This window comes from Podarcis liolepis (genome assembly GCF_965112155.1).
Source record: "Podarcis liolepis genome assembly, chromosome: 3".
In the NCBI taxonomy this organism is placed as follows: Eukaryota; Metazoa; Chordata; class Lepidosauria; order Squamata; family Lacertidae; genus Podarcis; species Podarcis liolepis.
The window spans coordinates 8,082,375-8,154,463 of NC_139557.1; the positions used below are offsets into that span (position 1 = coordinate 8,082,375).

General features: G+C 43.7%; 1 long non-coding RNA gene across 2 annotated transcripts; it reads right to left on the reverse strand.

The window, feature by feature from the left end:
- Positions 1–6,960: 6,960 nt before the first annotated feature.
- Positions 6,961–31,772, reverse strand: LOC310703228. 2 transcript variants are annotated; one of them, XR_014524015.1, is made up of 4 exons: positions 31,416–31,772; positions 30,097–30,228; positions 12,021–12,082; positions 6,961–7,607 (listed from the first exon to the last, which is right to left on the reverse strand). It is a non-coding gene; the product is annotated as an uncharacterized lncRNA (long non-coding RNA). The 2 variants fall into 2 exon arrangements; XR_014524014.1 differs by lacking the exon at positions 12,021–12,082 and having other exon boundaries at positions 6,961–7,591.
- Between the last annotated feature and the right edge of the window lie 40,317 nt (positions 31,773–72,089).

The window sequence follows — 72,089 nt, forward strand, 5'->3', positions numbered from 1 at the left end:
ACTAGTGGGATGTTTAAATCAAGGCAAGGGAAGGCAATGGGTGCTGGTTGGTAATAACTGCAGAGCTGATTTTAATTGTATTTATACATCTTATTTATTACATCTATAACGAATCTAGTTTTAAGTTGGTGCCATCACAGCCTAAAACACAATTAATTTTCCTAATGCAATCTAAATTGAATCCTTACACGAGAGAGAGAGAGAGAGAGAGAGAGAGAGAGAGAGAGAGAGAGAGAGAGAGAGAATCTGAATGGTGACCTAATTTCTTTTGTAGACTTTACATAATGTAGCAGGGAATCAATGGTGTCCCAGATACCTGAAGCAAATATTTAAAAGATTAAAATCACTGATGAAATATGTACTTTTCACAGACTCGGCTTAATACCTTAGTGAGTTTCTGTTTTTTAGTTTGTAAACTATTCAGCAAAGTGAATTCTCTGCAATGAATAATGTTTTTGAGGAAAGTAAATTCAAGACTACAGAGGGGAAATCAAGAAGGAATAATAAGAGGAAAACACAACTTTACTGACTTGCACGGATCAGGTGATGCAAAGTAATGAACACGCAAACACACAGAGCATCAGGGCACCATTTCAAAGGATGTGCATTCCCCTTTGTGAAACTGAATTAATACTTCTATGTAAATGGTGACTGGACAGAAGATAATGAAAAGACTCTTTATTAAATTTTACAACAATGTGCTTTGATGCACCATGCATGCTTAACTTTAATAACAGTGTAAGAACCTCATTGAATTAAATGAGACTAATAAAATATTGAAAATCCAGAAGGCAGCACTGCCTACTATGGGCCACTGCACACATAATATTTGCCCTCCATTAGTGCAAAGTGGTGCAGGGTACAGTGTGCCCATTTGTGCATGTGGTTACGTCTACCAATTGAGCACATTTTATTGTATTTTTTTGCCCTCTGTACATACGAATTTAGCTGTGGCATCAAAACACACAGAAGGAAAATAACCAGTCCGGTGAATTTCACACATAAGGAAATGTATGAGGATGTAGAGTTGCATATACCAGAGGGAGATTTTGGGCAGCGTGACCAGCTCTCCCACACGGAGTGCTGAGCAGGGCGTCAGAAATTTTGTCATAGGGCACAGGCAGAATGAAAGGCGAGAGACGGAGGGAACCAGATTTTGGCCTCCCAGAGCGCTTGTTCTTACTTTGTGTGAAGACAATTTATCAGATAATGGAGACATACAATTTGGATAAGAAAATTGGCTTCCAGGTGGAAAAGTCAAAATTAGAAACAGAACTGTTAGAACCCAAAACTAAGAATTTGTCAAGAATGTATAACTTGCTGTTGAAATGGAATACTCAGGATGAAACGGTAAAATCTGCTATGATTAAATGGGCACAAGATGTTGGACATAATATTATGTTTGCTGACTGGGAACAGTTGTGGACCACCGGTATGAAATTTACGGCATGTAATGCCTTAAGGGAGAATATTATGAAAATGATCTATAGGTGGTACATGACCCCAGTCAAGCTTGCAAAAATTTATCATTTGCCCGATAACAAATGTTGGAAATGTAAAGAAACTGAAGGTACATTCTTTCACCTTTGGTGGACGTGCCCAAAGATTAAGGCTTTCTGGGAAATGATATATAATGAACTGAAAAAGGTATTTAAATATACCTTCCCGAAGAAACCAGAGGCCTTCCTCTTGGGCATGGTCGGCCAATTGGTGCCAAAGAAAGACAGAACATTTTTTATGTATGCAACAACGGCAGCAAGAATACTTATTGCAAAGTATTGGAAGACACAAGATCTACCCACCTTGGAAGAATGGCAGATGAAGGTGATAGACTACATGGGACTGGCAGAAACGACTGGCAGAATCCGAAACCAGGGAAGAGAGACAGTGGAAGAAGATTGGAAGAAATTTAAGGACTATCTTGGGAAATATTATAAAATTAGTGAATGTTAAATTGATGTTGGATAGAATTTAAGTGGTTATCAGCTGTAATGATTAAGGTAATGGGGGGGGGAGAACGAAAGGTGTAAAATTAAGTGAAAATTAAGGGTGAGGATTTGCTGAATGAATAATTTGAATTGGAATACAAAAAGGGGAGGTATGAGGAGGTCCGAGAAATAAGTTAAAAGAAAATAAGTGAACAAAATTATACGTGTTGTTAATTTTTGTATTTTTGTTGTTTGTCTTTTTTGTATAATTTTTGAAAAGTTAATAAATATATATTAAAAAAAATACTTTGTGTGAAGACAAAACTGGGCTTTCAGATGAACTGCAACCACAGTGTCTGTTCGTTTTGAAACTAATTAATTAATAAAATGATGTGGTGATAATGATGATGACATTGATGATGAAACTCTGGAGTGTCACTGCCAGTCAGTGTGGACTGTACTAAGCCATATGGGCCAGTGGTTTGATTCAGTATAAGGCATCTTCCAATTTTGCTATGACTTCTGGAGGCAGCAGAGAGTGGCCTTAATTGTACACCCCCCCCCCAAAAAAAGCATATGTTCTTTTGTTTTAAAAAATGCATTGTAGATTGCTGTTGTGTTGTTCATCCCCACTCTGATAAACAAAATTACCGTGTAGGATAAGAGGCTAGGCTTTATGCAACAGTGACCAATTCCCCAGTTTTGTTGCTGAATGGGAAAATGCGATTGCATACCATGATTGTGATGAATTGTAACAAAGCCCTTGATGGCCCATTCACTTGATCTCATGCATATGTTGACTGGCTGGGATGTTCATAATCTGCCAGCATAATATGTTATTCTTCCAACAGTCACATATTCCTTTGTAGAATAATGCACAGGGAAGCTCCATCCATCTGAATGGTATATATACCGTATTTTTTGCCCTATAGGACGCACTTTTTCCCCTCCAAAAATGAAGGGGAAATCTGGGTGCGTCCTATGGGGCGAATGCAGGCTTTCGCTGAAGCCTGGAGAGCGAGAGGGGTCGGTGCGCACCGACCCCTCTCGCTCTCCAGGCTTCAGGAAGCTCTGCGCAACCCTCGGGAGACCGGCTCCGAGGGTTGCACAGAGCTGCCTGCAGTCCCGGGATCAGTGCAGCTCTGCGCGGCCACCGGGAGCCGGGCGCGAAGTCCCGCCCCGCTCTGGATGGCGGCGCAGAGCTGCCTTTAGTCCCGGGATCAGCGCAGCTCTGCGCAGCCACCGGGAGCCGGGGGCGAAGCCCCGCCCCGCTCCCGATGGCCGCGCAGAGCTGCCTGCAGTCCCGGGATCAGCGCAGCTCTGCGCGGCCACCGGGAGCAAGGCGCTAAGTCCCGCCCTGCTCCGGATGGTGGCGCAGAGCTGCCTGCAGTCCCAGGATCAGCGCACTTCTCCCCATCGCCAGCCCCACAAGCTCGGGGGACAGCGGGGAGGCAGAGCGTGCCTTCCCACTGTTCCCAGACCTGGTTCTTCCAGCCCCGCACCTGGGGGGGGGAATAAAATTTTTTTTCTTTATTCCCCCCCAAAAAACTAGGTGCGTCCTATGGGCCGGAGCGTCCTATGGGGCGCAAAATACGGTATGTGAAGAAACCATGAGTAGAAAACTAACATGAGTAGAAAACCGAGTCAGCTAACAAGAGAACTATTTCTAGCATTGCTGTTGATAACTTCCATAAACTTGTGCAGGAGACAACCTCCAGTTTTGTCTCTGTCAATCCAAGATCATCCTTAGCTCCCTCCTCTGATAAATATTAAATCACAGTGCCTCAAAGCAGGGAAATGGAACTTGTGACTTCATGCCTTCTCCTTTAGTATATTAGACCACTGAAAAGTTCAGGCACTGGAGCACAGGTCAATCATACATATTAAAACAGATGATTTCTATGTACACACCTTCAAAGTGCTGCAGTGGAAACCTATGATAGCCCTAAGCCTCTGAAGAGCTGGTCTACGAGTTAAGAAAAATCAAATTGTGCAACTCTTGTGGGAATGTACCACCTCAGAAGGTAGGGGAACCACATGCTTAGATGATATTCCATATCAAAGCACAGAAAGCAAGCCTGTCAATCTGAAGAGTAGACTGGAACTCTTCTCTCTGACACCATAGCTTTTTCCAAAGGCTCGGGACTGTTTAATGTAAGGGAGCCTTCAACCTTGCATTCTATTTCACTCCCAGGAATGTTGTGCTCCGTGATTCCATATGCTTTGAAATAAGAATACTTTGAACTTTATATCCTTCCCCCCCGCCCCATCCCACTCCTTTTAAAATCTTTTGCCCCATGCCTATATTCTCTACATACTTTGGAACGAATAGATCCATCTGATACAAAATGGCATTCTAGATTGACAACTGATTAGTATACAAGTGTGATTATATGCAAATTGTCAATTTCTATTGACTTAATTGTGATCTGATGTAACATGTATAATTAACACATGCATTTAAAGTAAATGTATATTTAATTAACATGCATATTTATAAAATGAATATATTTAGCGTATAATTTTTATTTGATTTGGGGGGGGGAGGTTACATTTAGGCTGTACAAAAATGTGGGGATTGAGCTAACGAAAGTGTGGAAAGACAAGGATAGTGAGTTCCCACAGAAACATTTGGTTGTATCCTTCATTGCAGCCTTCCTTTGCTTCTGGTCTGTATGTATGTACATACAGTGGTACCTCGGGTTACAAATACTCCGGGTTACAAACTCCGCTAACCCGGAAGTAGTACCTCGGGTTAAGAACTTTGCCCCAGGATGAGAACAGAAATCGTGCTCCGGCGGCGCGGCAGCAGCAGGAGGCCCCATTAGCTAAAGTGGTGCTTCAGGTTAAGAGCAGTTTCAGGTTAAGAACAGACCTCCAGAACGAATTCGTAACCACTGTATGTTTGTTTGTTTGTATGTATGTATGTATGTATTATACCGCAAGGTGGTTCACAATATAAAAATACAAAATGAGAACGTAAAATACATAACAAAAACAAAGTAAAACTAGTAATCCCTGATATTCGAGGGATAGACTTCTTTTAGGACTGTCACGTGTTATAGGTTCACATGCTCCTTTTGTAATGGGATAGACAGCTGGTTTGTATTAGGCTAAGGATTGCTTACTTTGGGATATTTTCTTCATTTTGGGGAGTCATATATTCATGAAAACACCACTAAAAATGATCCCAGCTTCTGCCAGTTAGTTACTGGGCTCAGTTAATGGTGCTGGTTTTGGTGTATAAAGTCCTATACAGCTTAGGCCCAAGACATCTGAAAGATCATCACACCCCTTATATACCAGCCTTGCGTGTTGAGCACACTGCTTTATGGAAGAGTGTCATGGGCAACTTATACCCACTAGGAGTAACACCTCAGTGCCTTCCATATGCGCTACAGCAGCAAGATTTTGGGCATCACACAGCAGTACAGAATCTCAAATAAAGATGTGCTCTTCCATGTCCACATTCCCTGCATGTTCACACTTCTGTCTCAGAGCCAACGATGCTAACTTGGGCAAGTAAATAGAATGGAATTTGGCAGGATCCCCAAGGACATGCTCTATGGCAGGCACCCCCAAACTTGGCCCTCCAGCTGTTTTGGGACTACAACTCCCATCATCCCTAGCTAACAGGACCAGTGGTCAGGGATGATGGGAATTGTAGTCCCAAAACAGCTGGAGGGCCAAGTTTGAGGATGCCTGCTCTATGGGGAGCTGGGCTCAGGCATCAGGCCTGTTGGCAGACCAACTCCGTGTTACAAAGATTTCTGCAGACGTGACAAAAAAGGCTGGCAATATCAACCTTGCTGTGTGGGAATCCCTTGCAGATGACCGCAGTGCCTGGAGACAGACAGTCAGGTCATACGCTCAAATAAATGCTGATTCACCTTCGACTTTCTCCTTGTAGTAAAGGGGAAATGGAGGAGGAGCACATGTCTCATACCAGGCTGAAACATCTTCCTGGAATGTAGTGACTGGACATCCATAGCAGTGGCCAGAGGGGGGTGACCACTGGGAGGAGTGCAGGGAGAAGAAACACCATGGTGCATCCATCTGCCCCGGCTGCAACAAAACATGTCTCTCCTGTATTGGTCTCTACAGCCACAGCAGGCGTTGTAACTCTCCAACAATTTGACTTTGCCCCCAATGCAGCACTCCTCCATTGCGTGGCCAAGCAGAGACCCCCCAACCCCAGGCAACCCCCAGGAGGAATAATGACTCATGACAACGTGTTATGAGATTAAAATTGGCCACAACTTTACAGTGGTGCCCTGCAAGACGAACGCCTCGGAAGACGAAAAACTCGCTAGATGAAGGAGTTTTTCGTTTTCTTAGCCGCTTCGCAAGACGCATTTCCCTATGGGCTTGCTTTGCAAAACGAAGCTTGGCCCGCAAGCTCCGGGGATAGCGGGGAAGCGCAGCGTGTCTTCCCCGCTGTCCCCGGACCTCTTTTGAAGCAAGGGGCGGCAACAGGGAGAAGCAATCTTCTCCCCGCCGCCCCTTGCTTTAAACAGGTCCAGGGGACAGAGGGGAAAGCGCGCGGCGCTTCCCCTCTGTCCCCGGACGGTCACCATAGGAACGCATTGATTGATTTTCAATGCATTCCTATGGGAAACCGTGCTTCACAAGAAGAAAAACTTGCAAGTAGAAAAAACTTGCAGAACAAATTGATTTCGTCTTGCGAGGCACCACTGTATTAAACTTTCAGATGTAGGGAGACCTTGGCTTAGGCATTGGGCGTTTATCCCTCCCAGTCCCCAGCCAGGGATCTAGGGCACAACAGGGTTAACCACTCTGTCTGGGGATTAGCTGGCTCCGGAAGACGTCTGTTTAAGCAGAGAGCCCGGCCCCCATTTCGCTGCAACTCAGGGGGGAGCACTGACATCCTAATGGCGTATGGCCAGTGACTCCTCTCCACACAACCCCTTTAACGGGGAACCCCGGGATTGCCACCGCAGGTGGGGCATGAGCCACTGCTTCACGCACCCCCCCCCTTTAAGGAAGATAGACTAAAAGATTCTGCCCAAGGCCTGAAACCGCCAAAGTTGTGATGTTTTTGCTACAGGGAAGGCAAAACCTGCCAATGCAGGGAAATTCCTTCCCAGGCCCTCAACAGCAACCATCAATGACCGTAGCAGCGCCCACATATCTATAAAGAAGAGGTTAACCTGCAAAAGGAAGGCATAAACTGAGAGAGGGCAGGGTGGGAGAAGCTCTGGAGCCGACTGAGGACTCCCAGATAAGTCTACCCTCTATTGTGTGTGCAGGGCGGTCCTAACCCTATCTGGTCAACTCCCCTGGCAACACCTGCCCAGCTGGGATTGGTTAGGTGGGATCCCCTAGGTATCCAGCTTGGGGAAGTGAAGCCAGGCTGAACTGCCAGGGATCGTGTGGGATCAGGTGGCTGTGCGCAACCCCGCAAAGAGTGCCCCCTATTTTAGGTGGGGAGCGGTCATTGTCTCCTAAACAGATGGATGCCAGCAACCCTATATACCCAGAAAATGATGCCGCCCTGCAGGTGAGGGCTTCCAGCAGGTACCATCTTATCAGGCGGGCCATATGATAAAGGAATCAAGCTTTTACTGTTGTGGCACCTACCTTTGGAATTCCCTCCCCTTAAATGTTGGGCAAGTCCATGTCTGTTGTCTTTTCGGCACCTACTGAAGAAAAAGAAGTCTTTTAAGCTGAGATATTTCCCACGCCGCATCTGTTTTGGAATTGCTTTTATGAATTTTTAAATATATTTTTAAATTCCTTTGCACATCTGCACTTCATTCTGTTGGCACAAGTTGATGTTACTCCCATTAATTAAAGAGAGAGAAAACAATACATAAATCATGCTGGCGCTATTGGTGTTACCTGATTATATTGTTACAACAATAATAATTATTAGAGTTATGTGATAATTTTATCACATATCAGTTTATTAAGATGAAAGAAATTGTGGGTTTCAACCTAAGGAGCTTACCCCAAAACACATGAGCCTCCATTTGTAATTTCCTCAAAATATGCCAAAGAGGTACCAAAACAGCTCGATAACATGTAAAGGCAATCAAAGTGGAAGGTAAAGGTAAAGGGACCCCTGACCATTAGGTCCAGTCATGACCAACTCTGGGGTTGCGGCACTCATCTCGCTTTATTGGCTGAGGGAGCCGGCGTACAGCTTCCAGGTCATGTGGCCAGCATGACTAAGCCGCTTCTGGCAAACCAGAGCAGTGCATGGAAACACCGTTTACCTTCCTGCCAGAGCAGTACCTATTTATCTACTTGCACTTTGAAGTGCTTTTGAACTGCTAGGTTGGCAGGAGCTGGGACCGAGCAACGGGAGCTCACCCCATTGCAGGGATTCGAACCGCCAACCTTCTGATCGGCAAGCCCTAGGCTCTGGTTTAACCCACAGTGCCACCTGCGTCCCTTAAGTGGAAGGTAATTATCTTATAATGGCAGTGGCACCCAACTGAGAGGTGCCAGAATTGAGGTCCAATGAGTTCCGGCTGAAAGAAAGTCCTGAATAGAATGAACTACACAAGCAGAACTCATTTCTTGTATCTGGACACAAAAAGTCCCACAAATGTGCAGTGAAATGTTAAGAATTACGCTGTTGTGTGGTGGTCCAAAATTAAAACAGAACTGAAGTGATTCCTATTCAGTACTTTGTAAAATAGGAGCAGCAACTGAAATCATATCCCAGGCAAAGAATAGAGCCCAACTTTTCTAAGAATTTTCTTTGTGGGGGCTCCCCAAACAGCTGGAGAATTTCAATTCCCCCTGAGAATTTTTGGCAAAACATCAGCCACAGATAGTTAATGCAACCCAATATATTGCAATAATGTTGAAGGGGGTGATAAGCTTGTGCAACAACTTTGCATCTCTTAGCCCATTGCAACCTTCGTTCACCAGCATTAAATAACAAGATTGTTTCGCTTAACATTGACTGAACCTGAAATTCTAAGTGGAGGATTTTTCTGAGAATTTTCTTCCTTTTTGCTCCCCAGCTGTTTCAGAATTGCATTTGCCCACCCTCTGCCCCTGAGAATGTTTGGCACAGTACCTCCTATTTTTTTTGGCTTGCAAATAGGGTGGGGAGTTTGGGGGGGGAGCATTTTTGCCCAGCCCTTGTTTAAACAACAAAGGGGGAAATCTATTGCTGTTCATGCCCAGCTCTTTTTGTAAGCCACTCCCTCATATCCCAACCCATCTCCCCTTTTCACAACTCAATTGTAAAATGAGTTCGCAAGCCTAATAATAATAATATAAAAAAATAAAATTATTTATATCCCACCCTCCCCAGCCGAAGCTGGGCTCAGCCTAGAAGATGACCCAGCAGGCAAGGAAATAAGACTCCACTTTTCACATTTTCCCCCAGCAAGAAATTATCTGTGTGCCAGGCATCCTTTAGACAGATCTCCATGTATTCGTTGATATGCATCCCAAAAGAATCTCAAGGAAAAGCTACAAAGGCTTCAAAGGATCACAGAGACGCACATCTGGAGGCTTGCTGCTTTGCCAAGAAAAAGACTCTTTAGATGGCTGAAAACGCTCAGCGTTGCCTTGTGGGCATGACACCACTCGAGGCATCTGTTGATCCCACACTCCATGCACACGGGTGCTTAAGATTATTTAATTATCCAAAATAATACTACATCACAGGTGCTGTCAGATGAGAGTGTGGGGTGTTCACATAAAAAGCACATACTACGGAATCGCCATGCCTCTTTTCATTCTTAATGAAGTTCTTCAAAGCGAATGAGGGAAGGCAATTGGAAATACTGGAATGCAGAAGAGGTGATGGATTGACCCAGTGAATCAGTGCAGTTGTCCTTAGTTTGCCCTATGTTATATTGTGGTTCTGTTGCTTTGCACTCTCAGGCTTTGTAACCCTCCTCTTAAAAAGCAGGCTAAGTAGAAATAATCAAATAACTCAATAATAAAACTGGAGTATTTTACATGGACACTAAGGTGCATCTTCCCAGTAGTTTACTCCTAGACCCTGTTAGGCAGTTTAAGAAAAATCCCAAATTGCAAGAAGATTGGGTTTTTTAACAGTAGCAACAACTTGGGTCCTTGGATTTTTTAATAGTTGTTGTTTAGTCGTTTAGTTGTGTCCGACTCTTCGTGACCCCATGGACCAGAGCATGCCAGGCACTTCTGTCTTCCACTGCCTCCTGCAGTTTGGCCAAACTCATGCTGGTAGCTTCGAGAACACTATCCAACCATCTCGTCCTCTGCCATCCCCTTCTCCTTGTGCCTTCAATCTTTCCCAGAATCAGGGTATTTTCCAGGGAGTCTTCCCTTCTCAAGAGGTAGCCAAAGTATTGGAGCCTCAGCCTAACGATCTGTCCTTCCAGTGAGCACTCAGGGCTGATTTCCTTCAGAATGGATAGGTTTGATCTTCTTGCAGTCCATGGGACTCTCAAGAGTCTCCTCTAGCACCATAATTCAAAAGCATCAATTCTTTGGCGATCAGCCTTCTTTATAGTCCAGCTTTTTCCCATGTGCAGCTGCTGAAATTAAGAAAGCATGAAGGAAAAACAAGAATGACCTGATTTCCCGATTGTTTTTGTGCAAAAGGGATGTGAGATCAGTTCTGGTACTGAAAGCAAAATCCTAGTGCACTCACAGGTATTGTGTGTCTGCCCATTGTTCTATTTTGCACTTGGCTCCAGCTCAGGGCTTAGGAGAGGAGGAGAAGCAGATCCATAAAGCCTGAACTGGAAGCCATGATGTGCTGATGTTATTCCATCCAGCGCCAGTCCTACTGTTAGACAGTGTTAAACAGTTGCCTGAAGAAGCACATCAGGATGCCACTGAGTGGTTCAAATTGGCAGTTTATTATTTTACCATTTCCAGGTATCATTTAACATCATTTAAATGTTCTGTTCTAAGGACCAAAATGCCCCAGGCTGTTTCCTCGTCTGCTCTTTTCCTGTGGCTTTCCCCTTCTGTGCAACATTTTCTGTTTCTACTTACCCTTCGATGCTCAGCTAGAGAGCCCCTTTGTCTGGTGACCAGTTAATAAGGCTTTACATTACTTCTTATTTCTGTTCTCTTTCTGGAGCAAGGGTTGTGATGGAGTTGCAATCAAGTTAATACAGAAAGACACCTGAAGGGAAAAACCAGGGCCTCTCTATCTGGAAGACAATTATCTTGGTGAAAGGCCATAATTGATTCCATCACCCTTTTTGGCCACCATCCACAACCTGTTTGCTCTGGAACAGTCCCTTTTACTTTACAAGGACTGTTACAAAGTGAATGAGTAGTGGATTGCAGCCCTCTCTTCCTACGTACGTACATACGTACGTACATGCATGCACTCTTCCCTGGTCTTCCCACAAGAACTTAGCGCCACGTAGTAGAATTTCCAAAGACAAATTGTGGATAATCTCCTCGCCCATGCCTCATTAACTTGGCTACACAGCTTTCTCCTTTTCTCCTCCTTCTTGTGGCTCTGGATTTGCTGCAAGAACCTGGCAGTGTGCAGTAAATGGTGATGTTCAGTGTATCTGAAGGCATAATGTAGTCATTGGAGGATATATAATCTGGGACAATGATTGTGAATGACAACGGGACAATGGTTGTGAATCTACAAGAATCTACAATGTCGACACCCTTGGGTACTGCTGAACAGGCCCTGGAGATTTGAAATCATTTAAAGCATCTAGGTCAGGCATAGGCAAACTTGGCCCTCCAGATGTTTTGGGACTACAACTCCCATGATCCCTAGCTAACAAGAACAGTGGTCAGGGATGATGGGAACTGTAGTCCCAAAACATCTGGAGGGCCGAGTTTGCCTATGCCTGATCTAGGTGTTCCTTATCACCTCTTTTCCCATCTGCTGCTCTCTCTCTGCATTGTTTATTCTGTTATCACCAGATTGGGCAATGCTTTCCTTTTGGGTGAAGTAGGCGTTGAGCAGTTCCGCCTACTCTCTGTCATCCAATAGCATTTCTCCGCCTTCTCACACAGAGGACCTACTACTTGCTTGTTCTTCTTGCTTCAAAACATAGCCAAAGAAACATTTTAAACCTCTCTTGCAAGCCTTAGCTCATTCCGAGCTTTGACTCACCTGGCTGGCATAGAAAAAGTGACAGATCTCCTTGGAAAACGAGGTGAATTTCATTAGCGCTGTCAGATGTTGCACTGGAGGTCTGCTATTCAATAGAGAAAGTGCATTTAAAAAACTAACTAACTAACTAACTAAAACCTCCATTGGCCAATGACTTTGGGGCTATCCTAAACTTGGACCATCTATTGGAAAAATAAACTGATGAGTGCTATTCTTGTTGTCATTTTATTATTTACTTATTATATTCTGTCCTTCCTCTTCCCAAGCTCAGGGTGGCTGACAAGACAATTATGAAAATACAATGGAACAACAAAATACAGCCTCAGATACAAGGTTATGAAAAAGTGATAAAGCACAGTAATGTTATTCCATGTGCCAAAGGCCAGCTGAAATGAGTATGTTTAAGTTCTCACTTGAACAATACTGAAGGGGATAATGTAATCTCCATGGGGGAGGGAGCTCCACAGCTGAGGTGCCACCACTGAGATGGCCCTTCCATGTGTAGCAGCCTCCCAGGCCATCAAGGGCCTCCCCTACTGATCTCAAAACTCAGGCTGCCTGATGTTGGAGACATGAGGAGAAGCTCCCTTAAGTACTTGAGCTGTTCTGGAGTAGAAATAGAGCTGTATTCAAATGAAGTAACAATTGAACACATACTCCTTCGTTGCTCTGTGTCCATGCTATTCAATTTTTTTCCCCCACAGAGAAATTGTTGCTAGAACACAATACAAATCAATATATTAAAATTGACATATTATCAGACTCTTGCAGTAAAAAGCATCAGGCGATTGTCTCAAGATTTCTTTCAAGGGGTCATTGGTAGTACGCATGCCTTAACAAACCATCAATTTAAATGATTTTTTGGGTGTGTGGGTGGGTGTGGAACAACACATAATAAGTGACAGATTTTTCAAATCAGATAAAGATGGGAACCAGATTATCTGTCTGTGGGTGATAGATTGCAGCAATAATAAATTCACTTTAAGACAGTGGATCAATTTTTAATCAAGCCAAGAATTATTATTGCAGAGAGATAAAATGACCCATGAGAAGATGCCTTAATTTTCCACCAATCAAATTATAGCGTTTCTAAATAAGATGTAATGAGATCCATGGAATATCCAGGTTACACAGCCTACCTAATTACCCATGTACCCTGTCATGTAGAGATATAGTAGTGGTAAAGTGACCTCTGGATTCACCAAGATGAAAAGGTAATTAGTTTTTCCACAGGGCTGTAGTGAAAACAACAGCAATGACACATGTCATCTCCCTCCGCCAGCTCTTAGTCTCCAAGGTGTTTGTTCCTAATATATACAGGATATGACCTATTGAGTAATAAACTGCAATCATTAAGTAAAGCATATGTCTGACACTATCTCCAAACTGAGAATGCAAGGATTGCAAGGAAAACCAATCCAACTAGATTCAACCTTAAAGTTTATCCCGCAGCCCACATTTGGTGATTCAGGTATTGGGTCAAATAACTTTGTCATTAACTGTGTCATCATGCCATGTGTATTGCTGTTAAAAACTTAAATGGGTGTCATTATTATTTTGAGTGTTGTGACAGGCCCACCTTAGCCTTCCAGGTTTGAGCCCCCACCCTCCACAAAAAATGGCTGTCTGACTTACTAATCAGCAAGAGGATTATCAAATGTAATGAACCTGGCATAAACTGCCCATGATTGCTAAAGTTTGAGTGGCTCAGTATAAACTGGCTTCCATTTTTAAATGCCAACATGTCCTTTGGAGAGCCTGGAAAGTGCTCTAGAAGGACAGACTACCTTGGGAAATGAAAAATTAGATACTCTTCCAGCAACCATTAATTTGCATTAGGATGGGCACCTGAAAAACTCTCATACGCTTGATTTCCTAGATTGGCTTTTCAGAAGCCCTGACTCTTGCTGTCACAAAATATTGGTTGGTGACATTAAATGTCAGTATTCCAGTTATTTTCTTCGGCCCTATAGTGGTGATCATGATGGTGATGATGGTTTAGTTGACTGCTTCTTTTGTTATTTGGCTAGAAAGGTGTCCAGTGCATGCACTGGGAGGAATTCTACATCCTGCTAAGGCAATCATCAGTCAGGTGAGCCATTTTGACTTGCCAGATGGAAGAACCCGCCTCTCCTCCCACCACATTCCAGGGGTTTTTCAACACACACCCCAACCAATGTTCTGGGTGTAGGGGAAAGGGGGAAGAAAGAAGAGAGGAGAAGAACCTCATTGTGCAAGCAGAAGGCTACCCGCTCTTTTCACAGAGCAGAGATTGTCAAAAATAGCTTTTTCAATGTTCTGTATTCCAAATGATTTGATTTCCTGATTGTTTATTAATTATACTCTAAATGTCCTCTAGATTTGAATGTTCTTTGGCTACCTAGCCTTTAGACACCCAGTTATGCTTTAGAATACTTTGAAACAGATCTTTTGAGAGAAACTGATGCCTTTCCAAATATCTAGAGGCCAATAAAATAATCAAGTGCCCCATTTTTTGAGAAATGGGCTTCCTACTGTTCCTGTGAGTGTATCAGTTTGATCAGAGAAATATCTGAGGATGCAAAGCTAGAAGGTTGGAATTTTTAAAAAGAAGGCAGTAACCTGGCTCCACATCTCCTCATTTCCCCACGCTATCAATTAGAGTAGATCCATTAAACAGTGATATCCTCAGTCTGAGAGATTAGCAGCCAGGTATTTTCTGTTCCCCTCTCTCTTTGTCCAGCCATGAGGGCAGTTGTGCCCTGTTGCTCCCTCCAGCTCTGGCACAGAAGCTGGTTATACTCGATAAGTCTTTTGCCTGCATAGTTTTTCCTGCTACTGTTCCTGTGACCAAGTATATAAATCTTATTTTTCAACTTATTTCCCAGATTGTTAACTGATTCTTTAAGAGGGGTAGGAAAGGGAGAGCAAGCTTAGCTGGACTTACCGTACTCAAAACAAGGTTTTACAGCCCAATTCCTATGCTTTTAATTCTGCTGATGGGTGGGATTCTGAAACTCTGTTCATCCCACACATGTGGGCACATGGAGGGATGAATTTCAATTAATATATCCTCTCCTACCCATTAAAATGCACCCCACACTCAAAACCTTTTGGTACATGTCCTAGGCCTGAAGCAAGATCTACAAATTAGGACCTATTTGTCATCTGACCATCATTTGGCCAATGCCATTTTGAGACGGAACCGTACTTTTCTTCTGGAAAAAACGGTGCTGGCACTCACCCTGAAGCTGTTACAGGAAGTGCCACACTTTTAACCAGGACTTTTTTTCTAGGAAAGAAAGGTGCCAGGAGTGCATACTCTTGAGTACTCCCATTTACCGCCATTGGTAAATGAGCGCACAAAGTCGAAAGTCCTTGAGTGAAACAGTAAGGTATACATTTCGGTAATACCTAGGTGTATATGTATTTTGTTTTTCTAGCTTGATCAAAATTATTTATTGTTTCATAAAGGTAGATAGTTAAGAGCTTAGGCGGCTTCAGCGGCGGGTGCCGGGCACCCCCCAGAATCCAGCGCCCGGGTGCCCCGAACCCCTTGACGGCCCTGCCATCAACCATCTGAAGCAGTGCCTTGCCCAAGGCCACCAGGGAAATGAGTTCCATGACGGAGCAGGCTTTCCCAACATCCAAGCCAAGCACTCCAGCCCAACAATATTATGGCTCCACAAGTGGAGGGCAAGGATTACAAGACTTGCAACCACCCAAAGGAAACTCTGACTACATTTGTCTTCACGTGAAGACAAGACTTTACAACCTGGATTTTAGAGAGATTCTTTCATGCATCTATGATTTTAAATTTATGATTGCCAGCTCTTTTGTATTTCAATGGAATTTCTAGAATCACCACAAAGAGCATACAATAACAGGATTTATAGTGGATCGGAATACTCCGTAAAATGCCACGGAAAAGCAAACAAAGAACATGTGAAATGGCTTTGAAGCCAGTTTTGAATGTTCATGCCATAAAGCCCAATAAAGCACAATAATAATAATAATAATAATAATAATAATAATAATAATAATAATAATATTTCTACCCCGTCCATCTGGCTAGGTTTCCCCAGCCACTCTGGACAGTTTTCAACAGAACATTAAAAACAGAATAAAATATCAAACATTAAAAACTTCCCTAAACAGGGCTGCCTTCAGGTGTCTTCTAAAAGTCGGATAAGTTGTTTATTTCCTTGACATCTGATGGGAGGGCATTCCACAGGGTGGGTGTCACTACCAAGAAGGCCCTCTGCCTGGTTCCCTGCAACCTCACTTCTCGCAGTGAGGGAACTGCCAGAAGGCCCTCAGTGCTGGACCTCAGTGTCCAGGCTGAACAATGCGGGTAGAGACACTCCTTCAGGTATACTGGGCTGATACCATTTAGGGCTTTAAAGGTAAGCACTAACACTTTGAATTGTGCTCGGAAACGTACTGGGAGCCAGTGTAGGTCTTTCAGGACCAGTGTTATATGGTCTCAGTGGCTGCTCCCAGTCACCAGTCTAGCTGCCACATTCTGGATTAGTTGTAGTTTCCAGGTCACCTTCAAAGGTAGCCCCACGTAGAGCACGTCGCAGTAGTCCAAGCGGGAGATAACTAGAGCACGCACCACTCTGGTGAGACAGTCAGGTAGGTAGACTGGCAGGCGAGACTGGCAGACAGGGTCTCAGCCTGCGTACTACATGGAACTGGTGAACAGCTGCCCTGAACACAGAATTGACCTGCACTTCCACAGACAGCTGTGAGTCCAAAATGACTCCCAGGCTGCACACCTGCTCCTTCAGTGGCACAGTTGTCCCATTCAGGGAGTCCCCCACATCCTCCCACCCCTGTTCCCAAAAAACTGTACTTCTGTCTTGTCAGGATTCAACCTCAATCTGTTAGCAGCCATCCATCCTCCAACTGCCTCCAGGCACTCAGACAGGACCTTCACCACCTTCACTGGTTCTGAGTTAAAAGAGAGGTAGAGCGTGGTATCATCTGCATACTTTTGCCGTTTTTCCATAACTTAATTGTCCATTAATGGATTTTCTGGTAGTGGCAGGCTGGGGGAATCAGTGTTTATCAGTTAGCAAATCTTATGATGTATGACGCATACAATTCAATATTTAAAAGTATGACACTTTAGTTTCCATATCATTCTGTAGAAAAATTTGTGGTTCTGCAGATCTACATGATTCCGATTCCAATCACCAAGATCATTAGGGAGCCTTTAGCAAAATCCTGAAAAAGGAAAATGGCAGAGGCCATTTGTTCTGCATCCAGGCTCTCTCCTTTGGGCATCGTTGCCACTTAGCAACACAATGACAGACATAATTGGCTCACACAAAGAAAGTCACCATAAAATTAATGAACTACAACAATTCATCCGTCTGCTGCTCATTCTTTGCTAATTTATTAATAACAATTACCCAAAAATGGCATGGATTATAATTCCATTTTTCTTCTTAACCTTAAGAACAGTGTCCATAATAGGCTTCAAAAGGTGATCTCATACTGTTTCAATCAGATAGATGGTTTATTACTTGTAATGTGTCAGTGGCCAAATGACCATAAAAACTAACTATTCCTGGTGACTAAAATGGCTTCTCTTGGAATATGAACACACACACACACACACACATTGTATGACAGCTGCTCTTGTAACTTTCTTAGATCACATAATTTCATTATAGAGATCTGCTGTACAGTCTTTTTATGATTTTCAGTGCCACATGCTCATGTGTCTTCATCTGTCTTCTCCATCAATATTTGGGCAGGGGAGGGGAAGTATCTATTTCTGGTGGGATACAAACAAATATATTCACTTCCCTGATAATCAATCCACTGCGAAATTGTTTATTTCAGCTGGCATGTTATTGATCCTACTAAAAAGGATGCTAATGAATTAGAACAGACAGGCAGGCACACATGTGCAAAACCACAACAAAACTGAATGCTCAAAGAACGTCCACACTTGTGGTTGTCTACAAAATCAACATTCTTCATTCAGGAATCATCCACATTTCCACTTGTCCCATGCCTAGAAGGCATGGGTCTGAGTGATTTCCTGCTTGTCCTGCCCTTTCTAGGCACAGGTTTGAGCTGTTTTGCATTTGCTTTCTCCTGGAAAACACACTCTTTACTGCTGAATCGGAACAAACAACAATTGCGGAAAACCGGTTTCCCCAGGGGAAGGCAGCAGGGCAAATAGAGCTGTGGAAGAGCCGTCAGTGAGTAAATCCAAAATATTCAAATAGTTTCTCCCTAACCATTGTAATCCCTTTTTTTTTCCGGATCACCACCACCCAGTTTTCACTGGTGTCCATTTTGGGGGTGTTAAATGGGATGGTGGCTGCGGTTTGGCAGGCAGACAGAAGTGTGATAGAAGTGATTTGGGCATACATTCCTTGCACAGTCCTTGCCCTGAAAACAAATGCCTCAAATGTCCCTCCCACAATTTAACTGCATGAAAGGAGTCCATGTAATTAGGGGGGGGGCATGTTGCTGGTCCTGCCCACAGGGTCATGAGGGTTTTCTTCCCCCCACTATATCCCACCCCACCCCCTGCAATATGTATTGCCAATAAACTTCCAATTCATTGCAAGATGCAAAGCCCCATTCTGGGCTTACAACTGGGGTGGGGGGAGTCACATTGCAGGCCCCTTGCTCTCATGTTAGGATCGGGTTCACACTGACTGTCCATCAAAAAATGCCAGCTTAACCAGTAGTTTGTGGACCTCAGAGCTACTGTACAGCTTCTAAACTCAAGGGTCCCATTTTGAACTGCCATGGTTAATGGTCAGAGCTACTCTTTTCAGGCATACCTATGATAGTGGCTCCAGAATCACCCTTGAGAAAGAGTTTTTATACTTGAAGCACACTGGGCCATAAATTGTCTTCTGTGCACCTTTGAGATGTCTGTCCCCGCTCCCTGCTCCTCGGTTGTGTTCCTATATTTGATTTCCTTCCTTCCGTTGACCATATAGAGGCCAGGAAAGAGAGATGGTCAGAGTAGGACCCCACAGTTGTATTTGGCAACCAACACACATATTTAATTCCTAGCGATGTTTCAATGAAATCTTGTAACTTACATAAAAAAGTAAGAACAATACATCATTTTGTTTGAATAATGGAGATGTTATGCCAAGATAAATGGCTTTTGCATTAAATAAGAAATATAAGCCCTTACTTCCACTTCTGCAATATTTCCAATAATACTGTATCTCTGTCTAATTAGGACATTCATTAAAAGTAAGTAAAGTTAATTTAAAGGGAGATTTCCAACAGTGTTCCATTAGATTTCCCGGTAAATTAACACTTTAAATCTCTAATGGATGTCTTCAAAAGAAAGTGTTATTAACAAAATATGTGATAATTAACATAATTAAAGCTGTTGAAGGTGGAGATTTTTTTTAAAAAAAATGTGGCACATGTTGTTTTAAGAATATGCAAAAAGGAGTGAAATAAAAATCCCACCTTCATTTTTTCACAATGTAGTTATGTGTAAATATTGTATAGAATTCCTTAAAGACCAGTTGAGGGTTCCTGTAATTTGGTCCCATAAACTTAGAAGAAAGCATCAAAAAGCATTTTTGTGTGCGTGGCATTTCTTTTGCAACTTTAAATTCAAACTCCACTATTTTCACTCCCCAAATCCATCCTTCTTTAAAGCCCAGAGGTTCCAGACTATTTTCATTTATGCTGTCCTCTTTAGATATTTAATTAATTTGCGCCCGAGTTCTCAGTATCCTCAGTCCATAGAACCATCCTTCGTTTGGCCCAAGAGTACAGAATACATATTCACACTCTCAGAAGCCAGAGAGCTTACCATATTTAACAAGAAGCATCTCTGACAGTAATTGGAGATGCATATCAAGGTAGATAAATGAGAACGTACTCCAGTGGCCACAGGAATCCTGCAAACACTAACATCAGAGAGCAAATTTTAACATAACGCCTCTATGGAGATGAATTTTCAATAAACAAACAAGTTGAAGAAAAGCTCACTTTTGTCTTGCACTATTCCCATTGAAGAAAAATGAATATTCCGTTTCATATACTCTGTACAGCTGTGCCGGCCTCATTATTTACTTCTCTCTCTCTTGTCACATGTGCAGAAACGATAGTGGGATAAACTCTCTCTTCCTTGGTGCCAGCACTTAATGCAAATCGCAGCCGTCATTAAATGTGCAAGACTGCTATATGTGAGTGAACTAAAATAACCTCTTCCTGCTCTTTGCAAAATATAAACAGGCTACCTATATTTGTTAAACTGTTATAGGAGAGATCCGGCTCATACAGGACACGAGCAACATTTAACAAAGAGTGGTCTAGATGGTCAAGGATATCAGATCCTCCATGTTTAATTTAAATATTTGCCTCTTCCTTAATAAGAAGTCAGATCAGAAAGAATACTCTGAACATTTCTTCTTCACAGTGCATGTATTAATTATTCCTTAAGTGCAAGGAGGCAATCTGGGGGTGGATGAGGGCAAACAAGCTGAGACTGAATACAGACAAGATGGAGGTACTGTGGATATGGAAAGCGACTACTCTGGATGCAGATTTACAGCAGGGCACAGATGGGGTTGCGTTCCCCCGAAGGATTGAATACACAGCTTGGGAGTGCTCCTGGACTCAGCACTAACTGCAGAAGCTTAGGTGATGCTCATGACCAATAGGACTTTTTACCAGTTTAGGTAGGCTTGCTAACTGCAGCCCTTTCTTGGAAGGTCTGGCCTCCTATCAGTTGTCCAGTGGATTTGGTCTAGGCTGGATTTGGAAACTTCAGTGGGTGCAGAATTCAGCCACCTTGAACCCTGGTGGAAGCCAGGCAGTAGGTTCATGTGACACCTATACTGCACCAGTTTCATGGCTTGCCAGTGCATTTTTAGCCCGATTCAACATGCTGGTTTTATCCTTTACAGCTGCCAAAGGTTTGGATCCTTCACCCATATCAACGATGCATACCTCAAGGTCAGCAGTGGAGGTCCTTCTCACCTCTAAGCAGGCATGAGGGAGAAGATCTTTCCTGCAGTGGCCCCATGTTTCTGGAATACTTTTTCAGCTGGGATCTGGCATGCCCCAACAATTCTGGATACCTCTGGGGATTTGTCTGGGTTTAGTGGCTTTCACCTGAGTTCTGTATTTGTTTCACTTGGATTCCCCCCCACCGAACCCTGAATAGCGTCTACTGTTGTTGCTGTTGCAGCTTCTGTTATCATCCCTATATTGCTTCCATGCCATAATGGCTTCTAAGTAGTTTGCAAGCATAAAACCAATTTTAAAATACATGTATAATCAAACAATCAAACAAATTCAATCAAAAATTGCTATTCTGTATGATTACCTCTGCTGGCAGAGAGATGGGAAAATGTGTCCCTGTTAATTCTCCTGAGCTCTCAGCAGCTTTTGATACCATTGACCATGGTATTCTTTTGGAATGACTGTCTGAGTTGGGGGTGGGAGGCACTGCTTTGTGGTACTTCTGGTCCTAATTGGTTGGCTGTCTCCACAAGGTGATGCTTGGAGTGCTGTTTGACCCCATGGCACCTTCAGTGTGGGGTCCTTGGAGTTTGATCTTATCCCCTACCTATTTAACATCTACAGCAAATAGCTGAGTGGGGTCATTCAGAGTTTTGGACTATGTTGTCATGCTGATGATATACAGTTCTACTTCCCCTTTATGTGATGTAGTGGTGTAGTAGATGTGGTGTAGTGGTTAAGAGCAGTGGACTCGTAACCTGGTGAACCGGGTTCGATTCCCTGCTCCTCCACATGCAGCTGCTGGGTGGCCTTGGGCTAGTCACACTTCTCTGAAGTCTCTCAGCCCCACTCACCTCACAGAGTGTTTGTCGTGGGGGAGGAAGGGAAAGGAGATCGTTAGCCCCTTTGAGACTCCAGTAGAGGCGGTCCTGTAGATATGAGGGTCCTAGGCTGTATAGGGCTTTAAAGGTTAAAACCAGCACCTTAAACCTAGCAATCATTAGATGGCTTGTGGTGAATAATATACCACTCAGATATCTCAGTGGCCTTTAAGAACCATTAGGCATAGTCACTGGCAAGCAAAATGCAGAAGAATAGGAGTACATGGTGGAAAAAAATGGAAAGGGTAATGAGAAAGCTTAGAAATCTGCTTCAAATTAAGGACATTCTTGACAACCAGGGACACTCGAATGGTGTGATGGATTCATCCACCAGGCGTAAGGGACAAATTAACATCACTATTTAGGATTGGTTCACCCATGCATATAACACAATGTGATTTCCCATTTCTTGATTGCTCAGCACTTGATGGGTTTTAAGTTAAACGTGTGGGCTGACTCTGCTGGAAAAGATTCATCCTGATAGGCTGGAAGGAGGTTGAACACAGGTCCACACACTGCGGTTGGCCATAGTATCCATCCATTGGCTTGTATCTCATATAGCCTTAGTACATGTCCCAATCAGTGCCTCTTTTGCCAGGAACCAGGGTTCATCCACACTTCTGCTTCTCTCACCGCTTCCACCCGTGCCCAGAGAAACCCACTCGTTATGGTTTAATCATAGCAAACATTAACCAGGTTTTCCATAGACGAGTGTTGGCTCCAATTCAGTGGTAAAGAGCATGTTTTCCTGGGGAAAGACAGCAGGGCAAATGAAAAACTGAACAAAAATATCTGCCCCTCTCCTCTCCCTCCCCCTCCTTGTGTGCTGTTCTGGGGCCTCGCACAGCATCTCCCCAAGCCAACTGGGGGAGGAGGAAGGGGGAGTCTTAAAGTGTTAGCTTCTTGTTCTATCTCCCACTAGCACATCTACTCTCTTGAATCCAGCCTCTAATTTTACTGCCACTGGTTTTACCCATGCTGCTATTAATGTTTGTTTTATTACGTGTAGGATGCAATGTGACGGCAAACCCTCTCTCCTTGGGGGTGACCATCTGGGTCCACTCCTAGTTACTCTCCTATTCTTATTTTATTTCAAATCACTGCAGGGTTTCCTGCCCCCTCCAATCTTCTGCTTTCTGTTTTCCTGGGCTGTTTGCCCTAATGATGTACCATATTTTTCGCTCTATAAAATGCACCTTTTCCCTCCTAAAAAGTAAGGGGAAATGTGTGTGGAGCGAATGCAGGCTGTGCAGCTATCCCAGAAGCCAGAACAGCAAGAGGGATCACTGCACAGCGCTCCCTCTTGCTGTTCTAGCTTCTGGCTTAGCCCCTCAGTCCCTTCCCCCACCTCCTGGAAAAGCCCCCAAGAGCAGCGCTCCCTTTAAAGAACCACGCAGAGTGTTCTCCTTGGGAAAAAGCCCGCAAGCGCTGCACACATGCTCCATGCGGCTCGTGAAAGGGAGCGCTGAGCAGAGCCTGGGATGCATACAGGCTCTGCTCAGAGTTCCCTTTAAAGAATATATATTTTTCTTGCATTCCCCCTCTAAAAACTAGGTACATCTTATGATCAGTTGCGTCTTATGGAGCAAAAAATACGGTGCATGCGAGTTGTGCAAACCAGTCACTTGGAGGAAACTGCCAGAGACTGATATTTTCTGAACTGGTGGCTTGACCTGCAAGGAGTTCAGTACAGTGGTACCTCAGGTTACATACGCTTCAGGTTACATACGCTTCAGGTTACAGACTCCTCTAACCCAGAAATAGTGCTTCAGGTTAAGAACTTTGCTTCAGGATGAGAACAGAAATCGTGCTCCGGCAGCAGCAGGAGGCCCCATTAGCTAAAGTGGTGCTTCAGGTTAAGTACAGCTTCAGGTTAAGTACGGACCTCCAGAACGAATTAAGTACTTAACCTGAGGTGCCACTGTATCCATCTGACTTGATGTCAAGAAAAGGGAACTGCTTTGAATGTGGGGACATTCATATTAATGTTGGAAGCACAGAACTGTTGCTCCAAAATATTTGAAGAGAATAATATGACCCTCGGGGTCCCTTCCAACTTTATGATTCTATGAAGTAACTGGGGTTTTGTTTTTTTTAAAAAATAAAAATCTGCATTTGCATTGTTTTGTAAAAAAACAACAACAACATGATTCTGTGTCTACTTAGCTATTAATCCAGGGAAGCAGAAAAAGAAGTGGTTAGACACATACACGCTATGCTGAATCACAAACCTTCAAAACAATTTGCCATGCCAGACAGTGGGGGCTTCTGCTTTTTGTAGTATATTTAACCCAATACAGAAATTGTGAACCAGGTCTTTCAACTTCAGCAACAGTTTGCATGCTGGCCCCTATCCAATGCTGGAAGCTGGATGAAGAGAAGTGTGCATAGCCTCTTGTCGTTTCCCCATAACCATACACTGCACTGCCTTTCAGATTCCTTTACCTCTCCTCCTGCCGTAAATTATATTGGTATTTGCAAAGAAGCCAAATGCTAATTAAAATGACAAATGCTATAGAAACCTGAGTGTGAGCTCAGGCTGAAGCATGCAAATTGTGAACATACATGAAAAACAGGCACACTATGTAAATTGTATTAATTAGAATAATTTACACCGCAGAACTTGAATTGAATTTTCTCAGTAAATTGCACTTCCTTGGTGCAGTAATAATTAAAGAGTATGACAAAGTCATGGCTCCTCCTCTAAAATCTATGCTGCATATAGTACAATTCTTTATATCTGTGCACAATGTTTGATTTTAATGCCCCCCCCCAAACCGGACAGCACTGCCCCTGGAAATTCTCACCACTCAGAGAAATGAGGAGCATGTGGAACTATGCACCAGTGTCCTGAACCAACTTGGAGTGCAAGGACTTTAGTACCAGATCACCATGCACTTATCCTCAGGTGGATGAGGAACGGCGTGCACAATTACAGGATTTTCCTTATCAATCCAATAGTCAGACAAACCTAGACAGCATCTTAAAAAGTAGAGACATCACCTTGCCAACAAAGGTCCATATGGTAAAAGCTATGGTTTTCCCAGTAGTGATATATGGAAGTGAGAGCTGGACCATAAAGAAGGCGGATCGCCGAAGAATTGATGCTTTTGAATTATGGTGCTGGAGGAGACTCTTGAGAGTCCCATGGACTACAAGAAGATCAGACCTCTCCATTCTGAAGGAAATCAGCCCTGAGTGCTCACTGGAAGGACAGATCCTGAAGCTGAGGCTCCAATACTTTGGCCACCTCAAGAGAAGAGAAGACTTCCTGGAAAAGACCCTGATGTTGGGAAAGATGGAGGGCACAAGGAGAAGGGGACGACAGAAGATGAGATGGTTGGATAATGTTCTTGAAGCTACCAGCATGAGTTTGACTAAACTGCGGGAGGCAGTGGAAGACAGGAGTGCCTGGTGTGCTCTGGTCCATGGGGTCACGAAGAGTCGGACACGACTAAACGACTAAACAACAGCAATTGTGCAACGAGTAAAATTTGGCTCTCCCCAACATCCTTCCCTGCTGCACAGCTGATCAGCAGGATTTTAGATTTTTAGAAACATCCCCCCAAAAAACAAGTTACTTTGTATCAAGGATATGTTTTAGCAAAACATTTCAATTCTTTTGCAGGCTTTAAAGGACAGAATTTGAATCCCATGCACTGACTCTGGACTAGGGATGCTCACATGAGATCTCACGGGAACTCGGATTGCCCTGTGAGATCATGTCGAGCAGGCTATACCTGGCGAGCGAGGTGGAGAGCTTAAAAGCTCTTTTCTCACCAGGTAAGCCCAAGTGGACTCAGTGCAAAAAGAGCTTTTTAGTTTTCCATCTAAAAAGGGATGAGGGGGGGTGTGTGTGTGCGTGTGTGGACCCTATTCTTATTATTGTAATTGGTTTTAAACTGCAGATGACCACAATGCCTGAAGACAGTCAGGCCATGTATCCCAGCAGTGACCACAGGAGATGTGACTGTGGAGAGGACCACAGAGAGAAGAAACGCCATGGTGCATGTCTGTCCCACATTGGTCTCTTCAGCAGGCACTGTAGAATGATAAAAGCATAGAACCGTAGCGTTGGCATGGACCACAAGCATTATCTAGTTCAACCCCCTGCAATGCAGGGGTGGTGAGCTTTTGCTCGAGTGGCGGTTAGGCACTGGTATTGCTCTGTAGATGGAAGAGGGGAGGTTACGCCATCACCTGCCCCGCATATTGAGGGGTAGTTCAGTAAAGGATTCCAGGGCATGACCCTGTCCGAAGCCTAAGGAGGTGGATGTTAGGATATTTCTGTTCCACCTTAAAAAAGGGACAGGCTGTTGTGAGTCACAGCCTGCGTATTTCCTGCTCACAGGAATTATCTGTTTTGTATATAGCTTTTGTTCTCTCTCTGTCGCCTTGACACGCAGGCAGGCAGTCATGTTTTTTCTTTGTTCTGACCAACGCTGAATAAAGCTGTAAATATGCTGCTCTCCTGGGTGAATCTTTTGTTGTGCGAACTCTGCGAAAAGGGCGTGCATGAGTCCTGGAATGTGGACTGCTATTTCTGAGGCTCGTGTCACTAATTGACTGATACTGTTGAGGAGATTTCACCCCTCCCATACCCAAGAATCTCCTGATGATCTCCTGATGGTCTCTGCTGACTCTCCAGAGAAGAGGAGGCGTGTCCTGCCTATCTACTTATTCTGCCCAGCAACATATCAGTGTGTGTGAGAGAGAGTCAGTCAGTCAGTGTATCGGAGAAAGTGAGAGTGTTAGAGATCCTAGAGATTAGGTTGCTGCTAAGAGCAGCTGCAGACTCTCAGTGTAGCATTGATTTATGCTTAGAATATTCAGCTCTGTATATAGTTTTGTACCATAGTTGTAGTTATAGAATAAAAGGAAGATATTCTACAGAGCTGCTCTCCGAGTGGTTTATACTCTGCAAGACTCTGCAAAACTCTGCTGCGCAACGACTGTATTATTGAGACAGTGAATCCGGTGCTCTCAGCTCTAAGCTGCGAGTCCACAGCACTGTGACCTGTTCCTGTGAGAAAGGAGGTCTCTGGCAGTGCTACCCAGCTCGCCTAGCCCAGTCGGGGTTGAGGTGCAAGAGTCCAGTTGGTGCACTGGCTCTAGGGCGATGCTGACAACTGTTTCCACGGGAGACCGAGAGACAACGTGGAGGCGCCATGGCCTATGTCTCCCTGGCAGTATCCCAACAACAGGTTATAGGCCCAGATTCACAGCACTTACAGGAGAGTAAGACTGCGAAAGACTGAGAGAGGTATGTGGGGGAAAGTCAAGACTTTTCGTTGCCGCGGCAGAGTCTTTGAAGTCCGGCAGGCTAATTAGCCTGGGAGATGAGCCAGAGGCCTCAGTGAGGGCCTAAGGCATGCCTCTTAGCAGTGACCCCAAGGGAATTCCTAGTTGATGTGCATCAGCAGGACTCCCCCTACTGGTGGTTAACCCTTCCCAGACTTCTAGCGGACGGGCTGAAGTCGGATATAGTTGGTTAGGACCAATGCCTACGCCAATACCGCTCATCACCTGTAACCAATAAAAGTTGTGCCCTTACTGAGCCCATTAACCTTAATGATTGTGTCATGTGTCATCATTTCCACTGGGGGGGGACTCGCTATGCAAAGCCATTTCCACCCTTCGGAGGACATGGAGTTGTGGGCTTCATGGCCCCACCATGCGCGTGGTGGCTGGAACCCAGCCCCCGCACGACTGGGCCACGTCACCTCCTGGCCAGCCAGTCGGCTGGCTCTGGGGGTGTGGCCTGCCTTATTTAGGGGATAAGAGGAGATCTCCCTCTTTGCCGCTTACCAGCTGTTCCTGCTTTTCCCACCCTCCCGCCCTATAAGGTTTTCGTTCTTTGACCTTGAGGACCACAGAGAGAAGAAACACCATGGTGTATGTCTCTCCTATATCGGTCTCCACAGCAGGCACTGTGGAATAATAAAAGCATAGAACCATAGAGTTGGAATGGACCACAAGCACCCTGCAATTCAGCAATCTTTCACCCAAAGTGGCGCTCAAATCAATGGCCCTGAGATCAAGAGTCTCATTCTCTACCAGCTGAGCTATCCCAGTAGTCCAACAGTTTGACTTCACCCCCAGAGATACACTCCTGCTATGTCTCCCAAAATAGACAGATGAAACCCATGTTACGAAATTAGTCAGAAATGCAATCGGTAAGTAAATAAATCAAGAGTGGTGGGTTTTGTGTTGCAAAATTTCACTGTGCTGTATTTCAGCAAAGAGAGATGCAAAGATCTGCATTTTCCCAGATCTGCGTTTTCGTTCATTGAAATCTGAATGAAAAAAGTTCACAGGTCAACTGCCTAACCACAGAGTGGAACTACAAAATGGTTACTTCCAGGGGTAAGTAAGAAGAGGCTTCACATTCCTGCTGAACACTCCACTGGTTAATAGCCTAATTCAATAAAGCAATTGGTTATAGTAGGAAGCTCAATACAATTAAGATTATAACACTAACAATGAACCCATTTAAATGAAGCTCTGGGTGCAATGCAAAGCATTAAAAACTAATATACATTAAAATAGTTTTTGCACTATTTATACTGAGCACATGGAAAGCATTAATAATTCAGATGTGTATAATGATGTTAAAAACGATGTTCATCTTTACCCCATTTGTTCAGCAGTGCATTTTAATGCATAACCCTGGAAATTATATATGGAAGCAACCCCAAAATGATGCAAAAAATCTGTGCTTTAACAGAAATTCATTTCCAATGAACAGAGCTGGCATCAGGGGTTTGCCATACTTGGATACCTGCTGAGATCCACATCACACTGCCAACCCCAGGAGCATCCTGGCCTCATTTCTCCCTCTCCCTCCACCTCCTCCTCCTCCTCACTGTCACTCCCTGTTCACCTGCCCTGAGTGGCAGTGGCTTCATGGCGACCATAACAACCTTGGAGCTGTCTCAGTGTATTAGCAGCCCAACATATTCTGCAGGACACAGGTATTTTCAAGTGAGTGGGAGCCTTGAAGAGCTGAAGTTGGGGCAGGTGTCCTCTGTAACCCCATCGTCAACCACTTCTCAGTGACGCTTAGACTGGGAGTTGCTGTTTCGCTCTGCAAGAGTGGTGGGCTGATTAAAATTGTCAGGCAAACGTGTGGAATCTGATGGATTCCTAAACACTCCTGGTGAGTTTCCTGTCAGCTTGGCTGGCACTCAAATCAAAGCACTGATCAGACTGTAGAATGCACAGGAGCCAACCCCTGGGGGCTTTCCGGGCTTCGGCCCCCACAATAAAATATTTGAGGGGGTGGGCCCCCACAAAGCTGTTGGGCATTCCTATTCAAATGGTGTGTGTGCACTGCATTGTATGATTGATTGATTGATTGATTGATTGATTGATTGATTGATTGATTGTGTGATCCAGGCGACGGTCACCTCCAGACTGGATTATTGTAACTCGCTCTATGTGGGGCTGCCCTTGAGACTGACCCAGAAACTCTAGCGGGTGCAGAATGCTGCAGCGAGACTCCTTACGGGGTCTTCGCTGCGGGATCACATGCACCCAGTGCTATACCAGCTGCACTGGCTCCCGGTGGAGTACAGGATCAGGTTTAAGGTGCTGGTTTTAACCTTTAAAGCCCTATATGGCCTAGGACCCTCGTACCTACGGGACCGCCACTCCTGGTATGCCCCACAGAGGAACCTATGGTCTGCAAATAAAAACATCCTGAAGGTCCCAGGCCACAGAGAAGTTAGGCTGGCCTCAACTAGAGCCAGGGCTTTTTCAGCCGTGGCTCCGATCTGGTGGAACACTCTGTCACAAGAGACCAGGGCCCTGCGGGACTTGACATCTTTCCGCAGGGTCTGCAAGACAGAGCTGTTCCACCAGGCCTTTGGCCAGGGCACAGCCTGACTCCCTCCCTCGGCAATCTTCGCGGAGCTCTGGCCTAATGGTTGCCAGTGGTTTGAATTAATTAATTTTATAATGAATGATTTTAGAGTGTTGTTTATCCTGTACTTTTATACTGTTTTATTGTTGTTAGCCGCCCTGAGCCCGGCTTCGGCTGGGGAGGGCGGGATATAAATAAAATTTATTATTATTATTATTATTATTATTATTATTATTATTATTAGGGCAGGGCTTACCTGGGCCCCCACAATATTTTATTCAAGTTGGCACCCCTGGTAGAATGGGTGAGAAGGACATACCCCTCAACCGTCCTGGTTAAACTGAGACATCCTTTTTTTGCGCCAGAGCACAGCAGCCATTTGGGGCACCACAATCTCACCTTGAAAATGCACTTTCCTCTGGGCCACAAACTCACGTAGGCCACATGACTTGCGCAGGAGCACGTCCCCGGCTTTTAGCCTTGGCGCGTTGGAGGGTATGACATGATCACTCCCAAATGTTCTCTTCTGCACTGCAAGAGATGAAATGGGTGATACTAGAAAGTCGATGGTACTAAGAACATAAGAAGAATCTGTTGCATCAGGCCAGTGTCCCGTTTAGTAGAGCACTGATAACCTTTATCCTCCATGATGGTGGTCATCACTGCTTCTTGCTTAGGATAGTTATGGAGTGAAAGCTCTCTACCATCTCTTGGACCCTGGGCAGCCAGGTTAGATCAAAAGCCAGTAAGTTGTCATACGAACAGTAGAATATTTGTAGAAAATACTTTGTAAAAACTTGTGAAACTAATATTCATGTGAGTTGGTGCATGTGGCCTAGTACGAGGTCAAAAATAGCACACCCGGTTCTGCAAATAGATCTGCTTGCTATCAGTATAATGGGTGGTGTGCGTTGTTGCACTAAGTGGAGTACAGTGGTACCTCGGGTTAAGTACTTAATTCATTCCGGAGGTCCATTCTTAACCTGAAACTGTTCTTAACCTGAAGCACCACTTTAGCTAATGGGGCCTCCTGCTGCTGCCGCACCGCCGGATCACGATTTCTGTTCTCATCCTGAAGCAAAGTTCTTAACCCGAGGTACTATTTCTGGGTTAGCAGAGTCTGTAACCTGAAGCGTATGTAACCTGAAGCGTATGTAACCTGAGGTACCACTGTATGTGTTCAGGGAATGAGGTTCACTTGTGCAACAGGACTCTCCCATCTAACCCCATGTGCACCCACCATGTTCCCACTAAACCCTCTTCTGGGGTTTCCTTAACCTCCCAGAGCAGAATTTAGGTGATGCAGGAAGAGGAATGGGGAGGATGAAATGGGAGAAGCTCCAGGAGCAGACTTCATTTAGTGCATGCCACAACTTAGTTGAATCCTGGCCTCTTTTTTAATTCTTAGAAGAAACTTCCATGTTATTTTTATAACAATTATAGTCTGCAAATCGGTTTGCAGAACTGTTTTAAATAATACGCAGTAATATTTTTAGAACTGTACTAAAAGCAGGAAGAGGAGAAATCAAGATAAGGCAGAAACTAAACAGATTCGCAGCATGCTACTCAGAGAGAGGTCTAATTCAATGGTTCTAATTCAAAGGACATGTGCATACGATGACAGACTAGGAGCAAATCCAACTTGAACACAGCAGGACCTATAACTGAATAAAGTGTGATTAGCCTTGCAGTACACACAGATGAAATCACAATCTTACCTGCTCAGCAGTCTTCTTGGTTCTAAAACAGAGCTTTCCAGATTTTTCACGTTAGTGACACACTTTTTAGACATGCATCATTTCGTGACACAATAATTCAGTTTTACATCATTTTGTGACACAGTAATTCAGTTTTACTAGCAAACTACAGGTTAAACTAACCCCTTTCCAGCCCCGGAAGGAGCGTGGGGAGCATACGTGCAACACACCTACACACTGCAGCCGACACACTAACATGTCGCAATGCACAGTTTGGAAAGCTCTGTTCTAAAAAAAGGCTGGCAACTTTTTTTCTCTAGTCTTAAACAAGCATTTTAAAAGACACATGTCACAGCTGTGTAGGAAAGGACCCCTCAGAGCTACAGCACCCTGAGAGAAATGGCTGTGCCATTGGGGGGGGGGGTAAGTCAATAACTCAACAACTTAATAAATGAGGATGGGAGGAATAAAATGTCTTTCCAAAGAGTCATATTATGCCACAGAGGCAGCTTTTCCTACTATTTTGTCTATATTGCCTTCCTTCAAGTCTCTCTTTTGGTGTGGACAAGGCTAAACTACTTTTGGTTTTACAGTCCTACAAGTAGCAACACAATTCAAAAGCTACAATTCATGGGAAAACAAACTAGTTCCTTGGGTCAACTCCTGCCTGGATTCTATATCCTCTTCTGAATAGCGCTCCCAGTGTAATCTGTTACAATGGCATTTTTGCTAATAGGGTTAGAATTGGGTGCCAGATATGCTCAGTGAATTATTATTCAAATATTCTTCTAAAGAATGCACGTTGTTGCCAAGGTATGGTAATTCATAGCAATTTTATTTAATTACACCCGGTTGTTGCTCAATCCTTTCCAGAAATGTGAGGATGCCACAAGTTGTCTGTTATTCTGTTCCACAATTACACCCGCTCCCCCACCCACCCACAAATAAACATATATCACAATCTCCTTGGATAACCATAAATCTCAGCTAATGCTCTAGATCTCTTCTCACCGGCCTAATATATCGCCATTCCTCCTGGACTCCTTCCTAGTTTTATATAAATGCCCACATAAGTTGTGCCATCAGGTCTGCACTTGGAGGCATTCAGCCCCACTTGGCTGAATGAACAGGAGGAACCCCAACACAGCTGAGATGGCTTTTGAAGTGTGCCATCTAAAGGAACCCTTCCTCCAAGACCATGAAGCCCTGTCTAAAACTACCTAGTATTTTTCCATCACTTTTCTGAGTGGAAAAAGTCCAGAGTCTTCCCCACCACACAATCCAATGTTTGATTTGGGTGGATGTATTGTGCAAGAGCACAATATTCAACTGTTGCCGTATAACACAATTCACCTGCTTCTTCTGCCGTGTTTTATGAAGGGGAACTCTTACTGGACAAAGGGCATTTGCCAATAACAGTCTAGAAGTGCTTCAAAACAGGAATCCCAATGAAAAGCCATCTTGTTTCTGCATGAAAACACTGGTCACATCTAGGTTCTGCTGAGGTCTACTGAAGTTCAAAATTAACACTAACTTTCCACGTTCAGCTTCCATTTCAGGATGGGCTTCAAAATTACCCACTGAACCCCTTGCCCAAGCCATTTTATAAGAAGTTGGTCTATAGACTCCAAACACCCACATCAGTGTACACAAAGGTTGTGAACAGATCCTGCCAAATGGATGCGTCCCAGTACTTGACGTTTTTCTTCCATTTTTTAACTAGCCAAATGCCCATTATTGGGATGGGTAAGAATAGGAGGGTAGTGAGGGGTAGACTGCATTCTTAGCACATGGTGACACATTGTAAGTTCCTGCAGGATCCTGCCAGTGAGGAAAAAGAAGCTCAGTGGCTAAGTGGAGGCATGTTTTATCTTCATTGTGATAATGTTTCCAAGTTTAGCCCTGACTCCCCACCATCAAAAAAAGAAGTTCATGGCAGCCATTCCCTTGTACTGCAACTTTGGGCTGGAAATGAAATCTTCTCCATTCTCCCCATGATCCCATTCACTGAGAATCAAGCCTGCTCCTCTCTGCCTCACCCTAAATACGTTCTCTTGGGCTCCTTTTTCTGATGGTGAAACAAAGAACAGTTGGGTCATCTCAGATGAGAAAAATATCACGTAACTTGCTAGCCAAGCAGCATGACCTTATGCATGTTTACATGGAAGTAAGTTCCAATGAGTTCAGAGGCATTTACTCCAGAGTAAAGTTGTACAGGGCTGTAGCCTGCAATTTGAAGCACCCTAAGATTAGTGAAGAGGTTGGTTGATTCGTCATTGGGTTCAGCATCATCTTATTTGAAGGGGAGGTGTCTTCTGGATTGGTTCTGGTGAACAGCAATATCACCAGAACATTATCAATATTAAACATTATCAAGTACAATGTACCTTGAGCCTCCACCTTCTTAAACCCTCCTAATGCTCTCCTTGGTATGGGAGGTTTTCCCCTTGGCAAATTGGCCGTGAGAATCTAAACTATATTAAATGAACAAGTACCAAAGAGAAGAAGGAACATACTATTTAGAAATAAATTTTGTTTGAACCACAAATTGCCTGCCACAAAAATATCCATACTCAAGGAGCAGCTGGCAAAAATATCCAAGCATGAAAGGACAAACTAAGGACTAAGGGCCTGTGCTTATTGTTCAATGTTGGGAAGTAGCTAGCTTTCTATATGCAGAGGTAGGTACATAGGTATGTACGTAGATGATAGATAGATAGATAGATAGATAGAGAGAGAGAGAGAGAGAGAGATGATAGATAGATAGATGAGAGAGAGAGAGAGAGAGAGAGAGAGAGAGAGAGAGAGAGAGAGATGATAGATAGATAGATAGATAGATAGATAGATAGATAGATAGAGATAGATGAGAGAGAGAGAGAGAGAGAGAGAGAGAGAGAGAGAGAGAGAGAGAGATGATATAGATGATAGATAGATAGATAGATAGATAGATAGATAGATAGATAGATAGAAATAGATAGATAGATGATAGATAGATAGATAGATAGATATAGATAGATAGATGATAGATAAATAGATATAGATAGTATTGCATCCAACACACACAAACACGGAGTCTCAACAGCCACTTGAGCTTGTTGTTTCTACAGACTAGTCCTTAATTCTAAGTGGCAGCACTGGTAACAGCTGTGGTGCTTTTGAATTACTCCCAATGTCACTCCTGTACTTAGCTTGGAATATTTACAACTGTATGCTGTCCCGCCATGCCTTCAAATGCTCCTCCAAGGTGATTTTAAAAAGAAAACAAACCGAAGCAACAGCTTCTATTTTTGAATTGATGAGGACTAATGGGATCCTCACAATCACAGAATCTTCTCTTCTTCTCCTCTCCCCCCATCGTTTAAAAAAAACCCTTTTGTATTATCCAATCATGGAATGTCGCAGCAGAAAATGTCAGCTTTATTCATTATTTCATTCAATATAAGTGGATATTCTGACTAGCCTTTACCAGCTATCCGATTTCTCACAAAAGAGGCATTTGCCAGGTGAAAGATGGATATTCTGTGAAATATTCTACTTGTCATCACTTTTTGTCCTTTTATCTCAGGCTGAGACACCCTTTGACAGATAAGTTCAGTCATGGGGAGGGGGGCGGGCAGAGATGCCTTTCTCAAAGGCGAGCTCACACTGCTCCCGTGTGGTTTCTGTGAAGAAGCAGCAGACAGGAGGAGCAGGATGGAAAAAGAAAAAGGTAAGCGGCTTGAATAGGTGGAGGGCAGGGAAGCAATACGGACTGTCTGCTCTACAGTGAAGACTGCCCAGGGTGATGGTTCAGCCTCCCTCTTCATGAAGCGTGTTTTTGACAAAAAAGAAAGAAGCAACAGCAGCAGTAAAGGTATAGACCTTGTTTGACACCGTGTATGTGTCACAACAGAACTTCTAAATTAGCAATCAGCAAACACCTGGCAATTAATAAATGCAAAACTGCTATTACATCGATAGAGGCATTAAAAAAAACAACAACACAGATTTAAAATCTGGAGAGCTGTCAGCTTAAGAGGTATGTGGAGAAGATTAAAACGTTCGGCAGCGGCGAATTGGCGGAGGTGGTTCCAGCTCGGATGTGGGGAAGAGGATTCTGAGCGATGCTTTCGACATTGCAATACAAGGACCGTTTGCAATGTATGGCTATAATGCAAGGAACAGCCTTATGCTAAATCAAATACCTGGTCCACCTAACTCAGTAGATGGAGAGGACAGCCTCTCCAGGGTCTTGAGCACAGATCGTTCTCAGTCCTGGAAATGTCTTTGTTGGCGGTTGCCTAGAATTGACCCTTCTAGTAGCGGATAGGATGGCGGAGGGAGCAGCAGTGCTCACCTGATCTCAGGCAGCTGAGTTGATGCTGCTTCCTGGGAAGGAAGGAGGTGGAAGGGAAGCTGGGCATGATGAAAAAATGCACCAGAAGGTGTTCTGGATTGGCTACACTGGTATGCTTGTACCAGGCCCACCTCCCTGCTGCTGCTTCTCCCTTCTCCCTCTCCTTTCCAGTAAGCAACAGCATCTTAGCTGCTAGGAGGTCAGGTGAGTAGCACATGCTGTCCACTAATGGTGTACAAAGCTTGTGCTCTACTGTGGGATTTTTGCCGTTCTCCCAAGTATTCTTTTTTTAATTTATAAAAGTATTTATATTGTTATGTACTGAGTTGAATAGGATCCAAACTGCAGCAGTCTGATTGGTCCTAGAACAATAGGATCCAAAATGCAGCAGTCTGATTGGCCCTAGAACAATAGGATTCAGAATGCAGCAGTCTGATTGGTCCTAGAACAATACAGCAGTATGATTGGTTGGCAGGAACCACCCAATCATGCTCCAGATATAAGTGAATACACAACCTGATTGGCTTACAGTAGAATTACGGAATTAGCCAATCATGTGCAGCCCATTGTGTAAATAATGTATATAAAGCAGATACTTTGAGGGGACATTCGTTCATTCCTCCTCACCATTATGAGTGAATAAAGAGCATGAAATCACTTTGCGACTCTGAGTATATTTCATATATCTTTGGCAATCACTCATAGCCGAGTAAGATTGTCTTTCCGCAGGACCTGTAAGACAGAGCTGTTCCGCCTGGCCTTTGGCTTGGAGCCAATTTGATTCCCTCCCCCTCTTTCTTTTTTCTTTTCCTTTCTCCTCCTGCGATGTTCCTTTTGGGGGGTATTCTGGAAGTTTAGAGTGAACTGATGTTCCAGAAAATGTGACACAGACTGCTTCCAAATTACAGGGATGGAAGAGAGATTTGATTCAATTCATGTTTAAAGGTGAACCTACAAAATTTACACACCCCAAAGCAATTTGCAAACCAAAATGCAGCCATCCTTTGGAATCCACACTTAACCAAATTTTGAAATGCAGATCTCCAATGAAACAGTGTTTACAAGATTATGTATACCATATTGAGAGAAAGTGTGCATAAGAATGATCATATATTAGTGAAAATAACATATTAATGAATTGTGGGTGTCTTGCATGCTTATTTTCAATAGTATAATGTATTAATGTATTCAATGTATAATGTATTTATGTTTATATTTTTAAATATAAACCTATTTTAAATATAAACCTATTTAATTTTAAATATAACATGCTTTAAATATAAAATGTTTATATTTTACATATGTTGTGAGTCACTTGGAGATCTTCTGGTAGCAAATGAATAACAATAACTATCATTAAATGCCAGCAAAATCTATAAGAATCAGTCAAATCTGCATACAGAAATGTGTCGACTGAGAGAAATTTGCACTAAAATGTTGATGAATTGTCACAAGGCTTTTTAAAATCACAAATTGCTGCAGAAATATGGAGAACCAAAAATAAGTCTGGGGGAAGTGAGAAGCCCAGAGAACCAGAATTGACCAATCTGTCTATCCCAGATTTCATGTGCTCACATAGGAACATGGGAAGTTGCCTTAAACTGTGTCACTATAGTGTCTCAGACCATTGGCACATTTTGCTCACTGACTGACAATAGCTCTCCAGAACTTCAAGTGGGACATTTCCTGCTCTTTCGGGTGCAGACCTGAGACCTTCTGCATGCAAAGCTTCTCCCAGCCCCATGTTCCATCCTGGGGTGCCAGCAGTTGGCCCTGTACTAATGCCCACCAACTGTGGTGGCTGCCAGGGAACAGTGTATTGGATGTAGAAGAGACTGCATAATTCCAACTATAATATAACAGATTGAGGTTGAATCCTGACAAGACGGAAGTACTGTTCTTGGGGGACAGGAGGTGGGTGGGTGTGGAGGACTCCCTGGTCCTGAATGGGGTACCTGTGCCCCTGAAGAACCAGGTGCACAGCCTGGGAGTCATTCTGGACTCACAGCTGTCCATGGAGGCACAGGTCAATTCTGTGTCCAGGGCAGCTGTCTACCAACTCCATCTGGTACACAGGCTGAGACCCTACCTGCCCGCAGACTGTCTTGCCAGAGTGGTGCATGCTCTGGTTATCTCCCGCTTGGACTACTGCAATGCGCTCTATGTGGGGCTACCTTTGAAGGTGACCCAGAAACCAAAACTAATCCAGAATGTGGCAACTAGACTGGTGACTGGGAGCGGCCGCTGAGACCATATAACACCGGTCTTGAAAGACCTACACTGGCTCCCAGTACGTTTCCGAGCACAATTCAGAGTGTTGGTGCTGACCTTTAAAGCCCTAAATGGTCTCGGTCCAGTATACCTGAAGGAGCGTCTCCACCTCCATTGTTCTGCCCGGACACTGAGGTCCAGCGCCAATGGCCTTCTGGCAGTTCCCTCGCTGCGAGAAGCCAAGTTACAGGGAACCAGGCAGGGGGCCTTCTCGGTAGTGGCGCCCTCCCTGTGGAACGCCCTCCCACCAGATGTCAAAGAGAAAAACAACTACCAGACTTTTAGAAGACATCTGAAGGCAGCCCTGTTTAGGGAAGCTTTTAATGTTTGACGGACTATTGTATTTTAATATTCTGCTGGAAGCTGCCCAAAGTGGCTGGAGAAGCCCAGCCAGATTGATGGGGTATAAATAATAAATTATTTATGTTATCATTATTATATATGTTATTATTATTATAGCACCTGAAAATGAAAAGGGGGCAACGTAACGGGGTCAATCATAGTTCTATTTCAGTACTATTGATGCACACAATACTCTTGCATTGAAGCAGCATGATCTCATGACGACGTTTTGGAAGTCTTTCAGTGAAGCCTGATCAGTGATACAGAACACTTTGGAACTCCTGGATCTTCCCTGAAACCACCATATTTTGTTAAGTCCTTGCAAAGCTGAGACCCTGGAAAACTGACTCCACCAGATTATGAATGAAGGGGGAATGAGTCAGTAGACATCAACTCCAAAATGAAGGGACCTCAATCTTCTCCTTCATCTTTTTAAACTTCCCCTGCACTCACTCATTTGCAAGGATTGGGAAGAGTGAAACAGAGTTTTTGGTCCCTGCAGCTAATCCCAAATCTCTTCTAATGATAGACTGTTCTAGAGAAAGTTCTTTCTCAACTTTCCCTTGGGTTCCCAGATGTTGGACTACAACTCCCATCATTCCTAGCCAGCATGGCTAGCCTGGCCAGTGGTCAGGGGTGATGGGAGTTGCAGCTCAAGAACATCCCAAGTTTGAGAAAAGATGCTCTAGAAGATACTAAACACCATACAGTGGTACCTTGGTTTAAGAACAGCTTAGTTTATGAACAACTTGGATTCTTGGGCCCTCTCGGTAGTGGCACCCACCCTGTGGAATGCCCTCCCACCAGATGTCAAAGAGAACAACAACTACCAGACTTTTAGAAGACATCTGAAGGCAGCCCTGTTTAGGGAAGCGTTTAATGTTTGACAGACTACAGTATTTTAATATTTTGTTGGAAGCCCTCCAGAGTGGCTGGGGAAGCCCACCCAGATGGGTGGGGTATAAATAATAAATTTATTATTATTATTATTGAGAATGCTGCAATCCCAGAAGTAGCTGTTTTGGTTTCTGAACTTTGCCTTGGAAGCAGACGCTTCCTGTTGAGTGTGTTACATTTGTTAATTGAGTCCCCCGCTGCTATGGGAAAGCACACCTTGTTTTAAGAACACTTTGGTTTAAGAACGGACTTCCAGAATGGATTAAGTTTGTAAACCAGGGTACCACTGTACATCTTTACACGGAAGTGAAAAAATGGATTAGTTTAAAATATTCAAAATGTTGTTCCCTGTTTCCCATCCAGCAGAGATATCACCCTACTTCTTCTATCTGAAATTTATTTTAAAATTTCATTAACAATCGTGTGGAAGTTTTTTTGCATATGTTCATTTGTGTCTTTCATATTCTTTGCTTTAAAAAACACATTATAGATGTACATAGCCATTCTGACATAGGACATACTATATATTTAAGTAAACAAACATGTAGGCCAATAGTTTCCTGGTTGAAACAACTTTGTCAGTGGCTAAATTTCTTTTCCTGGCACTCAAGTGTCGGAAACGTATAACTGAATGCCTTGATGTGGGTTATCTGTGAGAGGTCTAGTACTGTGGCCCTACCTTATTTATGTACCCCTATGATGTTATAGTTTATAATTATTGTGTAATGTTTTATTTCTGACTATCGGTCGAATAAAGGAAATTGATTGATTGGTTTCCTGTGTGTGTTGTTGTTGTTGTTGTTGTTTTCAATAGTATACAATATCAGAATCCCACAGAGAGCAGAGTTCTTAGAAAATGCCAGTAGACTGACAGCTCATTAGGAATAAAGCTAACAGGTTCAGTGTAAGGAGACTGGAAGAAAAAGCTTGTGGAATACGTCTCTGGCCTCTGTTTGCTTAAGCCTTATCAAAAAGCAGAAATGAGAGCAGTCTTGATTTTACAACAAAAATAAATGTAAGGATCTGAAAGACAAGCAGTTAGGAAAAAAAGAAGTCAGGATTAATAAATGTGGGGAGAGAATCAGTCACCAAACCATTCACTTATTCCCATAGTTTAAATTAGACCTGATCCCCAGCAACACCTCAGCCCAGCAAGAAAAATATGGAAGAAGGGCTTGAGAGCATTTGAGCATTGTGATGCTCACTCAGGCTGCACTAGACCAGCTGGAAATATTTTTTTGATGTGGGTGGGGATTTGGTCTAAACCACTGAGCCTTGAGCTTGCCAATCAGAAGGTCGGCGGTTCGAATCCTCACGACGGGGTGAGCTCCTGTTGTTCGGTCCCTGCTCCTGCCAACCTAGCAGTTTGAAAGCACACCAAAAAGTGCAACTAGATAAATATTTACCACTGTGGTAGGAAGGTAAATGGTGTTTCTGTGCGCTGCTCTGGTTTGCCAGAAGCGGCTTAGTCATGCTGGCCACATAACCCAGAAGCTGTCTGCGGACAAATGCCAGCTCCCTCGGCCAGTAAAGCGAGATGAGCGCCGCAACACCAGAGTCATCCGCGACTGGACTTAACAGTCAGGGGCCCCTTTACCTTTACCTTTAGATCATCAGAAAACCCCTTTTACAAGAGGGACCTTAACATTTTTTGTGCACCATTATGCAAGGTGAGGTTGCCTGATTTAGCTCACAAATTTTGGGATGCACTGAAGGGCATCAAATTGTCAAAGTTGCTGGTAGGTTTTTACTAACACTCGAAGCTCCATTCGGACGTTATGCCTCAGGTGCTTGTTCTTTCCTTTGGGGGGGTGGAGAAAGGGGATGTGCACAACCCTTTCTGGACAATCTATCTGTCCTTTTGTCTTAGACTCACATCTGGAGGCTCAGACAATTGCTTCCTCAAGTCAAGGAGGCTAATTCGTCATGACAAAGTTTCAGAATCTGTGGACTAGGGCATAATGGGCACATAGTTTATAGGTTCAAATAGTTAGCAAGCAGAACTATGAAGCAACTGAATGGCCTGGAAAGAGGCGTTATGGTGCATCAGGCAAATCCTCCCAAGTTCACATAATTATTGACCCGAGACATCACAATGATTCCTCCAGAGCCATGAAGGTCAAATTGTGTTAATCCCATTGCCACCACAAATGATCTGGTATCAAGCAAAATAAGGCGCATATTATACGAGACAGGTGAAGCATGCCCATTGCTTAGGGCCATGAAGTGCATTTTAGTCTCAGATTTATTATTGGGGGGGGGCGCTTTAAAAGGAATTTCTTTCTTAAAAAGAGAGAATGCCTGCACACACATAAAAAAATAATTAGCCTTTTTCATCCAACTCTGGTTGCAACTCCAAAGGGTGCTCCCAGAACCGTTCCCACAGAAGCACGGGGGAAATGAATAGAGGCAGAGAAGGAACAGTGTATCGCGTCCCAAATCAGAAGTTCTCTCCAATTGTCTTTGACACACAAGATTCTTCTCGGGGCCCAGTATCTAAACTTTATCTGCAGCTATCGTTTCATTTAACCTTCATTAGTTGTTTCGGATAGAGCTCCCCACCAAAGCGATGAATGAACTCAAAAGAGCTAAAAGCATTAACCGACCAATTCCTGCAGGATTAATCATACAGGTCAATGTGAATTTTTAAAAAACTTCAGTCTATTCACTTCAATGGCATTTCTTTTCTTTTCATGCTCTGTACCAAGCTGATATCATCAGCTGCTTCAGACAGGTGATGCATTATTTAGATATATATTTTTAACACCATGAAAGATCTGGTGGTTAATCATGTCATCATTTAGATTTAGAAATATCATCTGTAGTACTGTGATATTTCAATTGGCTAGTTGCATCAAGACACTGATTGACTAAAGCACAGCATTTTATATAATCGACCTACTAGGATATAATTCAACATAGAGTTAGAGCCCCTCTTACTCCTTGAATAAACCACCAAGTACTCTGTATCTACATCCGTGTTCTTAGGCAGCAATCCTATAGACACTTACCCAGAAGAAGGAAGTATAACTGAATTCAGACCAATCTCTGAGCAGACATGCACAGGATTGCACAGCACTTAATTTTGTTGGCACCATGATCAGTATTTTAAAGCTAGGTCTTTGGTGCTTTTTGAAAGCCAAATAGCTTAAAATCTCTTTCAACCTCCCTTTGTACTGAACACACATTAAGCCAGGGGTGTCAAACTCAAATTCATCGGGGGCCGCATCAGCAGTTTGGTCACCCTCAAAGGGCCGCTAGAGGGCAGGCGTTCTCTGGCTTGTAGGCTGTCGCGCATGCGCTGAAGAGGCGGCTTTCTTGTGTTTAAAAAAAAAAGCGAGAATAAAAGGTGAAGGCTGGCGGCCGGCGGCGGCTACACGGGCCACATGACGAGGTGTGGCGGGCTGGATTCGGCCCGCGGGCCTTGTGTTTGACACCCGTGCATTAAGCAGAGCCGTAGCTACTGAGGGGCTAGACAGGTTTTTCTCCCTAGGTGAAGGCTCCAGAGGGATGCCATTGAGGCCTCCAGTCTCTCTGTGTGTGTACACAAATGTGCATGTGGGGGTGCAGAACTGGGTCTTTGAACCGGGTGAAATAAAGCCTAGTTTTGCCCCTTCTGTGTATCCCCACAGAAGGTCAAAAGCTCTTTTAGGAACATTATGGTTTCTCAAAAAGAAGACAAAATACAGTAAACATTGCTGCATACCACTCCAACCTCCAAGCAATATGAGATTCCATGGGTTCCAGGAGCTTCCCCAGGGTTCCTGTTCCCTTTTGGAAACAGTGGAGACTGTAGAGTCTTTATGATAAATGGTTTATTTACATATAAATACAACCAGACCCTATGATGGAGGGGTTCACAGTGCTGACACCCCAAGAGGGTATTGTTTCTTCCATAGATGCAGCCTTTGATTCAAACAGAAATTAACCACCACACCAGTCTCACTCCAGACAGCAACCCTTTTCCTCCAGGTCACACCCCACCCCACCCCCACCCCAAATTCAATTTCAAAAGATTTTTCTTCTAACTCACTCTGAGTTGAGGAACGGGCCCCTCCCATTTGCCGTCTGGAATAGAGCTCCCTCACTAATGGCCCAACACCCCATCCGATTTCCTCATGAGGAAGCTGGCCTGACTTATATTTCTTATATTTTTTAATATCTGCTGATTCCAGGGGTTCAGAGTCTGGCACCCAGAAACTCATAACATAGCAGACTCTGAAACTCATAAGGAAGGCCAGTCTGGCACCCACTAACTCATAACAATATCAAGTTAAACCCATTGAAACAGTGGTTCAAGTGGGGTGGCCCTATGGTACTACTAGCTACACCATAACTCTAAACTTTCTATCTGTGTATATACTTGAATGTATTGCACTTAACAGCAAAATCCTATAAATGTGTATTTACCAGGAGTGTTAGTGTGGTATTGGTTTGCTGCTATTGCTTTTTAATGTATATATTTATTAAATCTGGATACTGCCCTTCATCTGAAGTCATGCCGCTAGTGTGCACCCCCAAATTGCCATGTGGTAAGATGATGGTGATGATAATTTATTACTTATACCGCACCCATCTGATTGGGTTCCCCCAGCCACTCTGGGTGACTTCCAACATCATAAAAACACAGCAGAACAATAAAACCTTCCCAGTACAGGGCTGCCCTCAGATGTCTTCAGAAAGTTGTATAGTTGTCCATCTGATGGGAGGGCATTCCACAGGGTGGGTGCCACTACCAAAAAGGCCCTCTGCCTGGTTTCCTGTTCAGGCAAAGAACTTCACCTGAAGTTCCATCAGCTTTGTGTGTGCTTAAATATCTCCCTCTGAATATATGGTGCTGAAAAGTGCTTAACATGGTTGAATCATGCTCATTTCATGTAGCAGAGATCTGTCTTTATCCCTGGAATTTCTCCTTATTCCTATATAATCTCTTGGCAGTTAACAGGCTCCTCAGTATTGATTTTAAATTATCAATTGACTGACTTACGTTTAAAACTAAAAGAAATAACTGTCTTTTATTAAGATAAAAATGTATTTTAAGGAATAATCAAACAAGTAACTCAATATTCACATTTCTAGTTTGTGGACAATTTTCTGCCATGAGGTTCCTACTCGCTTTCTCAGAGGAGTTCAGTGTTAACACAGAGAGCATTACAGTTTGTTTGGCTTAAGGAACACATTAATTTATCTGGTCTGCAGAATTTAAACATCTGATGAATGACAGAGCGGTTGATTTTATTCATCAGCTAATTGCTTTGCCACCTGGAGCTGAAGCTTTATATATTCAGCTTCTAAAAGATCTGAAAAGGATCTCAATTATTCTTTAATTTGTTCCTTGAATGTAAAGTAGGAAAATCTGGCTTAATCAAACATTGTCTCAATTCTATTGGGATATGTCTAGTTACCTTATAACAAGGTAAGCTTTCATTTAATCATATGATATGATAATTCCCCACTTTCAAGCCAAGTATCCTCTTAGTTGCAATCAATTTTCTACTGAAAAAAATAAACATTGTCTCTTTACCAAAATCCCAGCTGAGAAAGGGGAATACTTTAACCCAACTCGCTGTTAGTTCAACCACACTAGTAATTTCTGCGTTGGAAATCATACATAGCGATGTGTATGCCCAACTGTGTATATACCGGTACAGATCTTCTTGGCATACACTGACTTCCATGGCCACAGTGGAATCTATTACATGACCATGAGCCAGCATGTTTACTCTGTGCCATCACTGCTCAGCCCACACTGTGTTCACTTGTGTTGACCTGCTAATCACAGATTGGGCTTGGGCAGGGTTTATACCGATTCTCTGTGCTTTAACTCTTAATGAGAAATGCAGCCTGCACACAGCAGTGTTGATGGCCTTGTTCGTGCAATCTACCTGCTCCTTTTCCATGGTGGACTGAGAGTGCAAATTTTACCTACTTACATAAGCATTTCTGTGCATAGCCCCCCATTTCTCATTCAAGGATATATGTGGTAGAGAAGGGCTTAAGAGCTCCAGGCTCTCTCATGTGCACTACTATGTAGATAATGTGTGCCCTAGGCCATGTTTCATCACTTTGCCACAAACACCTACAATGAATTAAAGGAAAATGATGCTCCAGATTGTTGTTGTTTAGTCGTTTAGTCGTGTCCGACTCTTCGTGACCCCATGGACCAGAGCACGCCAGGCACTCCTGTCTTCCACTGCCTCCCGCAGTTTGGTCAAACTCATGCTGGTAGCTTCGAGAACACTGTCCAGGGAGTCTTCTCTTCTCATGAGGTAGCCAAAGTATTGGAGCCTCAGCTTCACGATCTGTCCTTCCAGTGAGCACTCAGGGCTGATTTCCTTAAGAATGGAGAGGTTTGATCTTCTTGCAGTCCATGGGACTCTCAAGAGTCTCCTCCAGCACCATAATTCAAAAGCATCAATTCTTCGGCGATCAGCCTTCTTTATGGTCCAGCTCTCACTTCCATACATCACTACTGGGAAAACCATAGCTTTTACTATACGGAACTTTGTTGGCAAGGTTATGTCTCTACTTTTTAAGATGCTGTCTAGGTTTGTCATTGCTTTCCTCCCAAGAAGCAGGCGTCTCTTAATTTCATGGCTGCTGTCACCATCTGCAGTGATTATGGAGCCCAAGAAAGTAAAATCTCTCACTGCCTCCATTTCTTCCCCTTCTATTTGCCAGGAGGTGTTGGGACCAGTTGCCATGATCTTCGTTTTTTTGATGTTGAGCTTCAGACCATATTTTGCACTCTCCTCTTTCACCCTCATTAAAAGGTTCTTTAATTCCTCTTCACTTTCTGCCATCAAGGTTGTATCATCTGCATATCTGAGGTTGTTGATATTTCTTCCGGCGATCTTAATTCCGGCTTGGGATTCATCCAGCCCAGCCTTTCGCATGATGAATTCTGCATATAAGTTAAATAAGCAGGGAGACAATATACAGCCTTGCCGTACTCCTTTCCCAATTTTGAACCAATCAGTTGTTGATGCTCCAGGTAGAAAAATGCAAAGTCTCCTCTTAAATGAATATCTGTAGCATCATCAGTTGCCCTTTCACCAAACACAACTGTTATTAACATCTCTCACTCATATTTATATCTCTAGTTTGATTAAATTCTTCCTCCCTCCCCTTCTATTTATTTTTATTCCTTTTCAGACTTCTTATCCTCTTCTGCTTATGCCTTCCCTACCAGTTGAATCTAGGGAGAATCAGGCTTTGAAAACAGGAGGTTTATGTTAAATGGGTTTTATTTTGCAGATATTGTCCGTTTTAGAAGTAAGACGTGAAAGATTCGACCTATCACAAATCTGTTTCCAAAATATCACCTAAATTCTTCTCCATGATTTTCTGTGTGAAATATCCATTGTATGTTTTCTGTATATTTGTTGATGGTAATGAAGTGGAAGGAAAAACCCTCAAACCAGCCGCAGATGTACAACTCTGCACCTCCTTGGTGCCATTTAAGATAGCTCTGTTTTACCTTTCACAATACCATAATGGAAATGGGAGGAAACGGAGGGAGTCACACAATACAGCAATATCTTGTCTAACAAAACATTTATGAAAAACCACAAACAACACACCTGCCATGTAACTAATAATGAAGAAAATTAACTATACTCATATAATAAAGAATACCCCCACCCACTAATTAGCTGATAAACAACTATTTCACCACTTTAACTTCCCTACCCCACCCAAAGGTCTGGTGTTAGGCCAGCTATTGCAAATCAGTGGTGAGTGGGTCTAGTATTCTCCTCCAGAGATGATCCAGCCTCTCTCCTCTCCCTTCAGGGGAGAGCAGAGGCAAGGCAGAGCAGGAAGGTGGTAGCAAAAGTTTTGCCTGCACTGCAGTTAGTCAGTCTGCTAGTTGTTGAGATTCCTGCTCCGTGTTTGCAGTCATGAGATTGTTGTCTATCACATGATGGTGTATGTTTCCATTCCACAGTGTAGGAAGTGACAGAGACAGGATGTTTTGATGTTACTGTATTCCATGAAGTGGGACTATTGTCTTTTGTTCTCTCTCTCTCTTTGATGTGATGAGAAAGTGGGTGGAGCTAAGTCTGAATGCTCCGAGTGTATTATGTGTAAATAAAGTAGATTAGCCAAAATGCTGCGCTACTGAGTTCTGTTATGCCAACTGCAAATACTCTGCAGACTCCTAAGCGTGCTAATGCCTTTTGGTATCAGTTGCTATGATGTTCGGGTTGGAGAAAGCTTTTGAAGCTCCCGAACGACCGATCAGGAGGGAGAGAACATGCCAGTCAGGCATGTGTCTCTACCAGGGTCCTACACGAGAGCAGGCCCAGTTTGCACAGCTGTTTGTATAATAAATAGATTTCTGCCACAGTTTTTGCCATTTAAAATCTGTATAGAGGGCTTGTGATGGACTAGTAAAAATAACAGAAACTATATGTGGAATATCTTAACACAAATTATTAGCCTCTGCTAGGGAAGGACAAGTCTGTCATTTTCAATTTCTCATTCCCCCACCCCCATACTAAATTTATTTCTCCACGCTTCCACAGCAATTTGAAGTGGGTTGTTGTTGTTTGTAAGGAAAAATGCGAACATGTATCAACATTTGAGTGTAAAATTTCCTAGTAAGCACATGTACGCATTTTCTGCACACTTTCGCCTAATATGATTTGGTTGGAGAACATCATCACAAAGTATGGAGAAGTACAGATTTAAAACAATCATTGTATATTGATTCAAGAAGCATGAATTAGGTAGTTTCTTATTAAAATGCAAACAAAATTGAATTTCTCCCCAACCATACCCTTCACGAGTGTTCGCTTCAGGTGATCACACAAGTGGCTGCTTCCATCTCGTTGCCATATGAGAAAACATACGTGCCTTCTTTTAAATGTACTTTCAAGCTTTTTTCCAAAAGCATAGAACAGATACATCTCATGTATCTCTGTACACATTCATACTATGTATAAAATGGTGTGATTGGTTCAAAGGAGGGAACTAGGGTTTGGGTTTCTCTCACACACCATATATATATATATATATATATATATGCTTTCGTAGATTTTCACGGGTACAGGAATGCAGGTTTTGGTGTCTTCGGGTGTCTTCCCGTGTAAGAGTTGGGGTGTCTAGGCGACGTTTCGACGAGGTCTCACTCGTCATCTTCAGGCTGGTGCTTTCGGCTTCTTGTTACTGGAACAGAGCAGGGTCTCAGTGTTTGAGTTCCTATAAATACTGTTGAGGGGGTGTGGTGTATAACCTCCAACGTTCTGGGCAGATAGGAAGTTCCCAGGGTGTGCCTTTTCTTCTTTTGTTCCTTAATTACTTGAGGGATATCTTGAGTGATTTCTTGAGTGATATTCTGAGTACCACTTAGGAGGGTCATTAGGTGTGGATTAGTTGCTAAAGCTTTCGTGTCTTGACCTCTTGAGCTTGTGAAGAGTTTTTCTGAGAAGAAGGTTGTACTGCACTTAGTTGTGCTCTGGCTTGGCTTCGTGTATAGGGGCGAGCTGTGGTTGACACAGATCTGGCTGACACAGGGCACAAAACCACAGCTCGCCCCTATACACGAAGCCAAGCCAGAGCACAACTAAGTGCAGTACAACCTTCTTCTCAGAAAAACTCTTCACAAGCTCAAGAGGTCAAGACACGAAAGCTTTAGCAACTAATCCACACCTAATGACCCTCCTAAGTGGTACTCAGAATATCACTCAAGAAATCACTCAAGATATCCCTCAAGTAATTAAGGAACAAAAGAAGAAAAGGCACACCCTGGGAACTTCCTATCTGCCCAGAACGTTGGAGGTTATACACCACACCCCCTCAACAGTATTTATAGGAACTCAAACACTGAGACCCTGCTCTGTTCCAGTAACAAGAAGCCGAAAGCACCAGCCTGAAGATGACGAGTGAGACCTCGTCGAAACGTCGCCTAGACACCCCAACTCTTACACGGGAAGACACCCGAGGACACCAAAACCTGCATTCCTGTACCCGTGAAAATCTACGAAAACATATATATATATATATATATATATATATATATATATGCTATTTGCTTAGCATATAATCAGCTGGAACAAGAGTAACTCACCCTCTGCAAATTAGTGCACAATGCAAATATGTGCAGAATTATGCCTTCAGCCATAGAACAGAAAACGTGCAGGATTTAGTTATTAGCACAGTGAGTAAGTGGAAGTCTATGGACAAGCTGTGATGAGCTGCCTCATCAAAGGCACACAAAGCATGGAGATAATCTGATGCTACAAACATGTACTTGGCTACAACAATATCGCCAGTGGTGTAATTACAATAATGACCTCCTAGAGCTATTGTGTCTTTAATTAAGTCTTTATCAGTAGGCATTTGCCACTTAATCCTAACTCTAACTACTGCAGCATATCTTCTGCATTTTCACAAAGAATTACTGTATCACATTCCTGTCAGAAAGATGAAAGGGGATATTTTAGTTCAAGTGCCAATTCATGGAATGAAAGCATAAAATGCATTAACATCGTCCTCTGCAGTGCTTTAACACCAAGTAAGAAAGAACCTCCAGGGGTGGAAATTGTCCCCCACCTTCCCTGAAATTTTGTTTCTTTTCCAACACAAATGAGGAAAGACAAGGGTGGCACCTGATTTTATAGAAAGCGGTAACAGCAGGCTAAGGGCCCGTCACAATTTTACCCCACCTGTCTTCCAAGAAGCTTAGGGAAACAGACAGCTTCCTCTCCCAGCCCAGCCCACTATTTGTAACTTGCTGTCTAAGAAATGTAAAAGGTCGTTTATATATATATTAAATATAAATACTGCTTTTAAGTCAAAACCCAAGGAGCATTCAAATTTCAATTTGAAAACAAAACAAGACCCTGCTTTTTACAGTTCATTACACCACAGCAATGTTAGTCACAAACAATTCTAGCAAACACTTTAAGGCCCGCCCTCAATGCCCAAGAATATAACTAGCATTATTAATTCATTTTTGACATCACTAACAAAGACTTCAGACACAAGATTTGGTCTTGAAAATCATTCAAAGGGGGAGGATTGTTTTCAGGCAAGGGGTATATTAGAGGCAGGGAGTGGTAGGAGGAGGAGATTTTCTGTTGCTGAAATGCCACTACAGTTGACACAAACATGGGATCTTTGAGCAGTAGGTCTGCCAGTTCTACTTGGTTTTGACAGGCTGCCCGGCACCAGAAAAAAGAGTATTTACTTAATTTACTTCAGAAATTCTTATTCTATGGAAACTTGGCCTATTCCTGCCTATTCTCAGAGACATTCCTCCACTCCAAAAAAATATGAATATTTATATCCTTCCTCCACAACCCCCTCCAATGCATAGTAGGATGTATGTGATACATGTTTGCATGAGGCTTAATACCCCCAAGTTCCTCATTTTAATGACACCTGTTTCCCAGCAAAGAAAGAAAGAAAGAAAGAAAGAGGTGTGTGAATTAGGGTGATCAATCTGGCCTAGCCAGATTGTTCTGCCTCCTTCCCCTCTTTGCCTTATTTTATGACTCGGGCAACAAGCTATTTGTGGTGCAATTTTTCAGTTATCTGAATTTAAAGGAATAAATGTCTGGAAATGAAGAATTATCACTTTCACCTTCTAGGGACATGCCCACCAACTCCTGGTGTGCTGTCTTAGCACCCAGCTGAAACAGGATAGGAAGTTGGACTAGAACAACAGAAATCAGCTTGAATTTTGTAAAAAAAAAAATATATTTTTTAAATGCCACATAGAATCATAGAGTTGGAAGAGACCACAAGGGCCATCGAGTCCAACCCCCTGCCAAGCAGGAAACACCATCAGAGCACTCCTGACATATGGTTGTCAAGCCTCTGCTTAAAGACCTCCAAAGAAGGAGACTCCACCACACTCCTTGGCAGCAAATTCCACTGTCGAACAGCTCTCACTGTCAGGAAGTTCTTCCTAATGTTTAGGTGGAATCTTCTTTCTTGTAGTTTGGATCCATTGCTTCGTGTCCCCTTCTCTGGAGCAGCAGAAAACAACCTTTCTCCCTCCTCTATGTGACATCCTTTTATATATTTGAACATGGCTATCATATCACCCCTTAACCTCCTCTTCTCCAGGCTAAACATGCCACATGGACGTCACCAGTTACACTGACTCTACAATCCTATCAGTATGCAATGAAAAATGCAGAATACTGGGGGAAGGGGGGGAGTCATTTAGAATGCCATGTCTCCGATGTGAATAGGATGGCCCAACTGGCCCACGACTCTTCACCACCACCTCAAAATCCTACATTGATAAACCTGATTTTCTATCTGGGTAGTACAGGTAATTTTTTCTCTGACTCATGGAAAGTTCATGGTGTCTTTTTCAAGGTTACATAAGCCTCAGGCCAAGATGTCATCCTCCATGCTCTGTAATGGAGTCCTTGCTTCTGTTATGAGGTGAAACGCCATGGTCCTGGTTAGATATAAAAATGTCCCCTTCCCAGAGTTTTCTAGTAATGAATGCTGTAGGGGGTCATCTATAAATTAACACCACTTGTGTTGAGTTTTGTACACATATGTAGCAGAGCTTTTGTATACTGCTTTACGTCACAGGTGATCTCAAAGCAGTTCACGTGTAACAGCCAAACAATGTAACCATTAACTGAGTTATAAAATTCAATTAAAACATTAGCCATAAACACTTAGAACCAGTTAAAATGGCACACCTGTTTATGATAGAATTGCAAAAGAGAGACAGAGCAAGAAAGAGAGCTCACAACACTCATGTGTTAGGAGGTTTCATTCTTTTTTTAAAAATACATTTTTATTAAAAGATTTTCCATGAGTAACAAAAGTAAATTTGGTCTCTCAGTTTTCAAGTCGTAGAGTCTTTCATATGGGTCAACTGTAGTCCATTTGAGGCCTTTCTGTTGGAGGCAATGCGGGGCTGAGGGGGAAAGAGAAGTGGGGAGAAAGTAGAGAAAGAGTAGCGTGGGTGTGGGGGACAAGAAACTCTCATTTATCAGTACACGAGTGGTGCTTTTGGTCAGTGTCATGTGGACAGGTGTCCTATTTTTGCTGGTGGAGTGAGAGAACAGAGGACCCAGGGCATGGTTGGTTGCTATGTGTTTAAATTGTGTTGCTGGGTCAGTTAAGAGAGCCAGTGTGGTGTAGTGGTTAAGAGCGGTAGTCTCGTAATCTGGGGAACCAGGTTTGAGTCTCCACTCCTCCACATGCAGCTGCTGGGTGACCTTGGGCCAGTCACACTTCTCTGAAGTCTCTCAGCCCCACTCACCTCACAGAGTGTTTGTCGTGGGGGAGGAAGGGAAAGGAGAATGTTAGCCGCTTTGAGACTCCTTAAAGGGAGTGAAAGGCGGGATATCAAATCCAAACTCTTCTTCTTCTTCTTCTTAAAGAATAAAAGATGTTGGAAATGTGGAGAAGTAGACGGTGACTTCTACCATATGTGGTGGTTATGCAGCAAAGTGAAAGGCTTTTGGGAATCGATTTACAATGAGCTTAAAAAAAAATTTTAAATACACGTTTCCCAAAAAACCCGAAGCTTTTCTGCTAGGAATGATAGGTAAAGAAATTAAAAAAGAAGATAAAGCACTATTCCTATATGCCACAACAGCCGCAAGAATCATGTTAGCACAAAATTGGAAAACGGAGGCCACACCCAATATAAGCGATTGGCAGATTAAATTGACAAACTATGCCGAGCTCGCTAGAATAACAGGAAGAATAAGAGACCAAGATGAACAGAAATTTCACGACAACTGGATTAAATACTGGATATATATTGGGACTAAACTTTAAATGACACTGGCGGAACTGGAATAACTCTAACAATAAAAGGCTATTATGTAAAAGAGATAAAATACGTGAATTTAGAGTCTATTTGATACTTACCAAAGGAGTGGAAGGAAGTCCAAGGCTGGGCAGAGCCTAAAACAAATGTACTTATGATTTATGGATTGAATATACTATGCGTAACTTAAGTATTGGATCCTGTATAAGTTTATATGTATGTATGTATGTATATGTGTGTGTGTGTGTTATATATATATATATATATATATATATATATATATATATATATATATAATACCAATAAAAAAATTATCATGGGGGAAAAAATTGTGTTGCTGGGTCAAGTTAACCATTTTCATTTGTATGTTGTTGGCGGGTGGGGGTGGGGGGTGGGATCAGTCATTGTCTTGTTCAGTTGTGTATGTGATAAAGGGAAGCCACACGGGGGTGAAAGTGTTCTCCTTTGTTTGTGCCCATTATAGTTTCAGTTTGCTAGTTAGTTTCTTCTAGTAGGTTGGTTTCCCATAGAGTTTGGTACCAGTGTTCCATGGACACTCCCAAGGGAGGCTTCATTCTGAAGACTGGAGCAGTACTTTGATAACTCCCCCACCCACTGCCAACCATGGACCCCTTGATAATTGCTGTGACATAGGATGGTGCTGTGATCTAAACCACTGAGCCTAGGGCTTGTCGATCAGAAGGTCAGAGGTTCGAATCCCCGCGATGGACTGAGTTCCCATTCTTCTGTCCCTGCTCCTGCCAACCTAGCAGTTCGAAAGCATGTCAAAGTGCAAGTAGGTACCGCTCCGGCGGGAAGGTAAATGGCATTTCCATGCGCTGCTCTGGTTCGCCAGAAGTGGCTTAGTCATGCTGGCCACATGACCCAGAAGCTGTACGCCGGCTCCCTCGGCCAATAAAGCGAGATGAGCGCCGCAACCCCAGAGTCTGTCATGACTGGACCTAATGGTCAGGGTCCCTTTACCTTTACCTTTTTTGGGGTTTATCCACTCTTGTCATGCTGCTTTTTCCTAGATCTTTGGGTTTTCTCTGGATTGTCGTTTGCTCTGTCTTAAAGCTAAAGAATGGGTTTCCCCTGAGAAAGCAGTGGGCCAAGATGGAAACTGCTCAAACACATGCCTAGAAAGTGTGGGTCAAGCGGAAGACCACTCAGACCCACGCTTTGTAGGCATGGGGAAAGCAAATGTGCAGATGAGCCCATCCTCAATACTTTATGTTTGCATAGCACTTTCAAGACTTCAAAGAACTTCACATGTAATATAAAGTTGTAATACCAATTCTGAAAGCACTGCACTGGCTTAGAAGCCATTTCTACATGATGCCTATAAATTAATAATAATTAAAATTAAAAATAATTATAATTACATATGCTACCAAAACTGACCCTATAACTTTATTTTTTATATATATAATTTTTATTAGTTTTTTAACATATCATTTTCAACAGTAATTAAACATACCTTTACATCTTACTCAATTTTTTTCACTTCCATCAGTCCTGTCTGAAAATTTTCCAATCTAATCTCTTAGTATACATTTCTTATTTTCCCTATTACATTTCAAACTCATAACCAATATCTCTATCTTTTTCTACTTTGTAACACTTTGTATATTTCTCCTTACAAAACTTCCTGTAGTCCTACTAGCGTAATTTATTGATTACAGTTGCTCTTCAAAGAATTCATATACTTCTTCCAATCCACTGTAAATCTCTGGTCCCGCAGGTTTCGAATCCTGTCTGTCATTTTTGTCCAATTCTGCATAGTCCACTGATTTTGTCTGCAATAATTCTTTCATCAGAATTTCTTCTTGCTTCCATTTCTGGGCTAACAATACTCTTTGCGACCCTATAACTTTAAGATCTACTGACGAAGGGTTGTAATGACTGTGCTGACTTATTGATGTGATCAATAAACAAAGACCATATGCCTAAAAATTTCTCTCTCTTTGCCTGTCTATTAATAACTCTCCTATACAGGATCAAGCATTCAGAAAGTGCTATTTCCCATACACATGCACATCAGGAATGTAAAGCGAGATTTCCCCCTGTTTCTACCTGGCAGCTCTCTCCATCCTGGTAGCAGATAAGAGAAAAGAGACTAGAGTTTGAGATGGAATCTCAGGGTTAGAGTTGCTCTCAAGTGACAAAAGAACTAATTTAGGATGCAAAATCAAATTACGGTTGATTATAACAGAAATTTCAGAGAAAACGTTTTTCCAAAATGAATTCATCAGGCCACATATGGCTCAGAGATCTCCAGCAACTTGGGGAAAATCTTTTAATGGAATCTGATTCCAGCATTGGCATTTTTAGCTGGCTGGTTGTGACTTACCTGCCTTGCTTTTAGCATCTGTACTTCAACTTTTAAAGCAATCCACTCTGAAATTGATGCGCAATGAAGGCAGTGTAAGCAATTTTTAAATAACTAAATAATTCATAGAACAGCCCTGTCAGGTAATTAAATGCCTTAATTATTTTGCTGCACATTTCTTAAACCTCGTTTGAGAGGCTGGTTTGTTGCTGCCACAGATTGTTCTCCTCTACTAACCCCCTTTTTTCCAATGGCAAATTATCTATAAATTATGGGATGCCATAATGAGGGAATTGCTGTGAAATTCCATCGCATACCAAGAAGCCTGGAAAGTCAGGGTAGAAGAACCACAAGCGCACGGTACCATAGCTTGTTTCGTATAGAGCCCCATACTTGTCTGATCTGAAATGTGCCAAGTTGAAAAATGAAAGAAGCAGGATCTGATATTGAACTAACACATCTTGTCACAGTTATATCCAATGTACATTCACCAGAGATGTCACTCATTCCCCAACTGCCCCCTTTATCCCCCAGAGATTTATCCCTTTGCTCAAGGTTTTTTCACACTCAGGACTCTGAAGCTTCCCCAGAAACTGTATCAGCTAATTAAGATCAACATCTATTTCGCGTTGCCACAAAAATATATTTCTAAAGTTTGGCAAGGGGGAGTTGGGGAATCATAGAACAGAATCCTCACAAGCATAGCAGGGAAAGAAAGAAAAAATCTGTAGCTTGCAGTTACTGATGATAAACACAATACCCATTGCAAGGAGTGCAGAGTTTGGGAAGGGTAGTGATGCGGTGAGTGTGTTTGTTCCGCTTTCCCGTCCCCAAATGTTGGAGGGTATGCGTTGTGGCGGGGAGGGGGTGTCCATCGGCCATGTGACATAGCACACATGCACCAGGCTCCCACAATTTTGGGTGGAATCCAGCGCACCTGTCAGCAGGTGAGGTGGCACGAAGGATGGGGGAGATATTCAATGCCATTTGCATCTATCAAATTTGCACTTTGAGAAACAATATCAGAACCAAACACAGCCATGCATATTTTGCACTTGCTCAAATTTCACGATGCAGTTCTCCTACCAACCAATATATGCAAAACTGCATATATGAGGGTGAAGTGTGCAATAAAGTGAATATTCATGCAAGTAACATTAAAAATGCATTATATTGTTGCACAACCACCCCAACTCCCAAGAAGTGAGAGATTCCAGGCACTGACCCAGGGTCCGTGTTTCCTTTTGCAAATGAGGCACAGCAGAGACTGGGGTGTCTTTGTGATATATGTGTCAGTATCTCAGCTCGCAGTCAGAGGTAACTGGCCTCCCCCGGGCAAACCGACTGAGATACTTGTTGACCTTTCCGTCTGCGTCTCCCGGCAGGCAAGGTCGTAAATCGGTGATTCTCCTCGTCAGACGTGAGAAGAACACACCCTCTCCTTCTCCCTCCCTGCATTCCCCAGGGAGGGGAAGAAAGACAGACAGGAGTCCTATTTACATGTCTTTATTCCTGTCATTCAGCAGTACAGAGAAAACGTGTCTGTACTCTCCAGACTCCAGCAGTAGAGTCACAACTCCACCCCTGTACTTCCAGTACAGGTCAGATGACACTCTGAGCTAACATCCGGTGCTCAGTACAGAGAATAGACTCCCCCTTTTTCCCAACAGTACAGTTCCACACAACAACATCCTGTTTTGCTTTCCAGACACCTGCAGCTGGCTTTTGCATTGCTGCTTTTATCCAACAATATGGTCTTTGTGATGTATGGTCTACACATATATACAACCTGAGCCTACGATGGAGGAATTCACAGCATTAACAGCCCAGGAGGGTCTTGTTCCTCTCTGTCATGGATGGGCTGGATGTAGAAGAGTGGTGGAATAATCCAGCTGGGAAACCCCCAGAGGAAGGCGGCTCAGAGCAGGAGTGCCAACTTGAATAAAACATTGGGGAGGGCAGGTAAGCGTCCATAATTGATCATAAGACCATTTGAATGGCAATGGCCATCAACTTCTTGGGGGTGGCCCCCCTCATATATTTTATTAGGTGGGCGAAGGGACCTCAGCCTGTAGGAGTTGGCTTCTATGGCTCGGAGCCAGGGGAGTGATGATGGGATGACGTTGAGTGCTCAGAGGGAGAAGAGGAGAGGGCTGGGAGGAGGAGGTAACAGGGTTTAGTGAGCAGGACGAGACTATGGCAGAGAGCAGTCCAGACTGAGTGGCAGAAGAAGAAGAGGCTGGAGAGGAGTGTGACTGCTTGGGGAAAACCTTGGAGAGGAGGGGTCTTAGGCAGCTGTGGGAAGATTGAAACCGTCAGTCCTCACAATTGCCTTATGGGGAAAGACCTACTGGGAAGAGTTGCTGGCATCACAAGGCCTGTGTGTTTTGGTTTCTCTGAATAACGAGTGAACTTCACTGAGACAATCTTTTCTTTATTGCTGACCTAAACCTGACTCTGGCTCCTGACATTCCCATAGATGCAGCCTTGGATGAAAACGGACATCAACCATCCTGCTCTGACCATCTCTATCGCTTGCTGCATTTACCAGCCTGCAACCTTTTTTCTTCTACGACATATCACAGCCAACCCTATAGACTCTGCTCCAAATTTTTGCTTTGTTTTCTAACTAACTCAGAGCTGGAGGACAAAACATGCCCCTCTTGCTTTCTGACACAAAGACCACTCTCTTTTGTTTTCCTTATACCCTATATCCCTTCCTTCTCCCTTAATGGCTCATCTGGAGCCAGGGGTTCAGGAAGCTTGATTAATTTCTGACACTTACCAGGTCCAGAACTTTAGGAGAGTCTGGCACCCCCAAACTCATAGCACTATTAAGATAAATTGCCTGCTAAAATGTGTGCATTAGTGAAAACCACTTACAAAAAAGGGTTTATGCTGAGGAATTCACATGAGGGTTTTTTAAAAAAATGACAACAGGTGCAGTGGCTGCCATTATCCCATTACCAATGCTGAAACAAGATTCAGTTGCCGGTTTGTACATTAAATGGGGAGAGGTACCATCCTGCCCTTTGTCCCAGGGAGCAAAATGTGCACATCGTTGTAAAGGTAAAGGTAAAAGTAAAGGGACCCCTGACCATTAGGTCCAGTTGTGACTGACTCTGGGGTTGCGGCGCTCATCTCGCTTTATTGGCCACTTCTGGCAAACCAGAACAGCCCACGGAAATGCCGTTTACCTTCCTGCTGGAGCGGTACCTATTTATCTACTTGCACTTTGACGTGCTTTCGAACTGCTAGGTTGGCAGGAGCAGGGACAAGCAATGGGAGCTCACCCCGTCGCGGGGATTCGAACCGCCGACCTTCTGATCAGCAAGCCCTAGGCTCTGTGGTTTAACCCACAGCACCACCTGCGTCCCACAGCACATCGTTGTAGGACTTCCAAATCTTTCCACATTGTTTTGTACTTCCTAAGATGAATAAAAGAGTGCAAAAAAAAAATCAAATCATAAAAACGAATAGGGCCTTTCAAGACCTTCATCCTTAGTGAATACAGTGGTACCTCTGGTTAAGAACTTAATTCATTCCGGAGGTCCGTTCTTAACCTGAAACTGTTCTTAACCTAAGGTACCACTTTAGCTAATGGGGCCTCCCGTTACCGCCACACGATTTCTGTTCTCACCCTGAAGCAAAGTTCTTAACACAAGGTACTATTTCTGGCATAGCTGTCAACTTTTCCCTTTTCTTGTGAGGAATCCTATCTGGAATAAGGGAATTTCCCTTAAAAAAAGGGATAAGTTGACAGCTATGATTTCTGGGTTAGCGGAGTCTGTAACCTGAAGCGTCTTTAACCTGAAGCGTCTGTAACCCGAGGTACCACTGTATATCTTCCTTTCCATGTACTTACTTTGGCATTAAGTCAACACCAACAGAGCAGCCCAGTTCTGGGAGTCTGGCAAGAGGCTGATACTAATGCAATGCCTGGGACAACCGCCAGGCAGTGAAGTAACATCAATGCACAGAGCATCAGCATCTCCCTGGTGAAGAATAAGAGCGTCCCCACCTGGCAGAATTCGCGACCAGGGAGAAGAGTCGGTGGAGGAAGACTGGAAAAAATTTAAGGACTACTTGCAGAAGTACTGTAAAATTAAGGAAGGTTAAAATGATGTCTGATGGAAAATAAGTGGTATTGGTAAAAAGATTTCTAAGAAAATGTAAATAGGGATTGATGATTGGAAAATTGATATTTATAATAGGTTAACATCTTGAGTGAGGATAAATGCCAGAGGGTAAGGATTTGCTGAATTTAATATCTGAACTGGAACACAAAATGGGAGGTGTGAGGAGGTCAAGAAACTAGTGAAGGAAGTATAAGATCTGAAATTACTAATCTATGTTTTGCTTTTATGGCTTTTCTTTTTGTCCTTTTTTTCTTCTTTCTTTCTTCCTTCTTCTTTTTTCTCTTTTTTTTGTTAACTGTTTCCTATTGTGTATTTTTTATGTGTTTTGTTTTTTGTATTTTTATATTTTTGTAGTTTTTCCTATGATTAAATGTTGGAACTTTTTATTATTTGTGAAACTTTAATAAATATTATTATTAAAAAAAAAAATAAGAGCGTCCCCACCTGAGTGCCAGTCCTGCCAATTTTTACAACGCCATTGCAGACAATGAGCTCTAACAGGGTCCCTCCAGCTGAAAGCTATTGATGGAGCCATTTAGGGCATGTTGCAAGTAACCTCTCCCCTCAAAAAGGACTAGACAGTTTCATTTAAAATGGTACTTTTGGGAGGTCCCTGCTTGTGGAGGGGCAGGAAATTGCTCACATTAATTTGAAAGAGGTTTTTTTTGTTTTAAGCAACAAAACATTTTTTTCTAAGTTTGTTGGGTGGGGTGATAATGCCAGCCCTCTTAGTTAGAGTGCTGAAATTACAGTCTCCACTCAATGGATAGTTTCCTGGAACCAAACAAAATCAGACGGTTATGAGTTGCACCAAGTCAATAGAATGTGTTTCTTAGCCCTGTGCAAAGTACATACAAAATGGCAGATGAGCACAAACTGTATCATTCCAGATCATTGCAAACTGATCTCTGGTACTTACTGGGCTTATCCAAAAATTGGGTGGTGGATAAGGCAGTGGGTTGGATCCTTAGTCAAGGCAGAGGGGGCTTGTGAATCAGGGTACCCCATAATAGGGGTCCGGGGAGGTGCTTCTGTCCAGACATCCAGACTGGGGGCTGACGGGCCATAAAACTACCCAAAATAGTGGTCTTGGAGGAGTCACCCTGATATGACGTACATCATAGTAAAGGTAAAGGGTAAAGGGACCCCTGACCATTAGGTCCAGTTGTGACCGACTCTGGGGTTGCGGCGCTCATCTCGCTTTATTGGCCACTTCTGGCGAACCAGAACAGCCCACGGAAATGCCGTTTACCTTCCCACCGGAGCGGTACCTATTTATCTACTTGCACTTTGACGTGCTTTCGAACTGCTAGGTTGGCAGGAGCAGGGACCGAGCAATAGGAGCTCACCCCGTCGCGGGGATTCAAACTGCCGACCTTCTGATCGGCAAGTCCTAGGCTCTGTAGTTTAACCCACAGCGCAACCTACATCATAGGGCGATCCTTAAACTAGGATTAACCCTGCCCAATAATCAACCAGCAGACAGACTGGATGATTCAGTGTACCCACTCAATGCCTATGCCCAAACCTGCTGAGATCTGTATCCCATAAAATTATGTCCTGGTTTACTCCCAAAATGATTGTTCTGTGTTTCTTGCACCTTCCTATGCTTTGATCCCACCACCTGGGCCTGGAAAACTATTTTGCAGCCATGTTTTGATGCTTCCAGGTAAAATGGAGGTTTCATGGGATAGTTGACTCCAAACGCGGGAGCATGGAAGGAAAGGAGAGGAAAGTGACTGAGCACAGAAGTCCAATAGAGCTGTGAAATAAAATAGAAAAACAAGCTCTTTTACTTATTAGCCATTTGATCTTTCGAAGACAAGTTGTGAACATCTTTGCCCTATACCATATCTGGCCCAGATTAACAAGACATAGCCTTGTTATTAGAATAATGAGGAACCAGAACACTTACAATAGCTGATCATATCTGTGCATTATCTCCTCTCAAAATGTGTTAATATCAATTAACAGACTGTCAGTCACCATGGGTAAGAAAATAACAATTCCCAGCAATCATTAACCTTCAGAGGAGATCCTTGTGAAAAACTGCAGATCCTGTAAACAATAAGGCTGTTTGAACCTGAATACTTTTCGGATGCTCAAGAAAGATTTAAGATATAATCCCAAAATGCAACAAGCAGTGGTGCCTGGGATTGCATAATAATGCAGAAAATGAACTGGAGAATTATCATTCATTCGTTCATTCATTTTGTGAAAATACTTATAGATTGTTATTTCATAAAAACATATCACGGTGCTTTACAACAAAAGTATGTAAGAAATACAGTCATACCTCGGGTTACAGACGGTTCAGGTTGCGCGTTTTCAGGTTGCGCACCGCACCAAACCGGAAGTATCGGAACAGGTTACTTCCGGGTTTTGGCACTCGCACCTGCGCATAAGTGCTACATCACGCTTTGTGCATGTGCAGAAGTGCCGAATCGCGACCCGCATGTGCGCAGACGCGACGCTGCGGGTTGCGAATGCTGCAGGTTGCGAACGTGCCTCCCGCACGGATCACGTTTGCAACCCAAGCGTCCATTGTACCGTAAAAACATATACAAAAAGTTAAAAACAGACATTGATTAACCATTGTGGAAATACGTATTCTTTTTTTGCTTGCAAAGTCTTGACAGAATAGAAAAGTTTTCAGTGGGCATTGAAAAGTTAAAACGGAAGGCCTCTGGAGTCCCTACCTCTCTGCTCTGTGATAAATTTGTGTGTTTGTTGAGATCTAGGCTCCTTTGGGTGAGAATGAGAATTGGAGACTTATGCTATTGATAACACCACATGCTGATAGCATGTGATTTATTCCCCTCACCCCAAGCTACTCCATCAGTGTCAACAAAGGAAAGACACACTGACCTGTGGTCAGATCTATCAACATTTTAATTTTAACTTTAAATTTATCTGCCCGTTTTCCTTTGTAGGGCTAATGGCAGCTATAGGGTGGCAATTTAGATCAGGGGGAAAGTGTAGGTCTTTAGGAGAAAGAGTTAAAGATTCCTTCCCTTGCATGCCTTGGCAAGCTAACGTTTAAATGATGAGAGATGCGGACTTATATTACACATCTTGTACTCCTAAGGAAAGCACTGGGGCTCAATTTTCGGTTTTACATTCCACTGCCAGTTGACAAGAAAATTATAATTATACTGTCTTTGTTTCAAGGATGGTGATATGCACTAGGAAAAGAATGTGTAAAGAGGATCAAATTGGAATCCTTGTCATGGGGGGCGGAGGGCTTAAAACTCAGTCTGCCTACACAGTGTCATGGAATAAAAATAGGTTGGGCTTTGGTTCTTGTTTATGTCAGTGACAGATCAATCTGATTTTCAGCTGTAGTTAAAATCTTATCTTACTACACAACATGAGTGCACATTGTGATTTCCTGCAAAGTACAGAATTATAACACCGGGTGCAGAATGCACATTTTTTGGGAAACGTTATAATTCTTTTTTAAAAAAAATTAAAAGGAGAGGCAACATCTATCCGAAGTTCCGTTTCTATCTCCAGTCAATTTCAATGGATAGTTAGTGTATGTTCAATTATTCTTCCCCCTTGAAAGATATGAGGACCTAAATTGAACTTAATAATTGGAACCTATAATTCCTTAATTTGGGATACATTGTGCTTCAGGTTTCTAGCCCTTAAGATTGTGGTGCTATAATTGAAAGTGTGCCAAAACCGTTGCTGAATATTCAGTTGCGTGGCAAGGTCCCAAACCCAGTGGCGGAGCTTCATGCTCCGGCACCGGGGGGCGGAGAGCAGGAAAGGGTGGGGCTGGCACGCATCCCAGGGACATGGCACACTGCGGTACGCTTCCCCCCACACTCCTCTTCCTCCGCCAGTGCCCAAAACCACCCAGGAAGTGGAATAATGACACATGAAACAGTATTTTAGGTTAATGGGCAAAAAAGGCCATTGGTTGCAGAATATGAGTGGTATTGGCTTAGGCATTGGAAAGCACATGACTATATCTGACTCCTGCCCGTCAGCACCACCAGTAGGGGGTGCCCTGCTGATGCACATCAACTAGGAACTCCCCCAGGGTCACCGCTAGGGGTCGTGCCATGGCCCTAGCCCCCCGTCTGGGGCTTTGGACAGACACCAGACCCCTGGATTCCTTTAACGCAGTGGTTCTCAATCTGTGGGTACCCAGATGTTGTTGGATTACAACTCCCATCATCCCTGAGCTCTGGCCTTGCTAGCTAGTGGTGGTGGGAGTTGTAGTTCAACAACATCTGGGGACCCACAGGTTGGGAAAGGCTGCTTTAACGGAATACCCTTGAATTAGGAGGGGTAGGTGATAGTCACTACCTCCCCTCACCTTCAACCTAATACAGTGGTGCCTCGCAAGACGAAATTAATTTGTTCCGTGAGTTTTTTCGTCTAGCGAATTTTTCGTCTTGCGAAGCACAAAATCCCATAGGAATGCACTGAAATTCAATTAATGTGTTCCTATGGCCAAAAAAAGTCCAAACAAAGCCAAATTTGGTACAACAAGAATTTATTAAGTGCTCTTTAAAGTCACACATACTGTAAAGAGCATTTCAAAAATTGAAGGAACAATAAATTAAGTTTCTAAACATGACAGAAAAACATTTAAAAATCAACAAAGTGTACAGTACATTTTCTAAGACTCTGGGGGACAACTCGAAGAAGGTTCCTCTTCCACTCTTTGCTTCTTGCTGAAGAACCCCCTCCCCAACTGTTCCCCCAGCTGCCCACCACACAGAAATTCAAATCCAGAATTTTTTAAAAAAAACAGCAGAGTGGCCCAATGGTCACAGAAAATCATAAAAATGCAGAAAAAAACCACACAAGCTTCCAGATTCTTGCAAACCCCTCCCCAACACCAAGTCCTTGAATTCCAAACACCCCAACCCAAAATCCAACCCTCCCCCCAAAAAAAAAAGTTTTAAAAGTTTAAAAGAAGTTTTGGAAAAGCTTCAAAAATCACCAAAGTCTTCAAAAACCTCAAAAAAGGCTACCACACCGCGTTCTATGAGTTGCTCCTCGAAGTCAAGTCACAACTGTATTAACAGTGTTAAGAAAAAGGAAACAAACTTGCAAGATGTTTTCGTTTTTCGTCTTGCAAAGCAAGCCCATAGGGAAATTTGTCTTGCGAAGCAACTCAAAAAACGCAAAACCCTTTCGTCTAGCGAGTTTTCCGTCTTGCGAGGCATTCGTCTTGCGGGGCACCACTGTACTCCAATGCCTAATCGCCAGACCTTACAGAGTTGTGACGATTTGCTACGAGGTAGGCGAAAAACCAAATAGCCGGCGCCAATTTGACAAGTGGGAAAAAATTCCTACCAGGCCCCTTGGACAACCAAGGCGACCAACCGAGGTCCATAGCAAGGACAAGAAATAAAGAGCCTAACCTAAGGGAGGGAGGGAGAACTGGCTGAGCAGGGAGAAGAAACAGGGGCGAGTCCTCGGCCGTGGGCAGTTTAAATGGCCCACGCCACACCCCCGGACCATCCGGATTGGATGGCCTAAGGCAGTGTTTCCCAACCACTGTTCCGCGGCACACTAGTGTGCCGCGAGATGTTGCCTGGTGTGCCGCGGGAAAAATTAAAAAATTCAAAAGATAGCTTTATATCCGGAGAGGCGGCCTTCAGGCGAGTTTTAATTTTAATTTTCCTTCTCCCACTTAATGCCCCACGCTCGCCCGAGCAGCTTGCAGTCCTCGGTAACCACGGCGACCCGAGGGAGGGGAGGGAACAGGGAAGTTGAGGGCGGCGACGAGCCGCGATGACGTCAGTGGGCCGCGCCGCCTCGCCCTGGCACGGTGTGAGAGCCCCAGCTAGTGGCGCGAGCTTCGGAATAAGTGGGATCCGCGTGCGCGAGACCGAGATCACGGGTAAGGAGCTCAGCCCTGGGCAGGAGGAAGCGGGGCCGCGCGTGCGGGCCACATCCCCACAGAGAGCGAGCCTCCCCCGGCCCACCACTCCGGGCAGGTCCACTCGCATGAGGGGGCGGCGATGGCGACGGCTGGCAGCTTGCCTGCAATGCCATCCCTCGAGCAGGCGAGGAGCCCGGAGGCTACCAGATGCGAGTCCTCTTTCCCACCCTGCTCGGGAGTCCAGAGCACTTGGTCGCATTCAGGATCTAGAGTGGGGAAGCGGGGCTTGTGTCTGGGCTGGACACATTGGGCTGCCTGTGCCACTCGACCTGCGGGGAGAAATCAGGGTGGGAGTCACGACCGTGAGGCAGGGCTGCCAAGTGTGGCAGAAGAGGACACAGCCGTCGCACCTGTCCTTAGGTAGGAGCTTCTTCCGTGTCGACCTGCTGCCCTAAAGTCTTGGCTTTTTGGCGGTTGGCACAGAAGGAAGGCAAGGGGGAGGGGGGGAAATTAAAACTTACACTTTCGTGCGTCCCTCCCGGCGTGACGCTGCGCGCTGACGTCACGGGGCTGTAATGGTGCTGTGCCTCGAGATTTTTTTCATGAAACAAGTGTGCCTTTGCCCAAAAAAGGTTGGGAAACACTGGCCTAAGGATGACGAAGCCAAGGACCATCCAATGGCACAGGGGCTATCCCGCCCCATGCATGTGGGGAGGGCTTGCTCCCAGCCCTCAACGTCATCTCCCCAGGAACGGGAAATGGCATTATCAATGGCAAAACTTCAGCACTTGACACAGATACTTGTGTCTTCCACACCTAGCAAAAGTAGAGTAATTATGAAATGGAATATGCAAAATAACATAAATTAAGCAAGTATGCTGTGTTTGTACAATTTGTACAAGATTTACACAAGATACAAAATTATCTTGGCGCAGAATGTGTATTCCTTTGGTGCAGCATTCTGAATTATTTTTAACACTGAATACCAACATGATATACTTTCACCACTGCAATGTAGTGTTCATAAGGCAATGCACAGAGTCTACCAGCAGCTGGCAACACAGATGTCCATGTAGGACCTTCTTTGGCCCTGAAGCAGGTGGGTATCAGGGACCCTGAAGCAGGTGGGTAGGGATGGTGGTAGAATTTGCTACAAGTGAACTGAGCATCAAACGGCTAGCAACCCACTTTCTTGTTCTCTTTGCAAAGCAATCTTGCATTCAGTAACTTTCTGCAAATTTCCCCAATACCAGTGTGTCTTTTAAAAGACTAGGATGCCATTTGTTTTGATAAGATCTAATCAGCTACCATCACCATCATCCAGGTTTGATCTTAACTAACTGCCAACTGGGTACTGCTGCAACCTGTAATCGCTTTGCCTTCTTTCTCAGTGAGTCGCAGTGGAGGTGATTATGTTAGCCATTAACTGTAATTGTTTTACTGTTAACCTTTCTCTCTCTTTTTTGCCCACTTGATTTAGCCACAGATAAAGGAGTCTTGCATCTATTATATTTATTAATGTAACAAAAAATGGGCTTTACTTGTTTTTTGTGAGTATTGAAATATGAGACTGGCACATATACCGTAATTTTGGAATAAAATTGTTACTACATTTTAATAAAGGGTTCATTTGTCTGTCATCCTCTTTATGCTTATTACTTTTGATTATTAATCCATTAGTGGGACGCGGGTGGCGCTGTGGGTAAAACCTCAGCGCCTAGGACTTGCCGATCGCATGGTCGGCGGTTCGAATCCCTGCGGCGGGGTGCGCTCCCGTTGCTCGGTCCCAGCGCCTGCCAACCTAGCAGTTCGAAAGCACCCCCGGGTGCAAGTAGATAAATAGGGACCGCTTACTGGCGGGAAGGTAAATGGCGTTTCCGTGTGCTGCGTTGGATCGCCAGATGCAGCTTTGTCACACTGGCCACGTGACCCGGAAGTGTCTGTGGACAGCGCTGGCCCCCGGCCTCTAGAGTGAGATGAGCGCACAACCCTAGAGTCTGGCAAGACTGGCCCATACGGGAAGGGGTACCTTTACTTTTACCTATTAATCCATTTAAAAAGATTAACTGCATTTTTTCTGCACAAAGCGTGTGGATGGGCTGTGGGGAGGGGATCATAAACACACCCTTCAAGCTATACCAGCTGACAATCATTTCTATACATAAATTCAGCTGGTGTTAATTTTTCCAAACCAACCTACTAAATTCCTACGCATTAACTTAAGCCAGTCTCACCATAATTCATTACAATTCCAGTAATGTCTCCTTTGAAAATAATGATAATGATAATGATAATGATAATGATGATAATAATGATAATAATGATAATAATGATAATGATGATAATAATAATAATAATAATAATAATAATAATAATAATAATAATAATAATAAATTTTATTTATATCCCGCCCTCCCCAGCCAAAGCTGGGCTCAGGACGGCTAACAACAATAAAACAGTACAAAAGTACAGCATAAACAACATTATAAAATCATTCATTATAAAATTAATTAATTCAAGCCACTGGCAACCATTGGGCCAGAGCTCTGCGAAGATTGCCGAGGGAGGGAGACAGGCTGTGTCCTGGCCAAAGGCCTGGTGGAACAGCTCTGTCTTGCAGGCCCTGCGGAAAGATGTCAAGTCCCGCAGGGCCCTGGTCTCTTGTGACAGAGTGTTCCACCAGATTGGAGCCACGGCCGAAAAAGCCCTGGCTCTAGTTGAGGTCAGCCTAACTTCTCTGTGGCCTGGGACCTTCAAGATGTTTTTATTTGAAGACCGTAAGTTTCTCTGTGGGGCATACCAGGAGAGGCGGTCCCGTAGGTACAAGGGTCCTAGGCCGTATAGGGCTTTAAAGGTTAAAACCAGCACCTTAAACCTGATCCTGTACTCCACCGGAAGCCAGTGCAGCTGGTATAGCACTGGGTAAATGTGATCTCGCAGTGAAGACCCCGTAAGGAGTCTCGCTGCAGCATTCTGCACCCGCTGGAGTTTCTGGGTCAGTCTCAAGGGCAGCCCCACGTAGAGCGAGTTACAATAATCCAGTCTGGAGGTGACCATCGCCTCTAATGGAGCCTCCATCTACAGTGGCAGTCTCTCTTTCTGGTCAGAACAACAGAATTGTGAGATGTGCCCAAGTTCAGTATGTGTGACAGTATTGGCACCATTGGTCGACATTTTCTATGCCACACTTTAATTTTCTTTGACCCATGCATAGTGTTCTATTGCAGATCCACAGTGCAGTTTGCACCATTTCAATTCACTTTGATCAAAAACAAAACAAAAAACAGAGGATGAGATATGTCTCTGTACTGGGGGAGTATTGGGGGGGGGGGGCAACGTCCATCACCTCATCTTCACTTGAATGGACAGTAACCCTGAGGCAAGATGCTTCATTCAATGGGCAACTATCAGCTCACTGAGTTTTCAACCAGCCCTGAAATCATAAAAAACCTGTAAACAATACAATTGTTTTCTAAAAGCTAAAGGACTGGATCGTGAATAGTTAAAAACAGCGAGGTGAGAAGTGAAGTGAAACAGAGTGAAGAGTCTGTTGAGTCATCTGAATGGGTACCAAGCATCAGATTACAGCTCTGCTTGCTGGCAGAGAGTTTCTTATGTGCGCCAACACCCACAGAGCTTTTGACTTCCATCATGGATACAGGCCAGCACCTTTCTAAACAAGAGGGGCTTTCCCATTTAACAGGATGTGCATTGCAACTCTCTTTAAAATTGTTTAAGGAAAAGGGTCACGCTAAAAAAACACTCAAACATTAATAAAATATAACCATAAAATGGAATTTAAGCTCCTTGCACAACAATGTCTGAAGCATTTTCCTGTTATGGTGAGGACTAGAAACCTGTCTCATGATTCTACTCCCAGCTCCCAACTTTGGATATTCAAAACATAAACGATAGAACTAATGATAAGAAGCAAGAATTAGCATACCCTGTGCCATTGTACAGAGATAAGTACCAGCGTTTCAATTATAATTCCTAGCAGATTATCTAACATCTTGTGTGACATTTTGGCCTTTTGGATAACAGCTGTTGGAAACCATATTAAGATAAACCATAATGGCATAATTGAGGGTTTATTGTAAAGCTGTGATTATTTGATACACAAGGGTATAATTCGGGTTCACTGGGACACCCCCCTATTATCCTCATTCACCCGGCTGCAGTGTAAACCCACAATATTGTGGAGCAGATTTCCAGAAGTGGCTGCTGCGGCTATGCAAGGCTCGGTTCTCTGATAAACAACCCTCAGCAGTAATTTGCATGCCAAGCTAGCAGACAGCCAGTCTGAGCAGGGGAAGAATGCCTTTGGGCAATAAATGGCACAGAAGACTAAAGAGGAATGTGCCTGTGGTTAATAAGCAGGGGTGACTCTAATCTACGGGTAGGTTCACAGCAGGTTAGCACACACAATGTGGAAACCAACATGAAACACTGAGAAGCACACCATCTATCTAATTACACTGCTGCATGCTCTGTAACCTCTGCTCTTACAGATTTTAACACTTACGCTTCTCAACCAGATGCATAGATTTGCCTAACTGTTGAGTGATCTTAGGCGTACGCTTAGACCCATGCAAGAAGAGCTTGGAGTGCTGCTCTAGCCCTTTGAAGGATGGAGCCCATCCATTTGAACTACCGTATTTTTTGCACCATAACACTCACTTTTTTCCTCCTAGAAAGTAAGGGGAAATGTCTGTGCGTGTTGTGGAGCGAACGCCTGCGGGTGGCGGGGGGGATCTGCTGCAGTCGTGAGCAGAGGATCCATGGTTCCCCTTCCTTCCCTCCTCCGTGGTTACAAAGCATGGATCCACATGGATCCTCAGGATTTTTGCATTGGGCTACTCCAAACTCACTGTCAGATCACATGTCTGTGGCCACAGCATGAACCACAAAAATCATTCACCCACTGTTTCGTTTAGAATATTTTTTCCTTGTTTTCCTCCTCTAAAAATTACGTGCGTGTTATGGTCTGGTGCGTGTTATAGAGCGAAAAATACGGTATGTTAATACACATTTGCCACACCCTGCCCTCCAATACACACACAAGCATATTCCAATGCCTAACCGCCAATACCTAAAAGTTCTGAGGATTTGCTACGAGGTAGGCGAAAAGCCAAGTGGCCGGTGCCGATTTGCCAGTTGGGTAAGAATTCCTACCAGGCCCCTTGGACAACCAGGGCGACCAACCATAGGTCCATAGCAAGGTCAAGAACCAAGCAAAAAACTAGAGGGAGAGTGGGTGGGTGATCCGACGAAAAACAGCAGCGTAATGAGGGGGAAACGCTGCCGCGGCTGCATTTGAGCGGCTAAACCCCGCCCCAAGCCTCCTCCCGATTGGATGGCAGCCAGGGGGCACGGTGCGGCAGCAGGGACAGCAGGGCAGGGGCCGGAAAACCCCCTGCCAAACATGGGAAACGACTCACACTCACAACTCCTCCCCGCTGGGAGGAGAGGCTTTGTCATCCATGCCAACGTATCAGCCAAGGAAGAGTCACTTTGTGGGGAAGGAGGCCATATACAGTAGCAACTGGCCTCCTTTCTGATATTGCAGTGCAAAAGCGTTGAGAAAGCCCTATAGGGTTAAACGCAGTAGGCAATTTCCAGTTGTTTTAGCAATTTGACAAGACGTTCAGGGCAGAAGACTCGGTACAAATTGCCTTTCCATTTTCACACCACAAAACCAGCTTGACTGGGCTTTAGAATGACATGAAAGAGATTAGGTGCTATCTAGCTGATACCTGTTGCATCATGAGATTGCCATAGTTCACCACCTTGCAGAGTTACATGAAGAATGTGCAGAGGTAGTCAGGTGTGCGGTAATAAGATCTCTTCTTTTTTAAAAAAAATAAAAATAAAAATGATGTGGTTTCCTTCTGGTTAGGGAACAGTAGAATAGGAGACTTGAATTTGCTGCTCAAAGCATTACATTCCTTGAAGCTGCCTAAACCACAGCAGGAATGTCACCTCTAATCCCATTGATTAGCTGCTATAATGACTCAGGGGGTGTGAGCCATAATAACAAGACTTTGCACGCAAGATCCCACATGAGAATACCTGATTGAGGAGGGGGGGAGATGTGCACCTGGCAGAAGATCTTATTTGGGAATAGATATTCTTCTCATCATGTCCTGAACATTGCTAGAGATTTGGTAAATCACGCACATAAATGTGAATTCTACTTATTTACAAACAGGATAACTGATATCAGCATTATATGCACAGAATCCTAGGAGTGGTTTTCTATTTAAATGCCGCAGCAAACTGATTTTAATCTTGCTGCTTTCAACAGTTAATGACCGCTCCCCACTTAAAACGGGGGGCGCCCTTTGCGCGGGCGCGTGCAGCCCCTAGATCTGGAGCGCCCCAACAGCATAGGCTTGGCTTTGCCTTCCCTCAGGTGGGATACCTGGAGGTCTCCGCCTACCTCAGTCAGTTGTCCAATCCCACCTGGGGGAAGCGTTGCCAAGGAGACCAGGCCAGGTAGGGGAGGGATTACCTGCCCACACAATAGAGGGAGGATCTTACCTAGGAATCCTCACTTTGCTCCAGAGCTTCTCCCACCCTACCCACCCTCAGTTAATGTCTTATTTTGCAGGTTAACTTTTCTTCACAGGTTTTGCAGGTTAACGTTTCTTCACAGGTATGCGGGCGCTGCTACGTTAAGGTCGCTGTTAAAGGGCCGGAAAGGAATTTCCCTGCATTGGCAGGTTTCGCCTTTCCCGTAGCAAAACGTCACAACTTTGGCGGTAT